Source organism: Psammomys obesus, unplaced genomic scaffold, assembly GCF_907164565.1.
Source record: "Psammomys obesus unplaced genomic scaffold, mPsaObe1.curated_primary_1811, whole genome shotgun sequence".
Classification (NCBI taxonomy): Eukaryota; Metazoa; Chordata; class Mammalia; order Rodentia; family Muridae; genus Psammomys; species Psammomys obesus.
In genome coordinates, this window is record NW_026590405.1 from 1,505,840 (window position 1) to 1,576,145 (window position 70,306).

General features: G+C 49.3%; 2 protein-coding genes across 3 annotated transcripts; both read left to right on the plus strand.

Moving 5' to 3' along the window:
• Positions 1-2,522: 2,522 nt before the first annotated feature.
• Sumo3 (small ubiquitin like modifier 3) lies at positions 2,523-12,805 on the plus strand. The gene is made up of 4 exons (XM_055607265.1): positions 2,523-2,656; positions 6,046-6,174; positions 9,673-9,744; positions 11,539-12,805. The coding sequence occupies exons 1-4, from the start codon at positions 2,636-2,638 to the stop codon at positions 11,647-11,649; spliced, it is 333 nt and encodes a 110-aa protein (XP_055463240.1). The 5' UTR covers positions 2,523-2,635; the 3' UTR covers positions 11,650-12,805.
• Positions 12,806-17,147: 4,342 nt separating this feature from the next.
• On the plus strand, positions 17,148-42,141 carry Ube2g2 (ubiquitin conjugating enzyme E2 G2). Of its 2 annotated transcripts, none has more exons than XM_055607192.1 (6): positions 17,148-17,765; positions 26,277-26,312; positions 26,406-26,451; positions 37,899-38,017; positions 39,534-39,674; positions 40,606-42,141. In XM_055607192.1, exons 1-6 carry the CDS (start codon positions 17,381-17,383, stop codon positions 40,716-40,718), a joined length of 840 nt encoding a protein of 279 aa, XP_055463167.1. In that variant the 5' UTR covers positions 17,148-17,380; the 3' UTR covers positions 40,719-42,141. The 2 variants fall into 2 exon arrangements, with proteins under 2 accessions (XP_055463167.1, XP_055463169.1); XM_055607194.1 differs by lacking the exon at positions 17,148-17,765 and adding an exon at positions 26,163-26,181.
• Positions 42,142-70,306: the final 28,165 nt, after the last annotated feature.

Below are 70,306 nucleotides of genomic sequence, written 5' to 3' on the forward strand. Positions count from 1 at the left end.
ACAAGAGATCCTTTCTTCATAGACATGACAATGCCCATGTCCGGACTGCAACAGGATCTCAGAAATCAGCATTTGAATACACAGTGTACAAGACCATCCCTCAAGGAGCAGGAGCGTGCGAACGGATCACGATGTGGCTGCTTCATGCTGTAGCCCACTTAGGTGTGACATCATCCACCCTGAGGCGTACACATTGTACTCTGAAAGCTTGGCAACAGATGCCTTAAGCCACAGACCATAACAATTCAATCCTTGTATCCTGCAAGCGATTATGCAACACTTTATAATGCATGGCATCTTGGAGCTGAGGGTACACTGTGGTCTGAACACTGCCTACCTGTAAAAGTAACTTTTATTCATCTGTTTCAATGATCATCTCAAAGACTTACTGCCTGTCTGCTAACCTAGGCCTAGTCCTGGAAGCTTACAGCCTCCATACAATCTAATTTAGGCCTTGAATGTTTATTTTTATTTTTGCCTCTGAGACTTACTTGCTTAATAAGCTCACCTTTTCTTGTTCTTTCTCAACTCATAGCTGGCTCACTCAATTCAGCTGTCTGGCTTAAACTCCTTTCCCAGCTGATTTATTCAATCTGGCCTTTCTCTCGGCCTCTGAACTGCTCTGCTTGGCCTCAAGGTAACTCCTACACTCTTTTCTAATCGTCTGGCTCCTTCTGTCTTCACCTATATCTAGCTTGTTCTCTCTTTAACCTGACTGTGTATGTATCTGTCCTGGTAAAACTGCCTCTACCTCTCAAGTGTTGGGATCACAGGCATGTGCCTTCCAAGTGCTGGGATTAAAGGTGTGAACCACCACACCCGGATTCAAGTTTTTCTTTACCTGAAACTTGTTCTATACTAGGCACCCTTGAACTCAGAGATCTGCTTGCCTCTGTCTCCTCTTAAAGGCATGTTTGTATTCCAGCTGGATCATACAGACCTAGATCTTCAGATGTGATCTCTTGACAGAACAACCATGTCCTGAACTAAAATTCCTCTACACTTACCCAGACTCACTCATAGCCATCAACGGAGGGAAGGTGTGCTCTGACCTCTGACAACTGCTTCAGTAGGGCTGGTTTCTGGAGTTCCTGTCTCTCAGATACACAGCCTGGGTGGACATTCCAGAGATATGTTCAGCTAAGGCTGACCATGGACTGTACTTGAGGAGGATCCAAACCTTAGTCTGACTGGTGTGAGGGATGAGTTCCAAATGGGTCTTTATGGAAAGACCTTGACAAACTTCCTGAGAAAGGTCATGGGTACAGGGGAAGGAGGCTAAAAAGGTTGGGCTCACAGACACCTGGCTCAGTGGCTTTGCAGCATTACCAGGAAATGGGTGGCCCTTCCATGGAACAGAAACGTACTTCTGTCAAGATCGAGACCGCCAATTCTCTGGAGGCTGCTGTGTGGTTCTGGAAGATGGCCACCAGAAGCCTCCTGGGACTACTGCGGGTGACTGTCCATCCTGACTGGTCTGTTTTGAGGGCAGGTGGACTGCATTCTAAGAACCCATGCCAAGGTCCAGCCAGTGTTCCCTGCCTGCTCTACCACGTTGCTCAAGCTCCCTGTGAGTGCTCAGGCTACACCTGCTTCCCAGGTTGACTCCTTAGGTATGTTCTTAAATTCTGAGGTGTTTCAGCATCCTCCTGTGTAAATGGGTTATTAGTGTCCACAACAGCATTCTAGAAACTAGGCAAATGGTGGGTCAAAAGGGAGGCCTCCTTTGCATGCCACTCTTCCCTACCCTACCCTAGCCACCTAGTGGCTACTCTGGGAGGGGGAAGGGTAGATACAGAGAATGAAGGGGAAGAGGCATTTACCTCCTGGAGCCATCTTGGGAATGCCTTTTCGGAGGTTGGCCCACCCTACCTAGAAGGTCGGATGGGAAAAGATGAAGCAGGAGTTATGTGCTGGCCAACAGAAGCCATCCTGTGTGTCCTCAAAGGATGCCTCTTCCAGACATGCGCCCCGCTGTGACATTCAAATGCAAGGCGCCACAGGCCTGTTCCGGGACTTCGTGGCCCATAAAGAATGCCAGGTAACCAACCTCTTCCTGGTCTTCCCGGACCACCTGAAATGATTAGCCTGATGGCCCTGAGTTTCTTCGCCCTCTCTTCCCCAAATGCAGCCTGCATGTAAGAAAAAGTAGTCAGGCATGGGTGGCAAAGTAGCTGCCTGACTACCACGACACCAGGGTCGGTAGGGCCAAAGCGTTGCTCTGGCTCTTGACCTATCACACAAGCCCCTAGTCCTCCCATGCATCCCGGTCCTCCTGCCCTGAGCCCTGAGTGGCAACCGAAATCTTGTACCCATATCCGGGGTCTCTGTGCCCAGGACCTCGAGTCGCGCGTCCCCGGGATCTGCGCGCGCCCGGGCGACTGACCCGCCCCGTGACGCATTTGCAACCCTCCGGAATCGCGGCGGGCCAGCGCGCACCCGAGGCACAGGGCGCGCGCCTCGTGCACGCGCGTCACCACGTGACTCTGCGCGGCCAACCGGCGCGCCAGGATTTAGGGATAAAGCGCGGCCCCGCGACTCTTGCGGCGGGAGAGCGGCGGGGCAGAGAGCGTGACTCGCCTGCTCCAGTGCCATCGGTTCCCGCTGCGCTTGCCGCCGCCGTCGCCGCGCAAACATGTCGGAAGAGAAGCCCAAGGTAAGCCCCGTACGCAAGCCGCAGCAGATTCCGCAGGAAGCAGGCCGAGCCGCGCGCAAACAAGGCCCGCGGGACCGCGCCCGGTCCTCCGCGCCCCTCCCCCCACGGCCCGCGCCCCTCCCCCACCGGCGTCGCACCCCGCCCCGAGCTTCATCCTGGCCCCGCCCCGCCCCTTAGGCCCACCCTCAGCCGTGCCTCCCGCCACGCCAGGACTCCGCCCCCGGTGTAGCCCCGCCCCGAATCTGGCCCCGCCCCACGGCCTGAGAACCCGGAACTTGGATGTTCTGAGGGTGCTGGAACTTGGTGAGCGGGTCTCTCTCCGTCTTCACTGCTAGACGGGGCCATCCTTCCTTTTCAGTGTGCGTAGGTTCGCGCGTGGTGCCCTGCGCGAGGCTCAGCGGGAGCTCTGAAAGCCGCTCCGGTGCAGGAGCAAGGCTGGACGCTCCAAGCTTACACTGTTCGCCCGGCCGGCTGCCCTCCCGCTCCATCGCGGTGGTCTCTGCTATTAGTGCGTGGAAAGGCCAGGGTTGCCCATTCCTAATTAAACAAGTTGGATGTTTTGGTTTTTTTTTTTTTCACCCTCACCTGCTTTGCTTGAGTCAGTTTTATCCAGTGGGGAGATAAACGTTGGGGCCTGGCATTCAGTGCCGTTCGCCGACCTAGGGATGACCACTCTCTTGGTACCATGCTAAGCAGCTGAACCCAGTCATATCTTGCCTGCGGGAACCCTTACCTTTAATTTCAGCTTAGTCTTGGGTCCTGCCTGCACCATCCCGGTTGAAGGAGCACCTATTAGTCCTGGGCCAAGAGTAAACGCTTAGTTTATATGTTTTGTAGCTGGTTTCCTTTTAATGAGGTCGGGCAGGAAGTGAATGCCTGCTATGGTGCCTTCTGCCTCTCCAGGTTAGTGGCAACAGGGTGTTATGGTTTTATTTCTGTTTTGTAGTGCTGCTGATGCAACCCGGAGCCTTTTGTATATTCAGCAGGTGCCCTTCTAGTGTGCCTCCCCAACCTCACCCCCCCCCCCTTTTTTTTAGACAAGGTCTCCATGTAGACCAGGCTGTCCTCAAACTAGCAGGGATCTTCCTGCCTCTGCCTCCTGAATGCTGGGCTTAAAGGAGTGGGCCACAAAGCCTTGTTTTGTTTTGCCTTGTTTTGAGACAGGGTTTCCCTGTGTAGCTCACGCTGGTCCCCGACCTATACCCAGGAGTGCTGGGGTTACAGGTGTGCACAGTCATGTGCTAAGTCCTCGTTTCTCTGTAACTTCTGAGTTGACTTGCTAATTGCAGAGCTTCTGGACTGAGCCAGCCACCCTGCTGTTGGAGGGAAAGATGCCTGGGAAGGCCTTAGGGCTTTCACCTCTTCTGGCATTTTCTGTTTATTTCATGTTCTGGTTCCTACCTCTGTTTTGAACATACCCATCCTTTTTTTTTTTTTTTTTTTTGTGGGGAGTTAGAAGTCAGTGCATCTTGGGGCCTGGAGTTGTTCACGCTTCTCACTTGTGTTGTTCACTTTTTCTCTCACTTTGGAGCAGGTGCCAAGCTCTCTGAGCAATGCTGTTGAGTCACTGGTGTCCTTTGAGTGAATGGGTAGGAAGTCTCACACGGGAGGGATGAGAGAATGGTGCTCCAGGGAGAATGGTCCCTTCAGGTCTTTGCAGGAGCCTCTCACCTGGGAATCATTTCTCAGGCTAGAAAGAGCTATGCTCCTACTCAACACCATTAGGACACAGTGCAGGGTAGGTTGCTTTTGCACCCATACCGGATTCCTGACACTATTCTACCATTTTTCTCCAGGAATAAAAAAGTTACAGAGGACATCCAAGGGAGTAGGATGTTTCTATGTAGCCTGCTCAGTTGAACCATGGGGTATGTGTGTATGGGGGTAGGGGGGAGCTGCTGTGAAGACAGGAGAAAATTTTGTCTGAAAGTAGAGCAAGGGATCTGTTTCCTTAAAGTGGTTCTCCGGGACCTGGAGAGATGGCTCAGAGGCCAAGAGCTCTGACTGCGCTTCTAGAGGACCTGGGTTCAATTCCCAGCACCCACCTGGCAGCTCACAACTGTCTGTAACACCAAGCAAGAGCTGACACCCTCACACAGACATACATGCAGGCAAAACACCAATGCACATAAAATAATAAATAAATAAATGGTTCCCAAGTCTGGAGAGACTGCTCAGCAGTTAGGAGGACTGACTGGTCTTTCGGAGGACCTGCTTCAATTCCCAGCACTCACATGATTGATTGGTAACAAACATACAGTCATAGAGGATCTGACGCTTTCTTCTGGCCTCCGTGGGTATTGCCTACATGAGATGCGCAACATACATGCAGGCAAAACACTCATACACATTAAAATAAAAAGTTCCTGTGGGGGGCTGGAGAGATGGCTCAGAGGTTAAAAGCACTGGCTGCTTTTCCAAAGGTCCTGAGTTCAATTCCTTGCAACCACATGGTGGCTCACAACCATTTTTGAGATCTGGTGCCCTCTTCTGGCGTGCAGGCATACATGCAGGCAGAACACTATATACATAATAAATAAATAAATGAGTCTTTTTTTAAAAAAGTTCCCATGGACTCCTGTATCCTGCTGTGGCTGAAATGGGCCGAGTATGCCCATTCCCTTTCAGACTGAACAGCCCCAAACTTGGCTCTGTGGCCCATAATACAAACTTTTGGGGGCTGGAGATATATTTCAGAGGTTAAGAGCACTGGCTGCTCTTCCAAGGGTTCTGAGTTCAATTCCCAGCAACCACATGGTAGCTCACATAAACTTTTGTTCAAAATGTGTTTCCAACAAGAAGCACTCACTTTGCCTTTGTCCAGCAGCTTGCATGTATCACGATTGCATAAAAACTACTGCTGTTCAAAAGGAGTTTTTCCTCCAGTATGGGGGTGGAACCCAGGGCCTTGTGCAGGCTGAGCACACAGTATTCTTTAGAGCCATTCGCAGCCCTAGAAGAAATAGCACAGTTTGAGACCTGAGGGCCCAAGGGGACATAGCCTTTACCCTGCCGACTCACTGGATCCCTCAGTCCCTCACTCTCGGGCTTAAGTTGTCTTTTTAAAAAACTAGCCTCATGAGTAATTTTAAAACCAAGATGGGTTTTCTTTGGCTTTCTTGATTTAATAAGCAGTTTTTGCCTTTGAACTGGTTGTGTGCGAGGACACTGGTTTTGCACTGCAGTTCCTGTCACCGTGCTTAACAAACGTAGGTTAAAAATAAAGTCACCCAAAATAAGGCAGTCACAGGAGCAACGCCGAGCTGCTGGGGGAATTTTAAGAATTAGGTTGGTTTTAACGACTTAAAACAACCATTGCCTAAGGACCTGTGCTGTAAACCCTGTTCCTTCTGAGATGGCTTTTAAGACCCATTTTCTGTGCCTTGCAGGAGGGAGTGAAGACAGAGAATGACCACATCAACCTGAAAGTGGCGGGGCAGGATGGCTCAGTGGTGCAGTTCAAGATCAAGAGGCACACTCCACTGAGCAAGCTGATGAAGGCCTACTGCGAGAGGCAGGTGTGTGCTGGCCAGAGGCAGGAGCCCCATGGGGGAATGGGGCCTTCCTCCCTGAAGTAGTCCCTCGGGGCCGGGGGTGGGGGGGTGCTGGTATTGCAGGCTTGCCCTTGCTGCCCTGGGCCTTGGTATCTGCATGTCCTTCGAGCGTGTGTCTCCCTGGGTTCCTACAAATGGACAAGTGGATCTTAGGGCCTGAGCAGACTGCAGTGGTGGCGCACTCCCATCGGCCAGCACATGGGTCTGGGGTTACCCTGCGGTGTGCCCAGATGTGGGATCAGTGCTGGTTCAAATTTCTCTCGCTGGCATCCACCCAGTTACGTTTGTGTTGCTGCCCTCGCTGGCGATTTGATTTTTTTTTTTTTTAATCTTATTTAGGAAAGTGAGGAAATGCTTGATCCTGTCCCTTCATTACCATTTCAGAGTAGCAAGCTGACTGTCCTTCCTCCCCCAACAGTGACCGTCTGCTGTCAGCAACATTGTGAACTCGTTGCTCTCACACGCATTCTGCCTTGGTCTGTCCATCTAGTTCATTCTTACTGAGAACCTTTTGGCAGGTGGGTGCGCTCCAGCCCACCTGGAAGTCCTCGGGCCCCTGGTCTGGCTTGTTCCTACACTGTCCACCTCAGTGTTTTGCCTGCCTTGCTGCGCTTAGACCTAGGTGCCAGTTCCTGTCTGAGCCCTGCCGTCTGGTGGCTTTCGAGGGCGGCTCTGCCCTTTTGTGCGGGCAGTGACATCTCAGCATGGTGGTATAAGGTTGCCCTAAGTGCTTGCAAGCATGACTGCCCTGACTTACACAGTTCCTGCCTTTGGACTTTTTTAGGACTACTCTGCAAGGCAGTGCATCGTGCCTTTTTCCTTCCCCCTCTCGAGCCCGGCAGATAGCGCCCTTGTCCTGTCTTCTAGGTTTTGACCCTAGACTCTTCTCTCCTTTGCTTTCTGCTGACACTGTGTCCCCTGTGCCCTCCCATTTGTCAGCCACATATGCTGTGGGCCACCACTTGCACTGAACTTGTGCACAGTTCGTTCCTTGCCTGTGCTGTGCTCAGTCTTGGCCTGTCATAAAGCCGACAGTTCACTTACTGAGAAACGCGTAATGCTGCCGGTGGGCAAGATTACCCCGGGCAACAACTATTTGAAATAGAACAGCACTGGTGTACTTATAATTGTGGCAATATGCAGTATCTTTGCTGTGTAAACCTCCCATCTGTCTACATGGCCAGACCTATAGTCTCCTGTCTCTGTTTACATTGCTCAAAGTGTAACCTGGGACTGGGGACTGGAAAAGATTTAAGGATGACATTGTGGAATCCATAAGCCTAAGGTGTATGTAAGTTAGCAAAATCTTCTATTTAAGGCTGCCTCCTCTTTGGGCATTAGCCAGGGCTAGCCACATGCTGTTTTATTGAAGAGCTTTTCCCTTATCTCTAAGTGTGTGGAGTGATCGCTCACAGGGAAGCGTTGTATCATTTCTGTAACATGCACAGTGCTTTCTTCTTCCCCTGGTCTGTTCTCACATTATTTTAGTCTTTCCTTAAGTGCCCTCCAGTTTCTGCTTGTTTTTAAGAGTGAAGCAGTGAACCAGGGAGGTATGTTAGAACTGGGGGCTCTGGAGGGCCCCAGGTGCTGATCTGAGAGGCACTGTGTCCTGGGGAAGAATGCCTCCAGGCTGCACCCAACATCTGGGGTGCAGCTGGAAGACAGAGGGGCCTCTGAGGCACATTAGGGATGCTGGCTTTTATTAGCCTGCCCTGGATACCCGCTTGCCATACATGTCTTGACAGAGCTCTAAGTCCACATCTCTAGAAAGTCCTGCTTATTGCTGTGGGAGAGATGCCTTCTTGGCCTCTGACAGTTGTAGGGGACTTTGAACCCTTAAAGACTTGCATGTGAACTTTAATTTTTATTTTATGTATGTGGGTGTTTTGCCACATGTATGTCTGCGCCATATGCATGTCTGTCTGGTGTTCACAAAGGCCAAGAGAGAACATCAGATCCCTGGAACCGGAGCAGTGTTACAGGTGGATGTAAGCTGCCACATGGGTGCCGGGAATTGAACCTGGTCCTCTGCAAGAACAAGTGTTCTTAACCTCTGAGTCATCTCTTCAGCCCCTACATGTGAACTTTCAAAAAGTTCATTAGCTTCCTTGGCCTACGGTTCCTAGTCTCACCATCGCTGGGACCCTGAGGTTTTGGCTCTGGCACACATGAGACTCCAGTGTCCCTAGGCTTGTGGCTTCAGACTCCAACTGACCAGCAGAGACCTAGCATGTACTGGTTCCTTCCTGGAGGCCTTGCCTTTTCATTCATATCATCTCAGGGAGGCTTCAGGATTGAGTAAACAGTCACAGTTTATCCCATCTGTCCTGTTTCAGGGATAGCAGAGCTGCCAAGTTAGGGTTTCTGCTTGCTGGTGTTCACCTGTTCCGTCTAGACAGGCTGAGACAGGCTGCCATCCTTCCAGGATGGAAAATACCCTTTTTGTGGAATGTATCCACAAAGGGATGGAAAATACCCTTTTTTTTTTTTTTTTTTTCTTCCTGCTGTGCTCTTCACAGCCTTCCAGATTATGGCCCTTATGGTCACCTGACCTGTTTCTCTGGAAACTTTCCAGAAGAGGAAATGGTACTGCAGTATAGAAAGTCTGGGAGGAGCTTGGCTTAGCTTCTCTTCTGGGAGGACGTGAGGGGTGGAATTAGGGCAGGCCTGGTGTTGGAGTTGGATGGAGACTTTTGAATGGGTTAGTTTGGGGCAGCACATGCTGTAGATTGGGGGTTCCCAGGGCTCTTTCTGCTCTGTTGGGTCACATGTATACATGCAAAATGCTAATACTGTTGCTGGTTTGTTGTTGAATATTAATATTTACTATTGATTTATCTTTTACTTAACCTGTGGTTATTCTTAAAGCAGCTGAACCTGAATCACCACATAGAGACTAGGATTTATTTAATTAACCTAGAGCACAATGCTGGGCAATAGTTACTCCCTCATAAACCTCCAAGCCTGCATAGCTTCCTCCCAGTCAGATTTCCCACGTTCTACTTGCTTTTAGTCATATCTTAGGTCCAGTTCATCTCTCCTTCTGGTTCCAATCCTCTCCTGCCAACCTTTGCTCTCCTTTCTTCCTCCCACTTGCTTCCTTCTCCTCCTCTCAGAACCAGGATGCCCCACCCTATTCTCTCCATTGCTCAGCTTTGTGGCTGGTTGTTTTACGGACAATACAGAGAACAAAGTTTACACAAACTTGAGACAGGTGATGCAGTGCACTGTCAATGAAATTAGATGAATAAGCATCACAGTGCACTGTCAATGAAATCACAATGCAATGTCAACACAATCACAATGAAATTAGAGTGGGGGGTAGAGAAATCAGAAATTTGACTGAACAAGGGTAAATTGTATATATTCCACAAGAACACTATAGCAACACTGGTTTTAAATGTCCTCAGGGTAAGCCATGTTGTCTGGGAACATCTCATGCTCTCTCTTCCTTTTCCCCAGGGCTTGTCAATGAGGCAGATTCGATTCCGGTTTGATGGGCAACCAATCAACGAAACAGACACTCCAGCCCAGGTATGAAGTGTCATTTTTAGTATCTAAACAGTGTTGGTTTGGAACACTGTTTGAGAATAATCGATAGGTGCAAACAAAGTAGCTTGTTTCCGAAATTATTTTAATTATTAGGCTTCAGATTTTGATGCTTTGAGGTCAGGTTCCTCAGATAAATAGCAGTCAGAAATATCTTTCCTGTTTGGAGATAGAATCCAACTGTAGGGCCCATACCCTGAGGGACGGGGGCCATCACTAATGATTGCCCCTGAATCCATATGTTCAGGCTGTGGTAGAGTGTATAGCTCCTGTGGTCCTGAGGGCTTAGTGCCAGCCACTTGCTCTTTTTTGAACTTTGAACTAGAGTCAGACCTTAGATAATTGTCCTATTTTTAAATTTTTTAATTCAAAATATTTTTTGTGAAGGGCTGGTGAGGTGGCTCAGATGTTAAGAGCACCGGCTGCTCTTCCAGAGATCTTGAGTTCAATTCCCAGCAACCACATGGTGATTCACAACCATCTACAATGAGATCTGCTGCCCTCTTCTGGCGTGCAGGTGTACATGCAGAAAGAACATTGTAAACATGATAAAAAAAATAAATATTAAAATTTTTTTTGTGTGTGTGGGTTGGAAAGTTGGCTTAATGGTTAAGAGCATTTGTTGTTCTTGCAAAGGACCTGGGTTTGATTCCCAGTACCCACATGGTGCTAACAGCTGTCTGTAGCTGTAGTCCCAGGGAATCTGAGACATATGTGCATATAAAAATAAAAAAAATTAAAAATTATTTTTTGCCAGATGGTAGTGGCGCATGCCTTTAATTTTAGCACTCAGGAGTCAGAGGCAAGTGGATCTCTGAGTTTGAGGCTAGCCTGGTCTACAGAACAAGTTCTAGGACAGCCAGGTTTTGAGAAACCCTGTCTCAATTTTTTTTTTTTTAATCTTTTTTTTTTTTTATCTTTTCATGTGAGGTTATAGAGATAGCTTGGGGATTGAGTCCTGGCTGAAGCCGGGTGTGGTGGCTCAACGCCTGTAATCCCAGCGCTCAGAGAGGCAGAGGCAGGCGATCTCTGTGAGTTCGTGTCCATCCTAGTCTACAAAGTGAGTCCAGGACAGCCAAAGCTACACAGAGAAACCCTGTCTCAAAAAACAAAACAAAACAAAAGATAAAAAAATAAAAAAGGGCACTGGCTGTTCTTCCAGAGGACCTGGGTTCAATTCCGGCACCCACATGGCAGTTCACAGCTGTCTCTGACTCCAGTGCCAGGGGATCTGACGCCCTCTTCTGCTTTGCAGAATCTTCCATGCATGTGGAGCACATAAGCTCTTACAACTATACACATAGACACATAAAAACAAAAGACAAATGGATAATAGATATTTTTGTGTGTGTGTGAATGTAAAATGTTTATTTAAAAATGCTGGGCTGGTGAGCTGGCTTAGTAGTCACCAACCTGATGACCCGAGTTCATGTGAGTGCCCCTGCATTAAAAAAATGTATAAAACTCTTTTAAAACGCTGACGTTTCAGCATAATCAGTAGACATTATTATAAGTGCACAGAGTGTTTTGTGGCTGATGAGTCTGGTTTTAATACCCCACTTTTCTCTCAGTTCTTAGTGGTGATTATTCTTCTATGAATCTTGTCAGACGTCGGGAGTCACTGTGACTCCACAGTGACCCCTTTTTCCCCCACATGCCACACTCCAGCCAAGGCTGTGCCTAGAGTAGGGGAGGCTGTTTGGGAGCATGGTATCATGGTGTATTCACTTCTGACATTCCTGTCCCCTCTCCCTGGGCCTGCCTTGGCAACTTCGATAGCTGGAGATGGAAGATGAGGACACCATTGATGTATTCCAGCAGCAGACGGGAGGAACAGCTTCCCCAGGGAACCGTCCCCACCCCAACCATTGTCCTGACATTTGCTATTGAATGGTGAACACACAGCCACGCCAATCACGGAAGAGTCGGCAGAAGCCAGAGGCACTGGGCGATTCTCCTTTTCCTATGCTCTTGGAGAGAACTACAGACCACACTGCAGGGATGAGAGTGTTATGTAACTTGGCCAACAAGAGTGTGTGGTTTCGGGCAAATGAGATGTGAGGTTTTGGGGTTTGTTTTTTTCATTTCTGTCTCCTCCCATGCCTAAAATGTTTTTTTCCTCCAGAACTTGGGGCTGGATGTAGTCTCTCAGCCTGTGGCCTGACTCTACCCCTAGAACTGTGGTCACCACTGGTGTGACTTGTCCTAACCGAGTAGAGAGCTGGAGGTCACATTAACCAGTGGCATGCCTGTGGATGCGGAGAGGGGGAGGGGCGGAATTCCACCTATTTGGTAGAGACATAGAATATTAAAACGTGAAATACTGTAAAATTGAGCTCTGTCAAGCAAATGGTAAAGGGAAAAGACCAATGCTTCTTAAAGATGTGAGGAGTGCTGTGTCCCAAGTACTCCTGCACATGACTCCTCCCCCCTTGGTATCTGGTACATGGGTAACGTTGGTACAGTGAAACCCACTCTCTTCCATTTTTATAGTGAAGAAGAAAGTAATTGCCATGTCTCATTTGGAAATTGAATGTGGCCTCAGATTTCTTCTAGTACTTGGTTCCAATACATAATTATGGTTTCTGTATAAGAAGGGTAAATTGGTTAAGTATCAAGTTTACAGCAATGTTATGTAAGAGACCTGCTTTACAGTGTGGTTGCAAAAGAGCCAGGGAAAGGTGACCTCATTCTCACGGATTATGCTCTGCCGCTCTACAAATGTGTATTAAAGTGACGCAGCGGTGGGTGACTTCAGTTCTGCATTGTGGGCTCTATACCAGTTTAAATGTTTGTAGTTCCTGCCTGTCATTCTTCTGTAGGGATCCATTGCTGCTTGATGGCCGTCTCTGCCTTTTATAGTCACCTGACACTGACCTACCATCTCTCGCTTGCTTAAAATCCTGAGGAAAATGTTCTTGTTTCCTGTTTTGCTGCGTGGGCCTGGGTGGGATGACTGTTGGCTCTGTTGTGTGTACTCACCAGTTTGTACATTATTTGTTGTCCTTTACTACTGTAAACAGTAAATATAGTTTGGTATTCTGTCTCTTGGCTTATGTTAAACACTGTATTTGGAGACTGGTCCTATGTCACAACTCTCTGTTGACAGTCTGTCCGTCCAGTGGGGCCACTTAGACGTGGACAAAGAGAGAAGCCAGATGCTGGAAATGTGTAGGTCCAGATAGCTCTCGCTCTGTAGCATGTGCCCCATGCTGGTCCATGTTGCCTGCCTGCTGCTCTGAATCTGCACATAGTACTACCTGGCTCTTCTCCCCTGGGGGTGTGAAGACAAGGTGGCATTTAGAGGCAGGGTGCTAGTGTGGGGTATCTCAGTCTTTTTGTTGTTTGAATAGATTCTCCTCCTTGTCAAGTTAATGACCTACTAATCCACTTTGAAATGAACCAATGCTAAGTTGGCTGTGAGGGGTTTGAGCCCGTAGGTGAGACAAAGCCAGCGTTGTCATTGCCCAAACTATTTTAGTCTATCAGTTGATCAGAAACACCAAACACTTAAAATTCATCCAGCAGCAGGAGTGTGGCGACTAAAGCATAGTACGGAGACAGCCATTTTCTAGGTCCCTAAGATGGCATGGAGGGAGGGCTGGTTAAAATGCGATAGAAGAGCTCCTAAGGATAGGGATACACCTCAGGTGCCTTATTACTTTCGAAATGCTGTCCTATCTGTCATACCTGGGAAGAAGCTACCTAAAGGAGGAAGAGTTAAATTTGGCTCACAGCTTTGAGAGTACTTGGTCATGGCAGGGAAGACTTAGGTAACTGGAGTATGAGGCTGCTGCTTGCTCACAGGGGATGGATCAGGAAGCAGAGAGAGATGAGCACTGGTACTTAGCCCCCACTTTTACTTTTTATTTAGTCTAGACCGTAGCCCTTGAAATAGTGTGGCCCATATTCTGGGTAAGTCCCGTCCTTCCTGTCCCGTGTCATGTTCCTCCCCCCTCCACGCCTCAGTTAATCCTGTCAGGAAAAGGCTCTTAAGGCATACTCAAAAGTGAACTTCACTAATGCTCTAGGTATTTCGAATTCAGTTGACAAGTTAGCTATAACAAATCCACTTCCTGTCAACTAGACACCCAAATATATCACTTCATAATCTACTTGGCTCTTAAAATCATATTTACCTCACAATACAAAACACATCTAGTCATCTGGGAGTGCTCCCTCCGCCCCATCTTAACTTCATACTGTTTAAAGGCCGAATTCGAAGTCTGCTCTGAGACACAATGGTGCCTCTTGAATGGTGAGCCCTTGTTCAACAAGTTACTTTTTAACACACAACAGCACAGAGTAAACAGGGGAGAAACTGGAACATGACAAAGATTAGGCCAATGAAACCCAAAAGGGCAGAAGCCAGATCCTGCTGTTCCATGTCTGGTGTTGGAGGGTCTTGGCATCCTTTGGGCTTCAGTGGTTTTGGGTGGTCCCGCCCCACAGTTCTGTTGCCTGTGGTGCTTGTGGTCTCTGTGTTGGGCCAATGCTTGGTGCCTGCAGCATTTCTCAGTAAAACATTCCACTTTGCTGGCATCTCTAATATCCGGGGGTTCACTACAAGATAACCTTCACTTCAACTTGACACAGCAGCTTCTCAGGACCTCCATATAAGAAATCTGATACTGCCATTCATCGCCTCGTTTCAGTGGCTTTCTGGAATCCTGGCACAAAATTCTATTATTTCTTCCCTTTTACATCTTGCAGATGTGAATGCCACCACAAACATGGATGCCAGCTCCAGATGAAGCCTGGCACCCTTGGACCACAGTTGGCAGCCACCTCTGGTTGTTCTGGTGGTTGGGAAAACATCTCCCTATGTGTTTTTTTTTTTTTTTTTTTTTTTTTTTTTTTTTTTTTTTTTTTTTTTTAGCAGAGAACGTGGGAGGGTCCTTTTTCAGGCACTCTCCTTTCACATGAGTGTGCATTTTTATACCCTGGAGTTCTCATTTCATTAGGCACCTTTCCTATTCCAGGTCTAGATGTGCAAAGTCTCAGACATTTCTTTAATGGCACTAAACTTCTTCAACAACTATAGCTAGTTTGTCCCAAATCTGCCCTGCCCTCTCCACACTCGACAAACGACATTTTTTCACATTTCTCTGCACCACTTTCTATTTGTTCTCACTGTAACTCTGGACAAATGCAGCGAACAATAACCACATCACAGCCTGGATGTTAGGCTGCCTTGAAATCTCTGCCAAACAAGTTAGCCCATTACTTTTGAAATCCAGCCTCACTCAAGTTTCTAGGATGCAGATAAAACATAGCTCCAATTGTTATGGGTTGCCCACCAGAGAAGACCACTGAGATCCAGTGTATAGCCAATTGAAAGTCTTTATTCCAGCCAGTTGGGACTATACCAGGGTATTTGGAACTCGGGTATAGTACCAAATATTTAGAGCACTGGTTCTCAACCTGTGGGACATGACTCCTTTGGGGGTCAAATGACCCTTTCACAGGGGTTGCATACTTGCAGATATGAGGGAGCAATGAAGATAATTTTATGGCTGAGGGGCTTCACCACAATATGAAGAACTGTATAGAAGGATTGCAGTATTAGGAAAGTTGAGAACCACTGGTTTAGAGTAAGGTGTTTCTAAAGACAAAAAACTGCATCCCAATTATCTCAGCAACTGCAGGGGGAAGTTTTGTGCAAGCAAGCAGTTTAAAGGCAGTTAGCTGGAGGAGGTTCTGCACAAGCTTTAATAGAAGCTAAGTTAGCTGGGGCATCTTGACCTCAGGTTCCTAGAACAGAGCTGAATAATCATCCATGGGGCTTCCCATCAAGGAGACCGGATTCAGCCAGGCGAGGTAATACACACCTGTAATCTCAGCACTCAGGGAGGCAGACGCAGGCGGATCTCCGAGTTCGAGGCCAGCCTAGTCTACAAATCGAGTCCAGGACATCCAAGGCTTCACAGAGAAACCATGTGTCTCAAAAACAAACCGACAAAAGAAGATCAGATTTTAGTTAAACGAAGAAATGGCCTCAGCAAGAATACAAAATGGAGCGGGGTGGATTGGCACATGCCTGTAATCCCAGCACTCTGGGAGGCAGAGGCAGGCAGATCTCTGTGAGTTCAAGGCCAGCCTGGTCTACAAAGGACAGCCAAGGCTATATAGAGAAACCCTGTCTTGAAGCCCCCACCCAAAAAGAATTTTAAAAATAAAAAAATGGAGGAAACTGCAGTGTTCCTGTCACAGAACGTGACATGAATGATTGCCAGCACAGTTTCTGATCCAGTCCTTGTTCCCCTCTGAAATAAAGCTTTGTGCGCAGTCTTTACTGCCTGCCTTTTATCGGCGCTTTGGTCTGGATTCCGGCCAGAATGGTCCCCTTAGCTCTGCTTACAGCATTCTAGAGCTAGTCACAGCTCACAGCTCTGGACTCCTCTACTTCTCTCCATAAAACGAGCTCGGAAGAACGGACCCACACGGTCAGGTCAGTCCCAGCCATGGCACCACTTGGTGGTGCTGCTTTTCTCTTTTGTTTTCTTGCTGCTGCTGTGGTCAACACCTGACAAGAAGCAACTTAAGGGAAATTTATTGTCTCAGGGTTTGAGAGGAGACAGTCTTTGATGGTGGGGAAACAGAATGGCAGGTGGCTCCAAGTCAGCAGCGCACAGCTGCTTGCTCACACCTTAGCTGAACCGGAAGCAGAAACCGAAACCAAGGTGAGTTCTAAATGTCAAGATACGCCCCGACCCCCCAAGGGACCCACTTGCCAGGCTTCATCTGTTAAAGGTTTCATAGTCTTCCAAAACTGTGACCATTGTTGAAACATATGGGCTGTTTAGGGCACATCTCACATTTAGTCTCAGGGAATCATGGCTGCCATGCCATTTACGTGTTAGAATAGCTTGTGCTCCTCCCACACCCAACAAACAGCAGGAGGAACAGGGTGTCCCGAAGGCCAGTTTTTGTTTTGCAGGGAAGCGGTAAGGTTGTATAATTGTTTATGCTATGCCGAGTAACAGAGCCCTCGGTATTCTTTTTTAAAATGTTAAATGACATGAGCCTAATGCCCCAAATCTCTGAGCTCAGTAGATGGGTGAAGATACAGCTACTTATCTGTACTCGCTGTTCCAGCGGGAACTTTCTCTTTGTCCCGAAGTACCTAATCCTGGGAAGCCCCTCTGTGTTTTGAGCTGTAGCCCTTCCTGTCCCCTCAGGAGAAAGCGGCTATGCAACCAAGATGCCTAGCATCTACCTGGTATATTCATATGACCAGGAAGAACAGCAGTTTGTTTTGGCTACAGAGAGGGCGGGGATACGGTCCAGGATGTGGACTTCGGGACTACATTCTTCCTTGCGAAACCGAGGTACTTTCTCTTGTTCAAAGTGTCATTCTTCAAATCACGGTGGTCTCAAAGCCGGGTGTGGTGGTGGCGCACGCCTCTTATCCCAGCACCTGGGAGGCAGAGGCAGGCGGGATATCTGTGAGTTCGAGGTCAGCTAGGTCTACACAGTGAGTTCTAGGACAGTCAGAGCTACAAGGGGGAAGGGGAGAGAGTGGATCGTGATGTCCTCAAGTTTCACCGCTACGACTTGTACAGCTACGAAGGAGGGGCGGGCCAAGCGCAAGGAACGGAGTCTCATTCGGTAACAATCCATGGGACACGTCCTAACCCTTGCAGGGTTTTTCAGGACTAACGAAGGACCACAGGGCCAGCCGCGCGCCTTCGGACGCAGCCCCACCGCGCAGGAAGCGGCCGGCCGAGGAGGTTCTGAAACCCGAGCTCCGTTCCAGAAAACGCGAGCTCTGAAACCGCGAGCACCAGCCGAACCGCATCGGGCCGCCTCTGCCTACACACGTCGGCGCGCCACGTCACCCGCGCGCGCCCCGGATGCACTTCTGGCCGGGGGCGGCGACCCGGAAGCAGCTGCGGGCGCCGGAGCAGGCGGGCGGGACCGGCGCGGATGTGGCGAAGCTGCTGAACGCAGGTTCCGCGGTATGGCGGGGACGGCGTTGAAGAGGCTGATGGCCGAGTATAAGCGTGAGTCAGGCGGCGTCCGCGGTCCCGTCCTCTCCCCTGCGGCTGCCCGCGGCGTCCGCCGGCCCGGGCCAGCATGCCGCGCTGTGCGTGCGGCGCGGTGCGGGCCTCTTGGGCCGGGCTGAGCGAGCCCGCGTGCGGGAGGGCCAGGCTCTGGTCGTTGGCTACGCGCCCCTGTAGGCTGCAGCGGGCAGGCCCTGGGCGCAGACGCGGGATCGGCCAGCGCGGCCGTGGCCCTGCGACCCGGGGCCTGGTCCCTGAACCCCCTGTGGGCTGCTCATCTGCCCTCCCGACAGTTGATGCCTCGGGACGTGCTCAGCGAGTCCCGGGTAGCCCCTGTGAGGTGGTTATGAGGTAGAGGGGAGTTTGGGGGGAAAGTTGAAAGTAAACAAAATAACGACTGGAGCAAAATAAAGTTTCTCGGACACGGGCCCGGGGACTTGTGAAGACCATTTCCTTTTCATCCGGATTTGTGTTTCTGTTTTACGTTTTCAGCCCTGCTTCAAAACTGAGAAACATCATCTTTTTTACAAAAAAAGAGGGGGTGCTGAGGAACAGCAGTTAGGCTCTGGGACAGGGTTTAAGTTCCAGCTGCTTCTACCCGGCTTTGCTTGTTGAACTTAATTTCCCAAGGGTGTTCACATTAGAAAAAAAAAAAAATTCTTTCCCATCTTCTGTCCTCACGAAAGCCTCAACCATATTGTCACTTAGTTTGCGGTTAAGGTCATGGATCATCTAAATTTGAGAGAGGAAAAGAATTTGGCTAAAAGAGTGGACCCTGAAACGGGAAGGCTGGAGAGGAGGTTAGGGTGTTCACAGAGGAGAGGGCTTCACCCGCTGTGGCTGCTTTGAAGAGGAAAAAAGGACAGAGAGCTAAGGGTGGCCCCAGGCTGACAGCCATATGGAACTGAGTTGTTCCAGCAACTTGAATGGACTTGGGTTGCAGCCTCGAAACGACCCAGCTGTCCTGGCTGGGCCAAGGCCCACTGACACATGGAAACCATGAGGTCATCAATGGATATTGTTTAAGACTGTGGCAACAGTGACAGGAAATCCATCCAGCAGTACCAAGCATGAGGAGTGAGGCTTTTTTTTTTCCGCGCCCTTGTAATTTGATAAAGGCCCACCGAGTGCTTTTCTTCTTTCATGGCGTAGCTTCTGGCCTGTCCTCTGCGTTTAACACAGTGTATTCCAGTGTCGGGTAGACTCATCAGGAGATTTGTCCACGGTCTGTCTAGAGCATCAGTGTTGATACATACCTCATTGTACTGTAGGTTTAAAGGTGAAAGGACCTGGGGTGTGGTTTATTGTTTAAACTTTAAAGTTTTATTGCTCTGTGTGTTTGAGTGTTTTTCTTGCATGTAGGTGAGTGTGCCACGTGAGTCTGGTGCCAGTGGATGTCAGACGATGACATCGGATCCCCTGGGGCTGGAGTTACAGCCGGTTGTGAGCCTCCATATGGGTGCTGGACTAGAACCCCGATCTTCTGCCAGAGGAACACTCTTGAGTCATCTCTTCAGCCCTGTTGTTTTTGAGGCTCCCTGATTTCACAGGCAGATGAATAACAGATACAGTACGGTTCGCCTGTGTCATATAACAAAAAGAGCCAAGAAAAGACCTTAGACAGCTCTCATGCTCGTCCCTCTTGTGCAAGTGCACTTTCCTGAGCATGCAGAGGAGGATATTGGATGTCCTGCTGTCACTTCCCACCCTTTTCCTTTGAGGCAGGGTCTCTCACTGACCCTGGGGCTCATCACTTCAGCCAGGATGGCTGTCCAGTCAGCCTCAGAAATGCTCCTGTTTCCAACCTTGCCTCCAGCTCTGGGGTTGCAGGCACTCATAGTAAATAAAGCCTGCCTCTTTTTCTTCTGAGTGCTGGAACTCGAACTTGGTTCCTCTGCAAAAGCAGTATGTGCTCTTTGTTCTTCTTAGATAGCCCCACAGCTTTTCTTCTGACTGTGACAGACTCAGGGAGCAGTGGCCCAGGGCTGCTGTAACGTCACCACCTGAATAGCTTACCATAACAGAACCATCTCACAGTTTGGAAGTAGAATTAAAAGTTGACTTGTGGCTGGGCTGTGGTCCGTGGCAGGATGGGTTCTGGAGAAAGTCTTTCCTGGCTCTTGGTTTCTCGAGTGCTGGCTGTTACCTTGTGTTCCTGGGCTGTGTTAGTGTAACTCCTATCTCTCCTGTATCTTCCTGTGGCCATCTTTTCCTGGGTGTGTTGGTCTTCAGATTTTTCACTTGAAAAGTCAGCAGTCATTGGTTTTGGGCCCAACTGAGTCAATATGTTCTTTAATAACTCTGGTACATCTGCTGAGACCCCTTTCCAGACAGTGTTCCCATTCGGGGTAGATTGAGATTGTTTTAAAGTGGTTTTTTTTGTGTGTGTGTATTTATGTGTATGTGTGGGTGTGCAGAAGTGATAGCCGCCGGCAGGAATTCATTCTCCCCTTCTACAGTGTGGGTCCCAGCAGTCGAGAGCTCAGGTTGGCAAACTTGGCAGCAAGTGTCTACCCACTGAGTCATCCCTTGGCTTGAATGGGAGGCAGTGCATAATAGTGGGGGCATGAAGTAGAGCAAAGCTGTTTACACAGAAACCAACACAAAAGAAAAGCGGAAAGGCAGCTTGAGGGGGTGGGGAGTGGGGTGGTTGTCCCTTTATTCCCTTTAAGGATCTGCTCTCAGTGACTCCACTCTGTTTGCTCGCCAGGCCTGGTGCTCCTTGCTGTGATGTGCTTGCCTTTTCATAAGCAAGTGTTTAGACATACACGGGCATTCCTAAACTGTGAGCCGAAACTCTCCTCTCTGTAAGGTGACTGTCCCAGACATCTGCTACAGTACTGGCCAGCTCAGTAACGTGCTGTCCATCATACCTTTCTTGCAAAATAGAGCCTGAAGAGTGAGTTAGATTCTTCATCTTCTGCCCAGCACCGCCAGGAATTACCAACACCCTGCGTTACCATTCTTTGTCTTTTCTTCATATTTGTCATTTTATCTCTATACAGTGTATGGCTTTCTTTGGTCTGTCTGTGAGCTTAATGGAAATTATTATTATTATTATTATTATTATTATTATTATTATTATTATTATTATTATTATTTTGGTTTTTCAAGACAGGGTTTCTCTTTGTAGCCCTGGCTGTCCTGGGACTCGCTTTCTAGACCACGCTGGCCTCAAACTCAAAAGATCAGCCTACCCCTTCCTCCCGAGTGCTGGGATTAAAGACATGAACCACCACCCGGCTGCAGTACGTGTTTTTTGTTTTTCTCGCTTTTGCCCTGGAACCTCTTGCTCAGCCTTGTGTCTGTCTCCTTTCCCTTGAAGCTTGTGACTACAGTTTACTCTCCTTGCTGAGTGGATTTCTTTTTATAAATGAGCCAGAATCCATCTGTCCTCTTCTGGTAGACACTGAAGTTATTTGCAGTTTGTTTTGTTTGTAGGTACCATAGCTGTGAGCACTTTTGAAAATCTCTGTGCAGGTGTGCATTCGGACAAGATTCAGGCTCACGGAGCAGTTGAATGACCAGCTATCTCTACCAGATCGGCGAAACTGGCTTTCACTGTGGCTTTCCTAGTGTGTGTCATGGTCCCCCAAGCTGAGTGTCCCGCTGCTTAGACTTTTCACCTAGACGCTAGCTTTTTGGCTTCATCTTGTTTGGAAGGTGTTAGACGGTATCCTGTGGGTGTGTCAATGACTGTGCGTGAGGGGGCTGCATCCTTTCATGTACACAGGTCGTCTCTGCCTTTTTTTGTGAAGTGTCTTGTCTCTGGCAGGCTTTACAAGGGTTGTCTTTTTTTTTTGCTTGACTGTAGGATCATGAATGATCAGGTGTGTCACATCCAGCCTGTGAATAACAGCATCCTCAGAATTGCCTGCTCTGGGCTCCATCTGTCTCTTTCCCTCCCTGACCCATCCTAGGCAGTACCCATTTGCTTTCACTCACTGCAGTCTTGATATATCCTTTATCAGGCTTCTCTGCATTCAGCACCATTGTGTGGAGATTTGTTCTTGCTGCTGGGACTGGTCAGTGTCCCCTTTACAGCGTCAAGTGGAACAGGTAGTTATGGCTGTTGTATGAAAGTCCTGGCAGGGTGGAGAAAGATTTCACTATAGTTCCCTGACTAGCCATTTAAGGTGTATGGATTGTTTATTTCTAGTAATTTCCACCAAAATTTTGATATTAGACCTCTGTAGACCCTGAATATCTATAGATAAGGGAGCAGTGACAGTGTCTCTCTTTTTTAAAGGTTTAATTTTTAATCTGTGCGTATGGTCTTTGCCTGTATGTATGTCTATGTACTGTGTGCGCGCCAGGTGTCTGCAGAAGCCAAACGCGGGAGCTGGCTCTCCTGGAACTGGAGTTGCAGGCAGTTGTTACTGCCATGTGATTGTTGGGAACTGAACAAGGGTCCTCTGGAAGAGCAGCCCGTTCTCTTAACTACTGAGTCATCATCTCTCCAGCTCCGCAGTGTCCCTTCTTAATGTAGAGTGATAGCCCATTGCTGGGCCAGGCTGCACTGTTTGAACATTTCCTGATGATCCTTGGGATGTTGCCAACTTTTAGCTGTGACAGCAAGACCTGCTATGAACATTGTGTGCCTGTCTCTGTGGAAATGCGCCTTCATTTCTCTTGCATAAATGCCTGTTTAGTTTTAAAAGGAACCACCCAGTTGTTTGGTGATGTCACCGTCTATTCTCGCCAGCCCAGTGCTCCACTGCTCTGCTGTTTCTTTAAACTTTTCCTCCATCTGTTCAGCTGGTGTTCGTCGTTTAACTTGGAATTCTCTCATGCCTTACAGTGTTGAGTCATGTCAAGCTGACTGGCTGTCTTTTTTGATAAAGTGTAAAGAGTGTTTATTTTTAATTTGTATTGTTTGTTTCCCTAAGGTCTATCTCCCCTGAGCCCCCTTCCTTTCTTTTTTGTTTTCAAGATAGGGTGTTCTGTGTAGCCTGGCTTACTTGGAACTTGCTATGGAGACCAAGTGTGGGAAGGACCTGTTTACCTGAGGCCTCAGCAAGGACACACAGCAGGCTGGGTTAGGCCCCGGCCCAGTGACCTCACATGCGCTGCAGTTGCTTCTCTACCTGGCTGTCTCCATTCAGCATGTGCTGGAGCTTCTGGTGCAGCGTATAGGACATGCTGGTGTGACCCCTGGGCCCCCGTTGTAGATCTTTTCTTGTTTTTACCATTGTGATTGGGCTCTACAAATGGAATCACCAAACTTGAGAACATATTTATATTTTGTGCAGTGGCTAAGCTACTTTTAAGAAAAATAGTTTTGTTTTTTTTTTTAAACAAATTACCATTTTCAGGGAATGGACTTTGAAATTTTCTGATATGGTTAGTAATTGTTTCTGTCCTGGAACTTGTGTTTATCAGTAAATGTGGAACTGTGTGCACGTTCTTTAATTATTTTTATTTTGTGTGCATTGATGTTTTGCTTGCATGTATTCTGTGTGAAGGTGTTGGACCCTTGAGTTATAGGCAGTTGTGAGCTTCCATGTGGGTGTTCCTCCAGGTCCTCTGGAAGAACAGTCAGTGCTCTTAGCCACTGAGCCATCTCTCCAGCCCCCACCTGTGTGGTTTTGTATGTGTGTTACCTGGGCACATAGTCTTGAAGCCCGTTGCCTGCAGTTCATCATTGACCAGCAGGTGTCGCTGCTGGATAGCGAAGCGGGTGGGATGGTGGTAGCTTCGCAGAGCTTGGTTCTCTAGTGATGCTGGTCTCCAGCTTCAGGAAACAGTGTTGCAGGGTGTTCCAGGGACTCACTCCTACAGCTTGGGTACCCTTTGCTTCACAGCATGTGCGTCTTCCTCACCCCAACATCTTAGCTGCTCATAATCTGTCTGCGTCCTCTGTCATGTGTTTTCTTATAAAGGCTTGGCAAGCTGGTTCTGTTACTCATCCTAGTCTTGCTGTACAGAGCTACAGAGGGAGAGTGTAGAGGTGTGTTGCCAGGGTGTGCTCCCAGGCCTTCTTGATACTTCATGTCAGCCTCCTCCTCCTTGAAGCTTGTAGACCTCTGACTGTACCAGCACTCTGTCCCTTCTTCTGGTCTGGCTTTCTTAGTATCTCCCTCTCTTGTTCACTTAAAAAAATTTCCTGTAATTTTATGAGTGTTTGCCCGCATGTAACCACATGACTACAGTGCCCACAGAGGCTAAAAGAGGGTCCTGAATCCTCTGAAACTGGAGTTACAGACAGTTGTTAGCTGCACTGTGGGTGCTGGGAACCAAACCTGGGTCCCTGTAAGAGCAGTGAGCTCTCTTAATCACAGAGCCATCTCTCTAGCCCCTTGTTCACTTTCCCTCACCAGTGTTTTTAATTCCATTTACTTGTTGTGTGTGTTGGCAGTGTGGATGTGCACATACCATAACATTCATGCGGATATCAGATGACAACTTGTGGCAATCAGTTCTCTCGTTCTATCGTTTGTGTCCTGGGCATCAAACTCAGGTCGTCAGGCTTAGCAGCTAGAGCTGTCACTGCTCAACCTTTCCTCAGTGATGCTGTCTGTTATGTGTCTTTCAAACTATCTCTCTTTTCCTTTTCTGGGGTGATAGCTAGAGGCCTCCAAGATGGTCTGGTGTTACGTTTATGTTTGCACGTTTTCCTGCAGTGCAGCCTCTGGGAAACAAGGTGTTCAAACCTTGGTAATGGTTTGCTTGCTGTTATGTGAACAAAGTTGAGGACATACCAAAGTCTGCATGGACTTTGAGCTTCATGCTGGAGTACATCCAGTCCCTTTTGGGTTGTGTAAAGCTCTAACAGAAAGTTTCAGCAGGGTCTGCTATGGTTCCCTGTGTGCTGAATGCTGCTTTCCATATTGGACCTTCCTCTCCTTCTCCCTTCCCCTTTTTTCTCCCTCCCCCTTTCTTTTCCTTCCACTTCCCCTTTCCACAGCTTTTTAGGCCTAATATACTGCAAAGGGCAACAGAGTGGACAGTGAGAAGTACTCCCTGCCTTGAAGTTTGTCAAAGTAGAATTAAGGTTTGTTTTGTGAAAACAAAAGACAACCTCACTCATCTAGCTGTGTTCCTGTTAGGGTGTCCGTGTCTCTCTGTGTCCATGTGTTTGCTCTTAAGTTTCCACTGTGCAAAACTTACACTCTACCCACACATGTGTGGAGAGGAGTTCACATGTGTGGAGAGGAGTTCACATGTGGATGTTGACTTGGTAACAGCTTGACTGGCTTTAGCTTTCTTTGGATGATCTGTTTCTTTGTGTCTGTTCCTTTTGCCTTAATCCTATATATTAATTTCTGCTTTTTCAGAGATCATCATTTGGCTTTGCAGTTCTCCTGTGTACTTGCTGTCTGGTCTTCTTGATTTTCCTGCCACTCAGATGACAGTGCATTCTATCCCGATTTTCTTACTGTGTTTTGACTTGTCCTACTGTGGCTGCTGCCTTTACATTTCATTCACTGTTTTCCAAGTGTGTCCACAGGCTTGATCTTTGTTCCAACATGTTGTATTGATCTGTTGCTCTTTACCACAGCAATACCCAATCGGAGTAACTTGGTTAAGCGAAGCGCCACTTGCACACTTGTGAGGCAGTGGCCAGATGGTAGCTGCAAGTTTGAGGCCAGCTTGGGACATACTGAATTCCTGGCCTTTCCAGGTTTTACATAGTGACACTCTGTGTTCGAGTTTTGTTGTTGTTGTTGTTGCTTTAAGCTCACTTGTTTGGATTTCAAGTACAAGATCAGGATCTCAGGGAGGGCAGCGGGTGGCCCACATTGTGGTGACTGGGGGCGGTGTTGTACATGAGGGTGTGATGTCACCTGAATCGGGAGGCCAGAGAGCAGTTAGCTGCTTCTGTAACCACTGTGCTGTCATACACCAGTGTGGCACACGCTACCTCATGCCCCCACCCCAGTGCCCCCCCACCCCCGCTTTCAGCGCTTGACTCGTAGGGCACACCCAGATCAGAACGTGACACAGAGGAAAATCATGATGCCGAGACTTGACATGCCGCCTGATAGCAGAGCTGGATACCTGGTCACCAGCAGCTATTGGCCTGAAGTAGCTGTGACGCCACAGTGGGCTCACCTGCCGATGTTGTTCTCAGTGTGGGCAGCTGAGCTTGTGCAGGGTGGTGGCAGAATCAGTAGCTGACCCAGAGAGCGGGAGATTTGGTTTTCCGTCTCCCTGCAACCTGAGCTTGGCCTCATTTTTTCTGCCCTGTCACATTCAGAAAGGGCTGTGCCAACTCTTAAAGTGATAGGAATGCATTTCTTTAGAAAATATCCAATTTTAGATTGGTGTTTGTCAGAGGAACTGGTGTGAGCACTGTGGGGAGGTAGTCCACCTCCCTATACTTTCACTTTTTACTGCTACAAAGAGCTGACAGCCATGTTGCTTCCCGGCCTGGGCATTCATCTGGGGACCGAGAGCCACCCTCTTTGAAGAAGTATACGCTGTTTATATGATTCACGAAAGTGCTTTGCTAAGTGACAATGTAATACACATTCTGTTTGGTAATGGCTCTGTTCTTTAACTTTATAGAATTAACCCTGAATCCTCCAGAAGGAATCGTGGCAGGTAAGGAGCTTGGGTGACTTCATTATGATTTTCTTTAATTGCCAAAGTGGCCTTCTAATTAAGATTTTTTTTTTTTTTTGTCTTTCCCTGCAGGCCCCATGAATGAAGAGAATTTTTTTGAATGGGAGGCATTGATCATGTAAGTTAATTGTGTGAATTTCTTTCCTTCCTTTTTTCTTTCTTTCTTTTTTTTTTTTGCATGCTTTTTTTGGAAACTAGACTTAAGAATCTCTACTTTGAAATGTTTACTGGGCCCAAGTGGGCCTTGTAGCTTTCAGCTGTTCTCTGGGCAGAAGCCAGGCGAACATGGGTCCAAAGGAGATGACAGTGTTTCTTTAGAACCAATAAAAGATTTAGTCACAAATACTAGCAGTTCTGGGTAGTTTTGTTTGTTTGTTTTCAAGACAGAGTTTCTTTGTATAGCTGCCCTGGCTATCCTGGAACTTGTACAACAGGCTGGCCTCAAACTTGGAAATCTAGCAGCCCCTGCCCTCCTGGTGCTGTGGTTAAAGGCATGCACCACCACCACCCAGCCAAGATGGTGATTTTTAATGCTGGTGTCCTTAGGAGGAAACAGTGCCTTACTTATCTCTTTGCTTTCACGCCATAGACAACATACACAGTGTCTGTGTCCCCTGAGCTGTGGGGCTTCTCCCTACCAGAGCAGCATCCGTGTGCTTTGATCTAGTACAGTCTGACATTGTCTGCCTGGAGAGGGGCAGGTCCCACAGGCTGAGGTTTCTGTGCCCACGACAGCCTCTCTTCAGGCCTAGGCTTTAGTCTGAGTGTCTGAACTCCTGATTAGCTAGAAGTTAGAGTTCATATGACTCCATTATTGAAGGAACTCCCTGAAACACTTTACTCACATTTACATTTCCTTCCTTCCTTCCTTCCTTCCTCCCTCCCTCCCTCCCTCCCTCCCTCCCTCCCTCCCTCCCTCCCTCCCTTCTCCCTTCCTCCCTTCCTTCGACTTATTTATTATTTATACAGTGTTTTGCCTATATGTGAGCCAGCAGGCCAGAAGGCACCAGATCTCACTATAGATGGTTATGTGCCACCATGGGGTTGCTGGGAATTGAACTCTGGACCTTTGGAAGAACAGCCAGTGCTCTTAACCTCTGAGCCATCTCTCCAGCCCACACTTACAGTTTCTTATAGAGTGCTTTATGTTTTTTTTGAGACATGGTTCCTCTGTGTAGCCTTGGCTGTTCTCGAACTCACAGAGATCCACCTGCCTCTGCCTTCCTGAGTGCTGGAATTACAGGCCTACGCCAGCACACCTGTTTTTTTTTTGTTGTTGTTGTTGTTGTTGTTTGTTTGTTTTGGTTTTGGTTTTTGTTTTAATGAGTATACATGTTTTTATGAGTCTATATGTTTTGGTTACATGTGTATTCAAGGAGCATGTGTAGCATGTGTGCCTGGTCCCTGTGATGGTTAAAAAAAGGTATCAGATTCTCTAGAGCTAGAGTTGTAGACGGTTGTGGATGCTGGGAATTGAATGTGGGTCTTCTACAAGAGCAGCAAATGCTTTTATCTGCTGAGCCATCTCTCCAGCCCCTTGAAAGGGGCTTTTGAAGCATACAGACATTCAGTCAGTGAAGAGATCTGGGCAAGGTCTAGAAGGGTCCTGAGCACAATTTTGTCCCTCTGGTACTTGGTAGCACATGGTGAGTTCTTGTTTATCCTCTTGTGAGCTGCCCTATGCTGCCTGTCCAGAGGCCCCAACCTCACCCTTAATACCACTGTCTCCTTTCCCTAATGTCCGTTCACAGCATATGTGACTCTGATAGTCTGTGTGGAAGCCCAGCTGGCCTGTCTAGTCAACTTTCTTGGCTTTCCTTTGTACATTATTTGTTCAAAGTCATGAACCCAGATTCTTCTGGGAGGAGGAGAGTCTTAACACCAATCATGGGGAAAGTTAAGTCAGGGAATTTCTTTATTGGCCCACTTGGGCAATCTGGCTAAATATTGAAGGCCTGACCCAGAGAAAGGGCTTAGAAACCAGGAACCATGCTAACCTGCTCACCAGGAAGCTAAATAAAACAACATGTGTATATTTATCAATATTTATCTGTATCATAATTTGCAGTGATTGTGATGGTTTAGCCTCAAATAGAATGGGTGGCTTTTCTAGTAGGGAAAAGGTCTCAAAGCAGTAGGTGACCACAGGGACCTGCGGGAACAACAAAGTGAGCATGTGGCTCCTCTTCCAGCTACATTTTGTGGTATTTAACTTATAGGCCTGTATTATTCTCCTTTCAGCAGGGCCTGGATCTTGGCTTTCAGATGGAAAACAGCGGTTCTGTTTCTCCCAGGGGCAACTAAAGCCCTTTAGGGTTAGGCCTGAGTGTGCTAAGCCAGGGTGTTTCAGTTTAGCTCTTTTAGCATGAGGTCTCTGGTCGCAGTGGAAACTTATGGCGATACCAAAGTATTACAGCTCTTGGTCAAGATGCTTTGCTAGCACAGCAGAGGTATGTGCCAAAGCCCATGTCTGGTCAGCTTGCAGCCAAGACACAGGCCTTTGGAGGCGCAGGCCCAGTGGGCTGGAGGGCAGGCCCATGAGATGCTACCCGGTGGAGGATGAATGATGAATCTCCGACCATCTTGAAGTAAGAAATATCATACCTTTCATCATGTGAAATGAAAAGTAATATAAACCCTTGGCAGAGGGAGGGATTTCGAGGGTGAATGTGTTTGATTTGCTGGCATTAGGCCAGGCATACGAAAATGGTCCTATCACAAGAAGGAAAATACAGTACTTAATTATGGGGGGGTTGGGATCTTCAAGTACAATTGAAGGTCACTGCTGGACTAAGATTCTTAGCAGGGTGGGGTATTTCTAGGAATTCCTAAATGATTGTTAGAGCAGTTTCCTTATCAGGAAAGGGTCTGGCCTATAATCTGCCTTGAGGGCTATGTGACCTCCTTACAAGACCTGAAATTACCCAGATCAGGGGATACTCTTAGAACCTCGCTGAGAAAAAGGAGCCTGTCATACGGAGAGCAAATGATTGGCTCTTTGGAGATGACCAATTTGAGCCTTCTCCAGCAGAGTCCCTCAGGCATGTTACTTGGAAAGAGAAACAGAGGGACCCTGAGTCTAGAGTATCCTCTGGTCCAGAGTCAGTCTCTTTAACTTTCTTCTTTCCACCTTAGATGTACAAGAAAGTGAAGTTAGCTTCATGTATAGAAGCTCCACTCTGTCATCAGTTTCTCATTAGTGGACAAAAGTTTCAGCTAGCTATAGTGTTTCAGGTTGGATTTTGTGGGTTGAGAAGTTCTCTGGAGAAGAGTGTAGGAAAAGGGGTTTGGCTATGGGATCGGGTATGAGCTCTGAGCAAGGCAGCGTTTGTTTATGTGTCTGTGCTTATAGCATATTGGTGCTGTTCCCCCCCCCCCCCCGCCCCCTGCATACCCAGAACCCATGCATGCTATCAAAACACTCGGTCACCTAATCCTAAGCCCTTTTCATTTTTATTTTTGAGACACGGTTTTGCTAAGTTCACCGGGCTGGTCTTAGACTCACTCTTGTGGCCCAGGAAGGCCTTGAACTTTAGAACCATTTTTCTTAGCTTACTGAGTTGTTGGTATTACAGACCTGGCACAGTAGTTCCTAAGGTTATACAGGTTGGCTTAGGAAAATTACTGGTAATTTTTGCGTGTGAAGGTTAGACCATGCATGAAGGCTGAGTGAAAGTGAGGAGTTTCGATTGTTTTTTAAAGTCATGTATCCACCACCTAGAGAAATTACAGGAGGCCTAATGATTGTCATTCCCTAATTTCTTGGGATGTCCTGTTCTTTCTAAGTTTTCTGGAGTCTGTGTACAATGTGGTACAGTTATGCCTTATGTCTTTGAGGGATCTGTTCCAAATTTCTGGTAGATGCTGGAAACCTTGGCTCTAATGATAATAACAAGAGCTAGTAAAATAGGAAAATTGGCCTGGTGTAGTGCTATGGGCTTTTAACCCCAGCACTTGGGAGGAAGAGGCAGTCAGATCTCTGAGTTTGAGGCAGGTCTGGTCTACAGAGTGAGTTCCAGGCCATCCAGAGTTATATGAGAGATGCTGTCTCAAAAAAAAAAAAAAAAAAAAAAAGAGAGAGAGACAAACAAAAAACCAAACAAACCAGAAAACTTAACAGTATTCTATAATAGAAGTTATTTAAATGTAGGAATCATTTCTGGAACTTGCTGATTACTAGATCAGACCTTGGTGAAGCCAAACAAGAGGGATGGTTCTGTTGCTCTTTTGTGCGATGATACAGGTCTGTGGCCAGTGCTGCCCCAAGCCAGGTTGTTGCTGTGGGCATGTCAGGTGGAGCTCTGTTTACTTTTCTTTCACTTGCTTTACAGTGCTGGGGACCCAACCCTGGGCCTCCAGCCACGCCCCCACGCCTTGTTTGCTTTTAAAAAAGCAGGTGGTCATGTGTGTGAACTGGTGTGTGACCTATTTGTTTCATCTGCCATGTCCTTTGTCAGCACAGACACACCTGCGCTTGCTCGCATGCCACCACTGCAGCCGCGTGCTGTAGGAGCAGCGTTTGTTAGGAGACCTGAAGGGGCCAGGGCTGACAAGGCTGTCGTATTTGAAGGTGTTGGCTCATACGTGTCCACAGTAGATGGGTTAGAAGCTCATTAAAGGCCAGCTGAGCTGTCAGTGTGGATTTTAAGAAGTGCAGTGTTGAAAGTCTGTTAACTATTACTAATTTTATATAAACAGTATAAAGTTAAACAAATATTTTGAAAACCTGTCTTAAAAAGTAATTAGAACTGAGTTTTGGGAGAGCACGTTTATGTTTGAATAAGGCTTTTTCGTTAGTGTGGAATTCCCCTGCTTCAAGATCTAGTGACTTTGTGGGTTTTGGGCCTGTTCCAGACCCTTCACAAACAAGAGGCCGTTTACAGATGTTCTTAAAACATCTATCAAGGAATTAACTGTCCTCCTGCGGCTTTTGTCTCACCCTGCTGTTTGGCAGAGAGTTGGCTGGGTTTTTCTTCTTCAGTGACTGGGGGGCCTCTCCTCCCTCAGACTCTTCCTGACTTCCAGGCCTCCTGTGTCTCTGGTATTTTTGGACACCGTGGAAGCCTGATACCGCTGCCTTTGCCATCACTCTGTGTTCATGGCCAGTCACTCTCGATCTGTGTGTAGTTCAAGCACTGAGGGCTTTGGATACCCAAGTTCTTGTTTGTAGACATAGGTATATCATTGGTTGTGTTGTCAGTTTTCCATCATGGTGACAAAATACCAGGGAAAAACATCATAGGAGCCAAGATTCATTTTAGCCCACGTTTCCAGAGGCTTCACGACACGGTCACTTGGTTCACTGTTTTGGACTCGAGGTAGAAAGTCATGTTTGTGATAGCCTGTGCAGGAGGAAGCTGCTTCCTCATGGTGGCCAGGAAGCAGGAAGAGAGAAGAGGACCAGTTGGGGACAAGGCACACCCCCATGACCCATTTCCTCTTAACTTTTTAAGCTCACTCTGTTGAGCTATGAGCTCATAATCAATTCACCCAGTGATGAAGCCAGAACCCTTCTTGGTATTGCCAGCTGGGGACCACATTTTCAACACAGGAGCTTTTGGGGGACACTTCGGGTTTCCTGGAGTTGGACAGCTTATGAGCTGTCCAACATTGGTTCTTGGAACTGAACTCGGTCCTCTGCAAGAACAGCAAGTCCTTAGAGTCACTGAGCCACCTTTCTAGCCGTTTTAGCAGTTTTCTTTTATTGACCATGCTTTAGCATCAGATGTACCCAAGAGTTAGAAGCTTTCTTTCATATTTTCTTTTATAAGTTTAATAACTATATTAGCTACTTTTCCATTGCTATAAAATATCCTGACCAAAGCAACTTAAGAGAGAAAGGTTTGTTGGAAAGTGGTTGTACATGCCTTTAATCCCAGCACTTGAGAGGCAGAGTTCAGCCTGGTCTACAGAGCAAGTTCCAGGACAGTGGAGAGCGAGAGAGGGTTTATTTTTGGCTCACAGTTTGAAGGTATGTATAGTCTTTTATGGTGGCAAGTCATGGCAGCAGGAGTGTGAAACAACTAGTCCCATCAGCTCCATAGTCTGGAAGCAGAGAGTAATGAATGTTCATGTTTAACACCCCCTCCCACTTTAAAACTTTATTTGTATGTACGAGTGTTTTGTTTATACGTATGCGTGTGTGTATACTACATGTAATACAGTGGAGGTCTGGGGAATTGTTTTTCTTGGGACTGGAATTAGGATGGTGAGCCATCATGTGAGTGCTGGGAATTGAACCTGGGTCCTAGAAGAGCAATAAGGGCTCTAAACCTCTGAGCCATCTCTCCAGCCCTTAACTTTCTTTTATTCCTGTGGCTGTTAGGGTTGGGTCTCCCCATCTCAGTTAACCTAATCCAGATAAACTCAAACAGACAGACCCCGAGGCTTACCTTCTAAGTAATTTTAGATTTTTGTCAGGTTGATGATGAGTGTTAACTATCCCTGGAGCTTGCAGCTCTCTAAACTCCATCCGCGCTCCTTTTCAGTTAGTTTTAGGTATAGAGTGACGTTTAGGAGTCAGTCTTCACTCTGTGCCTGTGGCTGTCCACTTTCCTCAGACCCTTTTGTTAAATTCCCAATGAGCAATCTTGGCATCTCTGTCAAAATCAATATAGTCCATGGTGCAGTGGCTTAATTTTTTACTTCATATTTCATTGATCTGTGCCCATCCTTGTGCCAACTGTGGTTGTTTTAGGGTTAGTTTTACAGTTGGCAAATGAGAGTCCTCCATCCTTGTTCTTTCTGTTAGACTTCACACTGTTCCAGGTGCCATGAAATCCCTACACATGTGCTTTTGGTAGTATTCCTGCTGGGCTTTTATTGAATCATCAGATCAGTTTGTAAGAATATTGCTGCCTCAGTAACATTGTGCTCCTCTCTGCAAGTGTGCGGTGTTTGTTTATTCCATTTTTTTCATTTCCATCACTCACACCGTGATACAATTTTAACTCTAAAGTAATCCACTTTTGTTGTTAGAGTTTGTGCACTTGCACACAGAGGAAACCCTGCAGAACCACACTGCTCCATCTTCTCTGGGAAGGGTGCAGGATGGAGGAGGTGCTTGCTTTTTTTGCTGACATGCCTTTTTTTTTAATATTTTCCAACACGAGTAAGGTTATCGTTTATGTTAGGCAAGTGATCCTCTATGTTAGAATTTGTTGTGAAGTTTTTATAGTTGACAGACTTACTTAGTGCCTTTCAGATAGAGTGTGGGTACATTAAAGGTTTTGTGTGTGTGTGTTTTAAGCAGTGTCTGTATTGTAAAAACATTAGGATGTGGCTGTTACTTCTTGGACAGAGTTGACCTGAAATTATAATACGGAACAAATCCTTTGTGTTACTACCCTGGTTCTGGTGGTGGAGGGGTCTTTTAAATACAGAAGAATCAGGGTGTCCCTGCCTGTCCAAGTTGCTAGGACAACAGTGGTACATGTCCCTTTTTCTAGTCACAGCTTCCAGCTGTGTCCTGTTGCCAACAAGGTATTACATTATGGGAGCAGACAGGTTTCTGATGATCCCTGCTGCCTAGGCAGCCACTCCCATCAGCCCTGTGTGTGGCCAGGTGTGTGATGGTGCAGCCCCTTCGTCACATGTTCTGGGCCCTGGTGAGGGAGAAGCAGCTGGGAGAAGCCTTTGTTGAACTGTGAAGTGGAACACCCAGTGCCGGGGTTGCACAGGGACTTTTAGGGAGGGTGTTTGTGTGTTTGCCCAGTTTTTGTATGTTGTTCAGACTAGCAATTTTAGTAATTCGTTTCTGGTTCTGAGCTCCCAGAAGAGGGGCCGCCTACTGTTTTAACACTTCATCAGTTACAGTGGTGTGGGACGGTCTGCTGTCCGCTGTGACACTTGATGAAGCAGCAAAGCAGAGTCTCTAACGCTTCCTGCTTCCTGCCCGATTAGTGGCAGACTGCTCCAAAAAGCCTTCAGCATCAGGAGGCTGCCCTGACCCTCTGCCTTCCAGGCAGGCTTCACCCTGCAACATGTAAAAATGAAAGTCATGTTCTCGCTGCAGTCCCGTGTTTACAGGTGTGTTGCTGATGTTGTCTGAGGCAGCGCTAGAGAACAGGCAGGAATGGAAGTCACTGGTGATCATCTTCCACATCTGTTTCTTTCACAGACAAAGGAAGAAGCAGTGACTGGGCATGGTGGCACACACCTTTGTTAGTGCCAGGGCTCAGGGAGGCAGAGGCAGGGGGGTCTCTTGAGTTGAGGCCAGCCTGGTCTACAAAGCAAATCTAGGACAGCCAAGGCTTGTCTTGGAAAAAAAAACAAAGTAAAAAAGGAAAGAAAGAAGAAAGCAGCAGTGAAGCTGTTAAGGAGGCATTCCAAGGGAAACGGGTTGTAACAATACTCAGATGGTGTGCTGGGAACTGGCAAGTTAGGTGTGTTTGCAGATGGTAGATGGGAGTTGTTGTAGGCACCAGAGTTGGTGTGTGCTTTGAGTGTTTCACTTGTCTAAAAGCTCTGTTCTCTCTCTGTCCTGGGGCAGGAAGCTTCTCTGTGGCTTTTCCCACCTTTGGCAGGCATGTCCCTGCACACAGTTTGCCACCTGCATAGCTGTTCAAGTGGCAGTCATGCTGGAAAGGAGAAAGAAACTCCAGTTTAAACCAGCAGTAAGCCTGAGTGTTCGCAAACAGCTTTGCTATTTAAGATGTGGGCGCACTTGAGGAAATGTTGGGTCATGCTTCTGATGCTATGAACAATCCAGTAGACTTTTTTTTTTTTTTAATTTTAAAGAAAGCCCCATTATGAGAAACAAAAGACCTGTTATCAAAGCATTAAGCAAATGGCATGTAGCTCATTCCAGGGACACTACCCATTCTATTCTCACTCTAGACTCAGAGGTGCCAGCCCTACAGGCTCTCTTCTCTGTCTTAGTCAGACTGTGTCTGTGTCTGTCGCTCTCCTTTTGAGGCAGGATTTCTCTGTATGTCCTCCTGGCTGGCTTGGAACTCTCTCTATAGACCAGGCTGGACTCAAACTCGCAGAGGTCTGCCTGCCTCTGCCTCCCAAGTGCTGGGATTAATAGTGTGCACCTCCATGCCTGGCTGGCAGGGTTACTTCCAATACAGTGTCTTCGTTTATTCAGGCTCCTCACTGCAGTGTTAGGGGCTGCACTGTGCACCCCCAGCCTTGTCTAGTAGTAAAATAGCAGCAGTGCCCTTGACCTCCGTAATTCCGAAAGCTGGGGAGTGCTGATGGGTGACAGTTACCCAGCCGAAGTGCTCGACAGCTCTGACTTGGGAGGGAAAGCTCAGGGTCCATCCAGGCCCCTGCAGCATGAGAGAGGAAAACTCAGCTGGGCCACACCCCATGAAGGCGGCTGTGCTGCTGCTTCCCAGGGCATCCTCTGCCCTGGCCTGGTGCCAGGACCCCAGGGGACTGTCAGGCAGCATGTCATCCCTCCAAGCAGAAGAGCTATTCACTGTTGTTTTTGAAGTAGCACAGGATCGCTTTCCAGAGTCAGGACTTGTCACTGAGAAAAACTTGGCTTAACAAGACATTGCATTGTTCTTTCGAAGCCCTGGGTGTGACTGCAAATGAAGTTAAAGCTTTTTCTTTTTTCTTTTGGTCTTGGTCTCTTAATTGTGGAGATAAAATAGTGCAGGTAGCATTTTACAGATCTGTGTATCACTGGTCTAAAATAAACTTTACCAGACTTTAAGCAGATTTGTACTGTCCTCTTTGTGTGGAGGTGTCTCATCTGAGTGTGAGGTGTGTGTGGACATGTGTGTGCACACATAAATGTGTGCGGATGCATATCTGTGCTGCATGCACGCGGAGGCTAGAGACCAGCCTCAGATGTTCAGCAGGATATCTGTCCAGCTTGGTTTTTGGGACAGAAGGACTCTCAATGGCCTTGGGCTGCTGATTTGGTGAGGCTGGTGACAGTGAGCGGAGGGGATCCGCCTGGCCCCACCTCTCCGGTGTCTTGCTCAAGAGCCTAAACTACCACACTTGCGTGTTTACGGCAGACCTGGAGCTTGCATCCTGGTTTTCATGCTTGCACAACAAGCACTTTGTAGACTGAGTTATTTACCTCAACCCATGTTTGCTTTCTCCCCAGATTTATTTTTTATCATTTTTAACTATGTGTGCGCACGCTCATGTGTGTGTGAACATAAGTGGCAATGCCCACAGAGGCCAGAGGAGTTAGAGTTGAATCCCCCTGTAGCTACAGTTACAGGTGATTGCAAGCTGCCCCGTGTGGTGCTGAGAATCAAACTCTGATTCTCTGTAAAGAATAATAATGTGTTCTTAACAGCTGAGCCACCCCTCCCCTCTCCACCCCGCCTTCTCGTTATTGTTTTGTTTTGAGACAAGATCATGTGTAAATCAGGTTGCCTTAGACATTAGTCACAACCACACCCAGATAAGTTTGTACTTTGAGAAAAATCTTTCCTAGTATGTAAGGATGGCCTTTGAATCAATGTCTTCTCATTTTCCCCTGTGTAGTGTCTTGGACTCTCTGGGGAGCCATGGGATCTAACATGGATCCTGTCTGTGGGAACCCAGGCCTTATCCCTGTGGGATGTTCTTTGTTTTAGACCTACTATCACAGGGAGGCAGACCTGTTTGTTTTACTAAACATGTATTTTAGTTTTTAAATATTTTTTTCTATACTCTTCAGGCTGGTCTCCAACTTTAAAGCCTCCTGCCTCTGCCTCGAGCGTGTGAGTGGAGTGTAGGATGGCAAGTGTGTGCCACCACGCCTTCTTCATAGCTGTACCTGCAGGGCCTGGTTCCTGCAGACAGCGTGAATAGTGCAAGGCTTGCCTTTCACTATGTGCTGTCCTTTCCGAGGTGATAGCTCCCATGCTAGCATTGGAAGCTGTCAGCCAGCACTTCTGCCTTACTGAGTTTATGTGGTGGACAATTCCACAGCCTTTTGAACTGCGGATATGCGTTACATTAGTAAGATTTGGAAGGAAGGAGTTGGTCTCCGGCAGTATCCCTATCCCATCTCCCTGCCTTCGGGTCTCAGTCAGCGTCAAGGCTCTAGATTTGAGCAGTACTTTAATGGCTTGCACCATTTCGGCTGTTTACATGCCAGGAGATGTCTGGGACAGGTTGGCGTCTTAGGGCCAGGAGGGGTTGTGGTGGCCTAGGCTGCATAAGTTGAGGATCACGTGTGTGTGCGCCCTGTCTGTCTGAAGATTACAAAGTTACATTTTAGACATATTTGCAAATTTAGAATATCTCTTGAAATATATTCCTTAGCTCCTCATCTCTGTGCACAAGACTCTCTATTGCTGTCTGCCAAAATTCACACCTTGCTCCCCATAGGAACTGGACCTCATGCCGTCAGTCACCTCCCCAGGACCCACAGTGTGCTTGGGTGTCTCTGTGATACAATTACTGTGCAAAGCTGTGCTGCCTGTGGTTTGGCCTGTGTTTGTACCTCAGGTCTAAGATGGCTGAAAAGGGACAAGGTGGATTCTGCAGCTAGAGGAAAGCAGTGCTTCATTTAGATCTTCCATGTGCCTTTGTAGGCAGTGATAGTATCCTCCCACTTTGGTGTCGAGGCTGCCATTGCAAACATATATATTTCCTAACTTGCAGGGGCCCTGAAGACACTTGCTTTGAGTTTGGTGTTTTTCCTGCCATCCTGAGTTTCCCACTTGACTACCCCTTGAGTCCTCCGAAGATGAGATTTACCTGCGAGATGTTCCATCCCAACAGTAAGTGCCTGTGCATGTGGTTGACAGGGCAGCAGATGCTTCACTATTAAGAAGGGGCAGGGAGGTCCCACAGGCACGTGGACGTGGCAGGCCAATATTGTACACACATTTCTACAGTGGCTGTTCACTGTTAAACTGTGGCAAATGAGTTGTAGTGTAAGCACTAGGATTTCCATTTTGAAGGTCAGCTTAATGGGGTGGGGTGTTTGAATTTAACACGGGCTGTTTGGCTCAGCCATCCTGTGTTAATGGGCTTACCAGAACTTTCAGGCCTTGAGTGCTTTGTGTCCGACATTGGCCTTTGTCATAGTGTCCTTTTTAATGGTGGAAATTTGGAATTGTGCTAGAAAGGTGGTATAGTGGTTAAAACTCTTGCGGAGGAACCAGACTTGGTTCTCTGCACCCACATCATTGCTCACAGCCAAGGCTCCAAAGAATCTGATACCCCTCTCTTGTCCTCTCTGGAACCAGGTTCTGTGTGGTGCACAGACATACATACAACAAAACACTCACATACATAAAAAGCTGGAGGCAGCTCCGTCTTTCCACAGCAGAGTAAAGGGAATGCTATGGTTAGACTGGCTGTTGACACTGCAGACCAGTTAGGAATCCCTAGCCGTGGCGTGGTGATGCACTCGGGGTTAGTGGGGGAGTGTCAGTGCCGTGTTGACTGGGAAGTAGCTTAGTACTCAGTAGTGCTCTGAGTTTCAACTTGGAACAGTTTGTGCATGTGTGTCTGGAAGGTGGCACAATAGTACTGTCACTGACTATACCCTCATTGGGATTTATCTTATTTTATTTCTTCCTTTTATAAGTGGGTATACCTAAGAAATTTGATGAGTGAGGTGCTTGATAGAGGTTTCATATTACAGGATGGCCTTGAACTCCTGATTTTCCTGTCTCTGTCTCCCAAGTGCTAGAGTCTATGCATGTGTGCCCATACATTTGATACCAGGTTTTTCTAAAACTTACTTCAATTTTATTTTACGTGTATGGGTGTTTTGCTTATATATATGTTTCTGTAACATGTTCATGGTGCCCACAAAGGCCAGAAGACTGAGTCAGATCCCCTGGAATTGGAATTAAGGATGGTTCTGAGTCATCATCTGGGTGCTGGAAATTGAACCTTGGTCCTCTGGAAAAGCAGTGAACACTTAGCTGCCTCTCCAGCCCAGAGAGATGTCTTTTTATTTGTAAAAATAATTTCGAACTGGGTATTGTTACTGAATTGCCCCCCTTTCCCTCCACATAAGTAGTTCAGTTGCCTTGCCACATGGACGTGGATCTTAGTCACGGGTGTGGCCCTGCCAGCTGACTTGGGGATTTCTAAAAACCTGCTCTGCAGAACCCTCTGAGGAATCTTCATCTTGTCAGTGACTATAGGACCTGATCAGCATCGGACAGCATTGGCTTGTTGCTGGCAGGCCCCTCTGTGCCAAAAGGAAGCATTCTGTTTCAGCTGTGCAAACAGTTGGCACCATATGTGGGCTCACATGGTTGCCTCTGACTTTTGCAGTCTATCCTGACGGGAGAGTCTGCATCTCCATCCTGCATGCCCCGGGTGATGATCCCATGGGCTATGAGAGCAGTGCAGAGCGGTGGAGCCCTGTGCAGAGTGTAGAGAAGATCCTACTTTCAGTGGTGAGCATGCTGGCAGGTGAGCCTTTGCATTCTATTTTCTGTTGTATGAGGTCTGTACTTTCCCAAGTATGAGCCTACTTCCATGGTTACATACCGTGTAACATATGCCAGTACCCCCAGCGTGTTGACCACAGTTTACTATTCTCTGTTCTTTGGTATTTTGATTTATCGGGACTCCACAGAGTGTACAGGGGTAATAACACAGTGGACACTCCAGTGTGAGGTCCCCATACCTTCAAGGAATTTGAAAACCCAGTAATAGTTATTGGCCCTTGTTGTCAACTTGACCTGCAGAAACACTGTTCTGGGCTACTTTGGAATAAGTCGGGACACTAGGGTGGACAGGGAGGAAGGGAAAGGCATTTGGGGCTAAGGATCAGCTGGACAGGGCCAGGAGCCTAGTGGACAGCCCTGGGGGTTGCAGTGGATGCCACACTGTGGCAGTTATGCCTTGGAAAGACCATTGTGTGGAGCTGGTGGATGCTGGGATTGGAATAGGAATAAAGCATTTGACTGCACAGCCTGGCATTCAGACACTAGGACATTCCCAGCCAAGAGAGTGGGTGAGTTTGGAGGGGCTGGAGGGTACAGGTCCTCAGACCCCCTCAGTTGGTGTGTGAGAACTTGTGTCGCTGACCTGAGCACAGGGTGCAATGTCTGAGGAGGTACAGAGAAAGCAGGATTCAGACAAGAGAAGTTTGAGGTGTGTGGGAGATAAAGGGGTTCCTGTCCACTAAGGGAGCTGCCCCAGGTTGCTGGTGAGGAGGAGCTAATGATTTGAGGGTCATTGCTCTCCTTGTGCCAGTCTCCCCCTCCCTTCCTCAGGCGGAAGGCCCTGGTTTGTTGGAAGTCCACTTTCCAACCCAGATTGATCTTTGAAAGGTCCAAGGCGCTCTGAGATAAAATGGAGCTACTTACCCTTTCATTCACGGTTTCCTTCTTTTCAGAGCCCAATGATGAGAGTGGGGCGAATGTAGATGCTTCCAAGATGTGGCGGGATGACCGTGAGCAGTTCTACAAGATCGCCAAGCAGATCGTACAGAAGTCTCTGGGGCTCTGAGACCACACCTGTGTGCACACTGAGCAGTCCAGCGCTGTCCTCCAGAACACCTGGCAACAGTGCTGCCATGCCGACACCAACACAGGCAACTGCAGAGCCACGGCACCTATGTTCCTTTCTTTCCACCCCAGACAGGCAGCTCCTCAGAAATCATGACTGGAATATTGACAGCTGCTGCGCTGCAAAAGACTCCTCCTGCCGCGCCTCAGGGAGGGGTCCAGGCTGTCCTCACTACCTCTCCCAGCCATGGGGTCCTCAGCTCTGCTCCTTCCTACAGGTGTTGAGGGCCTGCCTCTGTCATCTGCCAGGGACTGCTGGTACCAATGCTGCTCCTTCTGAGGACATGGGACCTTGGAAAAAGCAATGTGGGCCTGCTGTCCCTGCCTCTCAGACCCAGGTGTCACAGGAAGCATTCTGAGCTTCTTTTGACACTTTGCACTTACAAGCCTAGGTTGCCTTTGGCATGGTGACAGAGGCTTGCTGTGTGCATTACAGGTGTCACCGTAGCCCCCTCCATGGGATGCTTTGTAAATGGGTTCATGAGAAGAGACATGGGTCACCAAGACTGCTGCTTTTCCTGGTGGCATCCATGTCTGGGTTGCGGTGCACACGAGAGTGGCCGGGGACTTCCCGAGCTTTCGTGTGGGTCTGACCTGGGGGTTCTGTTTATACATTGTGGTTGCGCCAGGGTTAGCTCTAGGATCACATTGTTCGTCACGGTCAGGGTTAGAAGGGAATGCGCCACTAGGTGCTCAGCAGAGGTGCCAGGGGAGGAGGGTCTCTAACAGCAGGGCCGTGCTGAGCAACTGCCCGAGCAGGCCCACAAGCAATAACAGATCTTCAGTGTAAGTGGATGCTTGGCCTTTTCTAAACAGGTTAAACACGAGTTTCTATTTTTAAAATGCAGCTCATCTGTGGGCGGTGCAGCAGATCTCACCGCACAGTCTCTGCTTCTCCCCCCCCCCCCCCCCCCCCGCCCACATGTCAGTGGCCAGCGCTGTGCATGTTTCATGGTGTTAATAGTTCCCAGCTCTGGGGCTCCAGCAGCCACCTGTGGGGACCTTGTGCTTTCCTTCTCCAAGGGGTGTGTGTGTAGCGGGGGGTCTGTTTCTTTTGGTAACGCAGCAGAATTCGGTGTTGGGAGTTGTAGGAGAAGGGGCTTGTACCGAAATAGTATTTGTATGCCACTGAGAAGAAGCCCTCTCTGTAAAGAGGTGCTCTGTGTGGGGGCACCACACGCAGTGTCCACAGGGCATGTTGCCACCCCAGGCCTCCCTGGCAAGTGGGAGGAAGAGAGGCAGTCTCTTCAAAAAACAAAGTATTTTTATTCATTTGTATTTATTAAATGAAAAAAGATCTCTGCTGTCCCTCTTCTGTGGTGGACTTTAATTGCTGTTAAATAAAATTGTATATCCCATCGTCACAGTGTCCTCCTCTGTTCTCATATAATCTTTGGGAACCTGAGCCTGGGTCACCTTCCAGAGCTGGTTGGAGGGTGCCAAGTGGCTCATGTTTCCTTCTGTCTATGTCCTGCCCCTGATCTCTCCAGGACTGGATGTTCCTTCCCTCTGGTATGTGGCAGGACTCAGGAACCTGTGTATTTGGATGTGAGGCATGTGTTTGCTAATCTCTTAACTGGAAAGTTTGTGAGTTGGTGGTCCAAGGTGGTCACTAGCAGGCATCAGAAGGTTCTTTGCTTTGGGTTCACATATTCTTGCCGTATCTTAACACAGGTGTTCACCATGTAGTCCTTGACTGGCCTGGACCTCACCATGTAGACCAGACTGGACTTGAACTGGACTTAACCTGCCTCTGCCTCAAGTACTGACTGGGGTTAAAGGTGTGGGTCACCACACCTGACACTACAGCTTACTCTTGAAGCACTGCTGCAAAGGTACAGTCGGTTGCTGTTGAACCTGCCTCAAGATCGGGTTATTTAATGAGCCCTGGTTTTCCAGCAGACCCTGGGAGGGGTCAGCCTTGGAGTCCCTGCTGCTCTGGTTCCTGGGGCAGCGCTGCTGTGGGTAGAGGCTGGCACTCTTTCTACCTGGGGCACATAGCTCCCAATCACTGACTGAGCCTGGGTTTGGCTCCAGGTGGTGCTGCCATTTCTTCCCTAGGTGGTTGGGGTATCCCTAGTCCCTTCACCTTCCCCACACACCTGCACAACTCCCTGTGGTTTCAGTTATTTCTACTCATGTCTTGTTCCAGATTGATGTCTGTGGAGATGTGTCTGTTGGTGACTTGGTTAGAACCTGTGGAATGACAGCTTGTGGATGGTAGTAGCTGTTGAAAGTTACTTTGCTTTCTGGGACATGGTCTTTCTCTGTATCCCCGGCTAGGCTGGAATTCTCAGCAGTCCTCCTGCTTCAGCCTCTTGATTGCTGGGATCCAGGGCAGGTGTGTTCACTACACCTCAGGAGGAGCTTGGACATACACGATGGCTTTCTTCTGCCATCCTCTGACTAAATCAGCCATTCCCGGGGAAGTGAGGACCACAAAGCTAAAGAACCAGCTCCTGTGGGCTGGAGAGATGACTCAGTGGTGAAGAGCGGACCCGGGTTCAACTCCCAGTTACCCACATGGCACGTCCCAACTGTCTGTAACTCAGTTCAAGGTGCTCTGACACCCTCACACCAATGCACATAAAATTAAATTGAAAGAAAGAAAGAAAAAGGTGACCTCCAGTGGATGGGTGTGGCAGGTGGATTACTGAGTCAGGCCTGCTGTCCTGTCCTGGAACAGAGTGGGGTAAAAGGCCCTGGGGTCAGCACCACTGTGGCTCTGCTGTGGACACCCGCCCCTTCCTCAGCTCACAAGAGTCCACACCTAGAGCTGGGAGCTTATGCAGTGTGGATAGCCACAGGGCAACAGATAGTATGGTGGGGAGTGTCCAGAGTGGTGAGGACACAGTCCTCATCTCTGTCCAGGCTCCAGTCTGTAGCTCCCGCTCCACGGCTCCGTGACAGTGGGAGATAGAGCCTCACCCCCTGAGGGCAGGGTGTCGGAAAGGGAGCATCTTTGTAGAGGGTAGGAGGGATGATGGCTGCAGCCAGTCGGGTGTGGTGACGGGCCTGCTGTGTGTCTGCTGACATGCCTGACAAGCTGGCACACCAGCAAACATTGGTACAAACATGGTATTGAGTGGCTGTCGCTGCCCCGCTTGCATCGGGTTTGGGCAAGGCAGGTTGGAGAAGGGCCATGCCTGAAGCTGGGATCCCCACTGAGGTGCTGCCTAATGGTCACAGATTTGGATGCTTCCAGACAGTCCCACAAATCCTTCCTCGGGTGGGAGCGTGCGGAACCTGCTTATGGTCGTGAGGAGGGCCTCAGGGAAGACAAGCACCTATGTGATCTGCCTGTGCTGGCCCCTGCTTCTATCTGTCTAATCTAGGTAGTCTGTCTATCTATCTATCTATCTATCTATCTATCTATCTATCTATCTATCTATCTATCATCTATCTATCTTAGATATATCATCTATCATCTGTCTGTCTACATATCTATTATTTATTATTTATATAGTATTCACACCAGAAGAGGGCACCAGATCTTATTACAGATGGTTATGAGCCACCATGTGGTTGCTGGGACTTGAACTCATGATCTTTGGAGGAACAGCCAGTGTTCTTAACCCCTGAGCTAGCTCTCCAGCCCAAGCCTTCTACTCTGACTCTGAACACTTTGGATGGCAGTGGGCCTACGCAGGTCTCCAGGACAGTAAGGGGATGGATGTCCTGGCAGTCCATCCCCAGGCCACCTGAGGCGAGGTGGCAGCAGTCAGCAGTGAGGCTCCTGTGTACCCCCCTCAGGCTTCAGGAGTGGGGCTGATGGAGCGTCTGTCCTAGAATAATCCGGACAGTCCAGCGGGGGCACAGCCGGGGCATGCATGGGGGTAGGACGGAATTCTCTGTGATCCCAGGACTCCTCTCTCGCTCAGGCTGATGGCGAAGCTGTGTAGCGGCAGCTCCTTTCACGTTGTGCTTGTCTGCACACTCCCTTAGCTTTCTGGCAGAGGACCTGACACCGGAGCTGGCTCAGGGGGAGGCGGAGACGTGCGGGACCATCCTTCGCTGGTGCACCTTTGAAATCCTGACTCACTAGCGAGCTGGAACCACATGAAAAGGCTGCAGCTCTGACAGAGCCGACTCTTCTCATGGGTTCTCCCTCCTGGACTGGGTCCCAGCTGGTAGAGCTGCTGGCAGCCACAGGGCCGTTCCGCCACGATCCCAGATGCCCCACTGGCCGCCCCTCCCCCCCAGCCAAGGCTCTCCTCACCAAGCGTCAGCGTGGGTCCTCTGAGCATGGAGTACCCAAGTGTGGCAGGGGAGTGCATGCGTGAGCAAGCATTGTGGATATGTGCTGTTGGGGATATAGTTAGCATGTGACGTGTAGTTAGCATGTAGCGTGTCCCGAGGTTCAGTATGTATCTCAACTGTCCTCACCCCAAGGCTGCCCTGCCCCATGTTGGGTGGTGTCTGTTGCCATGGTGTGTGTGTGTGTGCTAGCCCAGGGTCGCCTGTTAAGTTGCTCCTGTGAAAGCCAGAGCTGGGATTTACATGAGACTCAGGTACCTTGGGGACAGTGAGGCCTCCAAGGCATCCGGTGACGTGGCTGCCTCCCGCTCACTTTCCCGGGCCACCTGGGTTTCCACGCTTGCAAAGGCTCACATCTCGCCCAGCAACATACTTCACACAATTGCATGTCCACAGGGCAGCCCAAACACACATGCACAAGCTCCATGTAGCTGCATGTAGTCAACACTCCCCCTGACCATATATGGCTGCACATGTATTCTACAGGTTCACACTCAGTAACCCGGAATGTGATTGCACACACCTCACGCACAACACCACATGTCTGCACACTTGAATGACCCCTCCTTCCCATGCATGTGTACAAACACACAAGCACACACTGGCACACTTGTACACATGCGCAGGCCTGGCTGCACAGCTGTGAACATCTGGCCCCGGGCTGCAGAATGGCATTCACTGCTCTGCATCTTACCCAGAGAATTGGGATGAATGCTCGCCATTCCCTGCAGAGGGGCCCTGGGTTGCATTTCCTCTTCTCTGAAACTCTTGTTCTTTTTACTGTTGATGCTGAGGAAGATCTGGATACCTCGGGGGGGGGGGGGGGGGGTGGGTTTTGGGGCTGTTGTTCCTACAGGGGGCATGGAGAAGATCAACAAAGAATTGTCAGCCATGGATATGGCCCCCATTTTTTTTTTTTCTTCTGGTGTTTTGAAACAGGGTTTCTCTGTAGAGCCTTGTCTGTCCTGGACTTGATTTGTAGACCAGGCTGCCCTCAAACTCCCAGAAATCTGCTTGCCTCTGGCCTCCTAGAGTGCTGGCAGGCATCACCGAGTCCGTCTCCAAATTACATTTTAAGCACAAAACTAAACTAATGGTGCTCTTCTGATGTGAAGCCTCTACTACCTTGTCCTGCCCCTCTGAGGCCTGAGTGTCCTGCCTTCTTCATGGAAGGGCCAAGAGACCTCCCTCCCTATGCTGAGACCCAACCCCTCCACTTCTGGCCACGGTGATTTCTGGTTTCCTACAGGGACCCCTGGTGGTTCCTGAGAACCTGTTGTCAGGTTACATGGTCTTCTTTCCACGACTATGGAACTTGCCAAAGTGGTGTCCATGTGTCCATGGACACATCATGTGTCCATGATGTGCTGACACACCTGCTGTGCAGCTGGGATGGCTCATTTTGTCATTGGCTAACAGGGCTGGTGTCACAGGACACTTCCAGATCAGCAGGCTGAATAGATGATGACCCCATAATTCCTGTCCTGTTGTGATGCTGTTGGTCTAACAGGTCAGATGCCATTGTTCATGTCTGTCTCCTACATGGAGTTTCCCTCCCTCCCTCATTTCTTATCCTGTTTAGAAATGTAATGAGCCCCGCAATCCAATATCTCTTCCTGTCCTCTTTTTGTTGTGTTTTGTTTTGTTTTTCAAGGCAGTTTCTCTGTGCAGCCCTGGCTGTCCTGGTAGCTGTTCAAGTGCTGGGATTAAAGCATGCTCCATTACCACCTGGCTCTATCCTCTATTTTTCACACACTGCACTCTGTCTTGCAAGTTTTTTTTTTTTAATGATTTATTTTTATTTCATGTGCATTGGTGTTCTTCCTGCTTGTCTGTGTCAGATCTCTTGGAACTGGGGTTATAGAGGAGAAGGACTTGCCTCAGGTCTAAGGCAAACCCTGTGTGAAGTGCCATGTTGGTGCTGGGAATTGAACCTGGGTCCTCTGGAAGAGGAGCTGGTGCTCTTAACTGCTGAGCCATCTCTCCACCCCCTCCTATAGCTGGTTTAGTTACTGTTGTATTGCTGTGAAGAGACACAGTGACCAAGGCAACTTATTTGAAAGAAAAAAAAAAAAAAAGCACTAACTGGAGGTGGCTTGCTTACAGTTTCAGAGTATGATTAGTCCATGACCATCACGGCAAGAAGCATGGTGGCAGGGAAGCCATCAGGCATGACACTGGAGCAATAGCTTACATCCTGATCTGCAGGCAGCAGGCAAAAGAGTGGGGCCTGGGGCCTGGTGTGGGCTTTTGAAACCTCAAAGCCCACCCCCAGGGCCACACTTTTAACAAGGCCACACCTCCTAATCCTTCCTACAGAGTTCCACTAACTGGGAGGTCAGCATTCAATAGTTAAGCCTATAGGGGCCATTCTCGGTCAAACCACCACAGCAGGTGGCCAGCTCTTGAGTAAATGCTGAGGAAACCCTTCTTTATTCCTTCTTCTACTACTGTCCTGGTCATCTTGGATCCAGGTTTCCATCTGCGACCTGGAGGGACCCTCAGCGTGTGTGACAGGTGCAGAAAGGCTCTCAGTACCCTCTCATCTACAAATAAATGCCTTCACTTTCATAATAGATGCTGGTGTCTTATCCTGGCTCCTGATGTCTGCCTCTTTGCACAGAGCTGTCTAGCTTTGTTCACTTCTAGGATTTTTCTCTGTTCTGTTCTCTGCAGTTTGACTATGGCACGTGTGGTGTCCCTGTATTTATCTCGGGGCTGCTGAGGTTTGGGTGTGAAGCAATCTCTGTTCTCCTCCTGACTCTCTGTCAAGGGCACCAGCTGCATGTGAGTTATGAAGATAACTGTCCCCAGGTGTCACGATTTTTTCTCCCTCTCCTTCAGACAGATGACTTCCTAGTGATCAGTTTTGCCAAGTGAGCATGTGTGATGGGCCATGCACTGCTGGTGGCATTGGTTTGTGGTTGGGCTTCTCATAGCTGTAACTATCTGATGATGTGATCATCTGTTTCCGTTTTGTTTTGTTTCAGTGCTGGGAGTTGAATCTGGGGCCTTGTGCACACTGAGTAAACATTGTCACTGAGCTACACCCCCAGCTTATATCTGTTGCTATTTCCCATGTTTATCTTTAATCCTTGTACTTCCCTTCCTTCCTTTATCCTGTTATAATTCCTGCATCAGGGCCATCTTGGGATTGGCGCTTTCTTTTCTTATCTCCGGGGACCAGGTTTTCCTCTCTTGGCTCAGACTGAGCAGGGTTTTCGTTTTTGTTTTTTTTTTTAAATTGTACATTAACCTTGTGCCTGGAACATCTGGTTTTCACCCAGTGTGCTATCAAGAGCTGAGTCGGTCATCCTGAATCAGAGCCTCTGGTTTGGGGCTCTCGGGTTGGAGCTAAGAAATGTCCTTGGTGCTTCCCAAGCCCCTGATTGTTCCTGTCAGGACCTGACTGGGGTTTGGCCAGATGGATCCAGCCAGCCTCCTCCTAAGGGCCTACCATTACCTCCTTCATCGGCATCTCAGCTGGTGCCTGTAGGCGTCTCCATGCTGGCTTAGCAGGAACCCCACGTCCATTTGTGTGTGTGTCCAGGGTAGCTTCCTAACATGACTTCTCGCATACTCAAATGGGGCGAGTGCAGACAGCCCTAAACTGGGACATGGGGTCCTATCTCTGAGCAGCTGAGGGCCTTGCTCTCCTCACCTGCCTCAAGGCCAGCTGTGGGACTCTTCCTGAGCAATGGGCTATAGTCCTTGCAACATCCTCTTGTCATGCTAACACTTCCAGCTGTGACTGTCTTCACCACTCCTTAGCTGCCTGTGTCCCACCAAACCTGTGTATATGCAGATGTTGAGGTCCAGAACTGGTAGAACCCAGGAGTAGCTGACATTTGTGTTTTGCACAGATCCCCTTATGAAACCAACATGTGTTGTGTTTTCTATTATGAAAACAGAGCTGAAGTCAGACCTTGGCCTTTGCAGATATGGAACAGACCTTGCTTAGGGCTTTGAGCTGGTGTTCCGCATTCAGCTGGTCAGGTGGGAAACATTCTTCCTGCCTGGACCCTTGTGATGGCAAGAGGGAGCTGTAGGAAGGGGATGCAAAAGCAGATCCTATCCAGTTTGACTTTGCATCCTCACCTTTGCGGCCAGCTGTGGCTCCCAGGCCAGGTGTGCCCTGTGCTAGGCTTCTGCTGTGAGTGCCACACTGGGGCTTGGAGCCTTATATAGAGAGACTCAGTCCTTAAAGGATCAGATGAATAGGGGCCTCCATGCCTGATCTGAGGCTGAGGATGGCTACTGCATATGCACTGTCCCTGAGGACAAGTCCATTCAGGAGCCACAGTCCCTTAGAGCATGATGGGGGTTTTCAGTGAATACTGACTTCTGTGGTGCACAAGAGGGGACAGGGTTCCCAGGGCAGGAGAGCTGATATGGCGTCAGGAGCATTAGGAGGGAGGGTGTGCCTGCTTTAGCCAGGTGCCCTGCCAATTGGAGGACCTGCCACCAATACGGTAGCCAAAGGAATGGGGTGTCCTGGAGGGGTACCAGGCTAGATACTGCAGAGAAGTCCAAAATCTTAGCCGAGGAGCAGGTGGGCTTCTGGGATATGGAGAAGAGGCTTCTGGAAGTAGAACAGAGTTCCAAGGGTAGGGCAGGGGAGGGCCCTGCCACCAAGATTTCCAATTGTACCTTCTGGGAAGATCATTGTACTGTTATAGAGGAAAGAATAGGGCATGTGGGGAGATTGAAAAGGAGCGACCACAGGGCCCAGCCCAGGGGACTAACCTAGGACAACAGGCCATACAGAAAGGTGGCCATCAGCTCGAAGACCATGGACCTGTGACAGCCGAGTCCCTAGAGCAAGCTCACACCCTCCAGTCCCCGAGCCGCCCTTCCCCAAGCCTCTCCCAGTGCGGTTGGCAGCTGGTCAATCAGATAGTGTTTCGCTTACCCAGCAGCTCCATGTTCGTGGGCTAACTTCAAGTATTTTCATGCACCCTCGAGACAATGATTAAAAAGTAATTAACCTAAATTTAGCCTGATTGTCATAAATAAATTGCCTGCGTGAGTCACCTGTGATCTGCCAGCCTACACATGTTTGGTTACCAGGTGAGCGTCTCCCAGGGGAGACACGGGGTCCCTGTGTTGCGCATCAGGTGACAGTACCACCCTCATGGGCTTGTGTGATCCAATTCAGTGCACATGATATGGGGGGGGGGTTGTTACCCTGTCAGCCAGCTGCAGCCAGCTGTCCTTGGGGGTCTGAAGCCAAGGTCAGCAAGCTCGAAGCTGCAAACCCGGCAAAGGGCAGGGTCCTGCTGATTTGTCTGTGACAACACAGAGCCAACCCTGATGGCTGAATAGACAGTGTGTGGCTGCTACCATCAGACCAGAGCAATCACTGAGGGGCTGTCTGAGGACACGGCGTTTCTGTCAGATGCCTGCCCACGGTGCCCGGAGGACCTGGCAGAAGTGGGTTGCTGTTGCTTGGTGGGACAGAGATTTTTCAGGTTGTGTCCAATCCCTCACCAGCCCTGCTCCCATCCAAGGCCCTGGACCCCATTACACACTGTTCTCTTCTGTGATTTTGTTTTCTCTTGGGCGCCTGTCCCAGCTGCCTCTTAGGTGTGAATCCTTTTGGACTCTGTCTTGATGTCCCTCTCTCAGGCTTAACCTTCCTCATGGCTTTCTCCAGGGCATCTGCCCCACACCCCATCTGCTCTCGCACCCTGTTCAAGACCCATGGGCTCAGCTATTGCTATGGATAGACCTCTAATTCCTCATGCTGGTAGTCCAGAGTACACCATAAGCTCTGGGGTACCCAGATCCTGAGCACGTGTCCCCCTGTTCCACTGAGTCCCACTGTCCTCCATCCCAGTTTGTTCCCACCTGGACCATAACAGTGACCACTAAGGGAAAAAAAAAAGTAACTCATTCAAACAGTGCAGACATCAGTTTGTGATTGGACTGGATGGTTGTGTGTGTCAATTTGACACAAGCTAGACTCATCAGAGAGGAAGGAGCCTCAGTTGAGGAAATGCCTCCATGAGATCCAGCTGTAAGGCATTTTCTCAGTTAGTGATCAATGGGGGAGGGTCCAGCCCATAGTGGGTGGGGCCGTCCCTGGACTGATGGTCCTGGGTTCTATAAGAAAGCAGGTTGAGCAAGACATGGGGAGCAAGCCAGTAAGTAAGCAGTACCCTTCTATGGCCTCTGTATCAGCTCCTGCCTCCAGGTTTCTTCCTGTCCTGTGTGAGTTCCTGTTCCTTTGGTGATGAACAGCAATGTGGAAGTATGAGCCAAATAAACCCTTTCCTCCCCAACTTGCTTTTTGGTCATGGTGTTTAATTGCAGCGATAGAAACCCTAACTAAGACAGTGATCATTTTGGAAAAATCAGAAAGGATCCAGATTAGGGGCTGGGAAGATAGCTCCACGTGCTTTCTGCAGAAACATGAGGACCTGAGTTCAAATCCTCAGCACCCCTGTAAAAAGCTGGCTCTGGCTGTGCATGCCTGTGACACCGGCACTACGTGCGAAAGAGGATTGCTGGGGCTTGCTGGCCACCAATGAGCCTTGCTCCAGGTTCAGCGAGAGCCTCTGCCTCCAGGGAATAAAGTGCAGAGGCGATAGCGCAGGACACCTGCCTGCCTCCTCTAGCTTCCGAGTAAGAGCACATGGACCTACAGACATGTGGCACCATACACACATAACATGGAAACAACACATACATGAATAATGGGAGGAAGAAAAGATCCAGATTCGAGGGTTCTCATCCTTGGTCTTCCAAACCTTCTCACGTTCCTGAGCTGTAGTAGGCATGCCCCTTCCTCCACCACTTCTTCAGTACATTTAGAAACTTCAACATAATTTAAAATTTGATGGGGGGAGGTCCTCCAAGTTTCTCAGCACCCTCCTCAGGGGCCTTCATGCCCCAGGACATTTGCACTGGCCATCTCTTCTTCACATACTTGATGGCTCATTCCCTTATTTCTTTCAGGCTTCTTCAAGATCCCTTTGGCACACTGACCATCCAAACCCCCCAGTCTTGGACAGGCTAGGCAAACTTCTCCCACCTGAGCCGCACATCTGCTCCTGAGCCAGACCCTCCTCAAGCACACGGCCATCCTTTTCCTCCTGTCTTTCTGCCGTGGAGGCAAACTAATGCAGAGTGGCCTACCTTGGATGGCTGTGGGGTACACAGGGCTTTCTGGTGCAGGACTCAAGGGTCTCTTTGTGCTAACCCATGAGAGACACCCAAGGGCATGAACAGTGGGCGCTGGGTTGGCAGATCTTTTGCTGTGGCCAAGGAGCTGCACTTGTGGCTGTCCTGGGCTCCTGGGACCCCCAAGGGCAACACTCACTGTCTCCCCTTCACCGAGGTTCTGTGCTTCCCCTGTGCTGCTCAGCTATGTGTTTCTGTGGATCAGCTCAGCTTGTCTTTGCTGGTCTTCGACCTGCATATCAATACTTTCAAACAGTTTGAGGGAAGGCCCAGGAACTAAGTCTCTGTCCCTCTCCCTCCAGGACTTCCTCACTGTGTCCTCTGGGGTCCTTTCTTTTTCTCCTCTATTTTGCAAACCTTTGTCACCTCTGAGCCTTTCTGGACATATCTGTTCGGTTCTCATCTTTTCTCCATGGCACTGCTTCTCTTTATTGGCTTTGATTTAGGTCTGTTAAAATCCATTCAGCTGTGGTGGTTATATAGAAGGCTGAATAGTGGCCCCTAAGGATGTCCAAATCCTGACCTGGACTCTATGGTCAGGCTACACCATGTGGCACAAAGCATCCTGGTGATGTGATCAGGACACTGGGCTGGGGAGGCTTACCTTTGTTAGGAGGGTCAATGGCCAGGAGTCCAAGGAACACAAGCAGCATGAGAAAGCTGGTCAAGGATTGGTTCTTCAAGATCCAGAGCGAAACAGCAAGGCCTATCTATGTTGGGACACTGTAGAGCAGTGGTTTTCAACCTGTGGGTTGTGACCCCTTTGGGGGTCAAAGGTCAGCTATCCTGTGTATCAGATATTTTACATTGTGATTTATAACAGCAGAAAAATGACAGTTACGAAGTAGTAATGAAAATAATCTTATGGTGGTGGGGGGGGGGGGTCGCCACAACACGAGGAATTGTATTAAAAGGGCCACAGCATTAGGAAGGTTGAGACCCATTGCTGTGGAGGACTACACGGTCTCATGTCTCTGAGTTTGTGACTCTGTCAGCCGCACGGAGCAAATGGCATTGCCGTGGCTTTACTTGGAGTGTGAAAGTTTCACATTTCACGGTTTCTAAAATCCTGTCCCGGGTTTTTGCACTGCCATCTAGACACTCCGCAGCCAAGTCTTAGAGGTTCTGCTTCCTGTGCCAGCTCAGTTTCTGTTTGGGTGGTTTTGTGTCCTTGGGTTCATGGTGGCCTTCGAGTGCTGAATATTTTGTCTGAAAAATTACTCATAAGAGTAAGAACGCTCAGAAGAGGTTATTTCTCCCAGACAGGATTTTAAAAATTGCTTCTAAGCTGTATGTGATAGCTCATGCCCATAATCCCAGCCCTTGGGAGACTGAGGCAGGAGGATTGCTGTCAGACTGTGGCCAGCTTGGACTACAGAGTGAGACCTTGCCTCAAAACACCATGATGATGATGATGATGGTGATGATGATGGTGATGATGGTAACATTGATGATAAATAACAACAATAATAAACAAAATAATAAAAGCAAGTACCACCAGCTTCTGCAAGGTATCTGCAGCCACTAACATTCGGAGATATTCCTGATCCTGTTAACTCCCAGGCTGCCTGGCTCTTGGACTGCAGGCTGCTTGGGGCTTGCTGGCTCTTCCCACCCTGACGGGGTCTGACATCAAGCAGCGGTCCTGTCCAGGATGTGCACCTCTGTGGGGTAGAGCCTAGCTCCTGCCAGCCAGGTCTGGGGAATCTCAGCTCAGCTACTGTGCTGGCAGGTGACCCCACTCCACACACACACACACACACACACACACACACACACACACACACACACTCACACACACACACACACATGCACGCACATCCACCAAGCATAGGTGGCTTTAAATGCTGCGTGGGTCCTTACCTTCTGTCCTCTGTTGTACTTACAGCTCGCTTTGATGATGGTAATAAACTGAAAAGCATGCTTTCGGATCTGTTGGCGGCGGATAACTGGCCTGCACTCTGACCGAGAGGTTTGTTCATGCCCTCTCTGTTGGATTCAGTGCCCTGTTGGCATGCAGAGGCTGCGTCTCTCTACCAGGGTTGCAGGCATTCGGTTTACATGTGCGTGCATTCCCCGAGAGACCACTGTGGAAGCGACAATGGTAAAGTGTAGGTAAGTAAGTAGTGACCCTTGCTTGGCACAGTCACCTCGAGGCTAGCGTTCCTCATCCTCATGACCTGGCCGGGTGGCTGGGGGCTGGCTAAACACTTGGGATTCGGGGTCACGTGGGCCTGGCTGTGACCCTGAATCTGCCACATGGGCAGTCACTTAGTGACATAGTCTGCTCTACCAGCCCACAGCTGTCCCGGGTCCTACGGGGGGCTCCGAGGTCGGGCGGCTGGGGCTTCTTCGACGATGACGGGTACCGAGAGTACTCGGGCCTGGCCTCAAACGCAGCACCCAGGGAAGCCGGGCACAGGGTGCAATGCCTCGCAGCATCTCTGCTTTCATCTTTTATGGGCAGAGATGCAGGTTGAGGCCGGTCGCCAGCTGCCTCATTAGCAACCACACCGGTGGCGTCACCTCGCTGTTGCTCACCCGAGAACCCAGGAGTCACACTCGGAACGTGTCCAGCTTCCTCCCCTTCAGCCACCTGGAGATGCAATCACTGACTGATCTGGCAAGATCCTATCTTTCCAGTTGGGGGGCTCCCTGAATTAATTACCTGTGGGGAGGTGATTCATGGGGCCACTGCCCTGCGGCTTAAACAGCCCACATGTTTCTGCACACATACCACACACACACGCAGACATGCACAGCCCCACACTCATGTAGACATGGACATGTGTAAGTACACATGCAACACACATGCATGCGTGCATACATATACATGCAAACAGTCACATATAGATATGCATGTGAGCATACACACCTCACACGTGTATGTATGCACTATACACTCATACACATACAGACATGTACCCATACCCCACATACATGCAGGCATGCGCACACATACACACATACTCTTACACATAGACTCATACATAAAGACAAGTACATGCATGTACTACGCACATCTATACTCCTGCACACGCATACCCCCCCCACATACAGGCTTGTGCACATACATGCACGCTCATACATGTATATACCTCATGCATGCCCATTAACAGGGCACACACCCACACATACAGACGCGCACATACCAAGCGCACTCAAGCACTTACAGATACGTGCATGCACACACCCACACGTAGGCACACACTCATCCACACATACATGTGTGTCCACATGTTCCAGCCCCTGCATGGTGGCGGCACATGGAAAGGCAGGGCTATTGTGGCCAACAAGCCTTGGGAATGCCCATGTCCTTGTTGCATGCAAATCGCACCCGCATGTAACAATTAAATGGGGGAAGGTTGGAGACTCCTCACTTTCTCATTCATTTATCTCAGTACTCATCAGGTTCAAGGACCCCAAGAGTAGCACTCTTGGGTTTGGGAGGGGCATAAACAAGGAAAGGAAGGTGAAGGGAGCATCCGAGGAAAGAGCCTGAGGGGTCAACAGGAAAAAGGGTAGGAGGGCTCTCTGGGGAACAGTGTTGGCGCCAGAGGGCTGGGCAGGGCATGGGGACGAGGAGGCCCTCCCGCAGGGGATCTCGCAGGGAAAGCTGCAGACCAGAGCTAGGAGAGTGTCCTACGGGGTCACATGGAGAGTTCCGACGTCACTCTCTGGGCAGCACGCACTTTCATTTGGACTTGCTGCTGGGTGGGTGGAGCTCAGAGACGGGTTGGGGGGAGGGGGACTGGGCTGGCAGCTGGGGCGCTGGGAATGTGGTGAAGGTTGGGACTGCAGTGCGCCAGGGAAGGGTTTCAGTGCAATGGGCAGGATGAGTCAATGGGTGAGAGCAGAGAACTCGCAGCAGCTGCTGGCTGGGGCCTGTGGGGGCGGGTTTGGGCCGGAGGAGGCAGTCCTGTCACCTGTGAGATCCTTGCTTGTTTGGGTCCTATGTCCCCTAATCTTGGTAATGTCTCCCGATTTCCTCATGGTGTACATGAGGTGTTGGGTGCGACAGGGAAGGTCTGACCGGTGGCTTAGCCGCTAGTGTTCTACTTTCTGGGATTCGGCCCTGGCCTAGAGCCCAGGTGTTTGGCGGGGTGGTGAAATCTTCCCCCTGTGATGTCCTCTAGTGGACCTGGTGAGGCGGGTGTCTTGCAGCTCTGTGGCTGGACCACCACAGGCAGGGTCTGCTCTCTGCAGCCGAAGGCCTGAGCACTCGTGTCTCTGCACATCACACCAAGAGCGTGGAACATGTGTCAGGAGCCCGAGGACGACCCCAGGGTCGTCCAGGGCAGATTCCAGAGAGAACGTTAGAGTTTGCGCTGCGGAAGGCCTGGCACACTCGGGGGAAATTCCTGGGCTTGGTGCGCACTGTAATTGGCACCTAAAGTTTCCGGTGAATTCCAGGTAGGTTTCCTGCCAGGCTTTGCCCCCATGCGGTGCCTTCTGTGCCAGGGCCAGCGTGAGCCAGAAGGAACAGCACGGGTTGGTCTGACTCCAGCAATTTGGTCGACTGTGTTGGTCTCGACACTCATGTCGCTCTGTGCCCCTCGCAACAGCTGTTCCACGTGTGCTTGGCTCGGCTGTCTGCGCACACACCTGGGGTTTAAGTCCGCTGTTTACAAGACCCGCCCAGCCACAGTGGATGAAGGGATTAATTTGCTTTAGTGGAATCCTCTGGTATGGGGGCAAGAAGTCAGAGAGCTGCACATACCGCTTTATGAACGATAGTGGGTGCGTGTGTATGTGTGTGCGTGTGTGTATGTGTGTGTGTGTAGACGTAGGTGTATCGCAGAGTGTGAGCCCAAGTCAACACCAAGCTGTCTCAGTTGCATTCCCAAGTTGGAAACAACTAGACACGGAACAGGCTGGTGGTAAAACTACCTGTGTTGGCACTCGCAGCCAGCCTGGCTCCTCATGGGCTGTGTGGTGGTCGAGAAGATTTCCCATCGCTAGGTCCCCTCAGAACCAGTGACACGGGGCTTGTCCCCTAGACCTCAGCAGGGATCCTGGGATTGTGGGCACTCAGCAAGACTTCGGTGAGGCTTTTGGGGAGGCTGAGGAGGTCCCACCCACCCCTGGTATCTACGGCTTCTTGGCATCAAAGGGGACATTCATTCATTCATTTAACCTGAAGTGTCTGCTCCGCCTCCCTATGGGTCAAACTGAGACCAAGACATGTGACTTGGGAAAGGTTTGCTGAAATTCCTCTGACCGCAGGCAGACAAGGACTGTCTGCCTTCCTCTTAGCATGGCCTTTGAGGTCTCAGGTGCCAGCCCGAGGGTAGTTTTGTTCCGAGGTGATCCATGCAGTCTGAGAAAGCTTCGGGCATGTTCCCTCAGGTCGTGGCGACTGCTCACACTGGCTGGTGGGCCGGGGTGCAGATATCAGGGTAAGGCTGGCACAGTGTTGGCCACAGGACCAGTGTGGGATAACTGTGGGGTCAGGGCCAGTGTCTGCTGTTTTAGGGAGACTCGGCGAGACAATGGCAGGCAAGAGAATCAGGTACATCTAGCCACACTTTCCGCGCTACCTCACCCCAATTTTGGCTGTTATCTGAGTCAGCTGGGTGAGGGTGGCTAGGGAGGAGGTCTGGGCTTCCATCCAGCTCCAGGAGCTCAGGGCTGCCTGAATGGCTGCAGGGCTCAGCAGCTGGGCACCTCCCAGAGATCTCAGCGCATCCAACTCCACACAAACGGATGACCTGCCAGCAAGCCTTTTTTCTAGCCCCCAGCACACAGATTAGAGGCGCTCATGGCTTCAGCGTCACCACGAGGCTGGTCGACAGGACCGTGGGAGGCTCCTGGGTCAAAATGGAGATCGCGGAGAAGTCACCATGTGAGTTTCACTGAGAGGCTGTGTGCGCTCTGAGTCTTTCAGGCTGGGCCCTGCCCCGAGAGACTCCATTTTACTGGCAGCTTTTGACCATTTCGGGGTGCAGGAGGAGTGCGCGTGTGAACGGCAGCACCCGGAGGCACAAGGAGCTCACAAGTAATCCACTCCTAAAAGTGAAGAGTGTCGCCCTATAAAACCATCAAAGGAAACCAGGACTCCAGGAGCACGTGGGCACACGAAGACCAGACCAGGAAAACCAGGTCCAAGAACTTATTAAACACATCAGACTAAAGAGTGTCCTCAGCCCAGAGGAGGACACCTAACGTGATGGCCACAGCCTCGGCAACTTGTCATCTGCCTGCTGATGTGTGCGTCAAGGGACGGACAGGCAGAGAACTCCTAACTGCCCTACACACTTCTCTCTGCTAACATGGCCTGCTTGAATTTCTGTCTTGTCCTTCCATCTGTTTGTCTGTCTAGTCCTGCTCTCTATCCATTTGTCCGTCCATTTAGACCTAGTCTTGCCTGTCACCTCTGCAGTTTTTATTGCTTTGTACCCCCCCCCCCCCCCCAGCCCCGTTCTCCTTGCTGTTCCCCCCCCCCACCCCAGCTCAGTTCTCCTTGCTGTACCCTCCCCCCCACCCCAGCTCAGTTCTCCTTGCTGCAGAAGGGCTGGGTATGTGACCCTTGAAGAGATTCTTTTCCATCCTATCAGCTTTCCGCTTTACCCCCGTTAGTCCCTTTTGAAACTTCTTGGATTCTGCCGTGGTCTCTTTCTTCTGTATAGTTATATCTGCCTATAATGACAGATGATACACACACACACACACACACACACACACACACACACACACCCTATTTATTTATCTATCTATCTATCTATCTATCTATCTATCTATTTATTTATTTAATAGGTAGAGGGATACAGAGATAAAGATAGAGATATCGTCCTGGCTAGCTTTAACTTTCAGCTTGACAAAGTCTTGAATCACTAGAGAAGGGAATCTCAATGGAGTGGCCTGTCCACACGGGATTAGCTTGTAGGCATATCTGTGGGGCTATTGTCCTGGGTGTTAATTGTTAGAGGAGGGCACAGTCCACCGTGGGTGGCACAGTTCCCTGGGCAGGTGATTCTGGGTTATATGAAAAAAGCATTTGAGTGTGAGTCTAAGGCTGAACCCACACGCTGTGTTCCTCCATGTTTTTTTGTCTTGAAGTTCCTGTCTTGGCTTCCCTCAGTGCTGGACTCCGACCTGGGAATGTAAGCCAAATAAACCCTTTCCTTCCCTAATGTTATTTTTGGTCAGAGCTCTTTTTGTTTGTTTGTTTGTTTGTTTGTTTGTTGTTGTTGTTTTGTTTTTGGTTTTTTTTTGAGACAGGATTTTTCTGTGTAACAGCCCTGACCATCCTCCAACTCTCTTTGTAGACCAGGCTGGCCTCAAACAGAGATCTGCCTGCCTCTACCTTCCAAGTGCTGGGATTAAAAGCCCAGCTCTGTCAGGTTTTAAAAATTATTTATTATTATTATTATTCTTGTGTGTGTGTGTGTGTGTGTGTGTGTGTGTGTGTGTGCACATGCCATGGGCATGTGTGTAAAGGTCATAAGACAACTGGGTGGGACCTGTTCTCTCCATCTACATTTTCATGGGTTCTGGGGGTTCAAACTCAGGTTGTTGGACTATGCAGCAGGCACCTCTACCCACCGAGCCACTCCTCCAGCCTGTCAGTCTGCATATTTTATTACTGTGTGATGCTTAACCTTCAAGCTGAGGGTTAATATTAGTAATTAAGATTGGAATCAAAGAACCTGTGTTTGCCTACTTGCTGTGACTACCAGGTGCCAATGAAACCTCCTTACCCGGTAGATTTATCATCGTTAATACATTCTGACATCTCGGAAAGACACGTGTTGCTCGTCTGTGGTTCTGACACAGCAGGCCTACGACAAGCTTGCTCCACAGCGATGGTCCCAAACTCTGACTTCAGGCTAATGCTCACATTTCCCGTGGTAGGCGCTCTTCTTCTGCTCTCCCTGGCGCCTAGCACCTTGGGTTGGTCACCCTCTGGTGCTGTGGCAGCATACCTGAAGAAACGCAGGTAGGTGCCAAGCAGTCCTACCTTCCTTTAAATGGACATTTAGAGTCTCCCCTTGGGACACTTGGAGACAGGGCACAGTGTTTTTGAGGCGTTCCCTGTATCTCCAACTGGACTTCGCAGTACTTTCCCTGCACTGTGGTCAGGGTGCTGGGTGGGCCAACCTCAGGAACCCAGGTATAGTGTCAGGGGAACCTTGGGTTGGACCTTACCTTGTCCAGGATACCTTCCGGGTTTAGCGGCTCTCTGACTACTGACCATCACTTCCTTGTGCCTGAGGGTCAAGGCTGCATTCAAGACTAAAGTTAATTTTCTTTTTGTGGCAGTTTCTGACTTCCTCAGCAGCCTTGGGAGCCAGGGACTTTCTCATCATTTTTAGTGTTTCCTCCTCAGCAGGCTGACCTCTCAGAGCCCCAGCCCTGGCATGGCTGCCCCTGCTGGCTTGTTGCAGCAAGGATGCCAGGCCTCTCCTGTCCCAGGGCAGGGTGGGGCCTGGGTATCTGCATTTCTAATGAGCTCTCAGGTGCTGGCCCTGGGGCTGTCCCAAAGCCTTCCGAGGCTCTGCTCCAGCAGAGTTCCCAGCCTTGGCAGCAGGCAGAAGCACCTGCTGGCGCTTAGGAAAGGCACTGCCTGGGGCTGGAGTCTGACTCGGGTGTGGCTGGCACACCGGAGACCAGCCAGCCCCCATCATACCAGATGTCTGTCTTTCTGCCGTCTGGGACAGCTTTGGGGCTGGAACCCTTAGGGCCCTACAGTGTCTGAGTTTTGCTCTGGAAAGTCTTTTTTATAAAACAAATAATTAATTAAAAAGTGTATATGAGTGTTTTGTCTTCATGTACTTATGTGTACCACATGCTTGCCTGATGTCCAGGGAGGTCAGAAGATGGCATTGGATCCCCCTGGGACTGGGGTTATAGACAGTTGTGTGCCATCATGTGGGTGCTAGGAATTGAACCAGGGTCCTCTGCAAAAACAGCAAGTGCTCTTAACCACTGAGCTACCTCTCCATCACTGGAAAGTTTTGTCACTTGTCATAATCTCTGCAACTAAGGCAGAGACATGAATTAGAATTAGAGTTTAAAGGCTGGAGACACAGCTCAGGGGTTAACAGCACAGCTGCTCTTCTAGAAGACTGGGGCTTAATTCCCAGCAGCCACACGGCAGCTCACAGGTGGCTATAATTCCAGGCTAAGGGGATATGATGCCCTCTTCCGATTTTCTCAGTACTACAGGCATGTAGTACACACACACACACACACACACACACACACACACACACACACACATCACATATACATACATTTTTTTTCTAAAGTCTTAATTGAAAAAAATTAGTCAATATATATGGGATCTCTGTGTTAAATAAGTTCCCCATGCTTGCTTGTTTGTGTGTGTGTGTGTGTGTGTGTGTGTGTGTGTGTGCGTTCTTGCTTGCACATACAGATGGCTGTCAGCCCCGGCTCCCAGACCCTGGCCAGGTCCCCCTGTCACTGCTGCTGGTTGTCCCAGCCTTGCTACCTCAATCCATGATGTCTGACAGCCAGTGGCCTGAAGTCCCACATTGGTTTCCCCCAGGCTGATGGTGGCGGTGATGATGGGATGGGAGTGCCTGATTGGTGTGTTTCACCTCTTTTCTGGGAGCTCAGAGCAGGCCTGATTTCACAGGTGCAGGGCCTGGGGGAAGCGCACCAGGAGTCTCACCCACATTCATTTTTTTTTTCTACAGGATTTTTACGAGAGGCTTTGAACTTGAGAGTTGATGCTGGACGTTGGGGTTTGGAAACGTGTTTTGCAGCTGAGTTTTAGGGTCTGCGTACGGAGTATAATGTTATGGCCTGAATGTTTGTGTGAACATGGTTGCAGACTGATCCCTAACGTGGGTGAGACTTTTGGAGGCAACTAGCTGGTGAGGGTGGAGCCCCAGGACTGGTGCTAGAGACCCCAGAGAGTTTGACCTCTGCCCTCAGTCCCATGGGGCTGTCCAGAGAACACAACTCCCTGGAACCCAAGAGATGTCTCCCCAGAGACTGAGGCTGCTGCAGCTAGCCTTAGACTTTGAGACTGTGAGCAATGGGCCTGGTGTTCAAGGCCCTGGTGGGTGGTGCTTTGTCATAGCCATTCCTCACAAGTTGAAGTCACCGGGATGCCAATGTGTAAGCCAATGGTTGCTGAGTGTTCAGGAAATTGGCCAGACAGGTTTGATATGCCCTGTGATCGAATCATCCAGGTGCCCGTGGGGCTGCATGGATATCAAAGGGCTCAGTCTCTGTGGACACAATTTGATTCCTTAGTTGTCTCTTCCCCCTTGTCCCATGGCTACCGTGTTGTTTGGCCACACCCCTTGCCCTGTCCAGAAAGCTCAGATCTCTTCCTTGCTGCCCTCCCCGTGTGGCTCAGGCCTGCATGCAGCCAGGATTGGCCAGGGTGCTGTCTTGGAAGGGTGCCTCGAGACGTCTTGTGGGCTCTCCTGATGCGGGTGTAGGCTTGGGTGGTGCTGTTGGGGGAAGCAGGTGAGCAGGGTGGAGCTGTCCTCGGAGACCCAGACTAGGTCTGGTGGAGATGGCACCTGCCTGTGCCTGCTGTCTTAGTACTTTGTGCATATCCAATGGGGCAGGGCGGGGAACAGCTGTGGGACTCTCTGACCTCAGCGAGGGAGTGGAACAAGAGACAGTAGGGGCCGGGACTTTTAGTATTTATTTTAAAATGATGCCAGGCACACAAATGATCTTATATGAAAGTTTACTGGGGGGGGGCAGGGGGAGGGAAGCAGAAGAGAGTTAGGGCCTGAGTGAGCCATTAGGGCAGAGAGAGAGAGAGATATTGAGAGACGGAGAGACAGAGTCAGAGAGACAGAGACGAGAGAGGGGGCACCTGGACAGAGAAATGGGAGGAAAATGGCAACAGCGAGGGCAAGAGAGGAGAGCAAGAGAGAGAAGAAAGGGCCTTTTATCAAGGCCCCTGTGGGCGGTGACCACTGATGACATCACAGGTGCCTAAGCAACCTGGAAGTGCATCAAGATTTAGGAACTAGCCAGTTCTGGCAAGCCCAGTTTCTTAAGCTGTGGGCCAAGACCAGGGGTTTCCTAAGACTGTTGGAAAAGACGGATCTTTACATTAGACTCATACCAGTAGCAAAATTGCAGTCATGAAGAAGCAACCAAAGTAATTTTATGCTGGGGAGTCACCAGAACACGAGAAACTGTATTAAAGGGTGCAGCATTAGGAAGGTTGAGAACCACTGTGGTTCTCCAGGTCGCCCAGACCTATTGTGCTACCTCGGGGACCCTCCCCTTACCAGCTCCCTTTAGGAAAGGGGTGGGGTGGGGCAGGGCTGGGCAGCTTGTCCCATGCAGGATCCAGAGAGGCTGCTTGCTGTTTGCATGCTTACGCTGTCAGCTCTGTTAGTGGCTAGCAAGAGAACATGGGGTGCAAGACTCTACCCGTGTGTTATGCATAGAATCACATCCATGTTTTATACACTGTGTGTGTGTGTGTGTGTGTGTGTGTGTGTGTGTGTGTAGGTACGCATTTTTGCTGCAGCGTCCCAGGACACTAAAAGGTGACCTCTGAAGGAGCTGAGGTTAATTTTCATTTCCTTCTTTTTGTCGTCGGTGGGAGATGAGGTTTCAACAATGGGTCTATTATTGTGTAATAAGAAAAGTAAGATTACATGTAAAAGGCAGTGTTTGTCTAAGTGACGTAATGTGTTTGCTGAGCGCGACAGCTGGGGACCGTCACAGACCACTGGGAAAGCTTCATGGCTGACAGCGCGCCTCCAATCTGTCAGTGGGGATGAGGTGCAAGCACTCAGCGGCCTGCCATTGTCGCTTTAACAAGATGCATGAGTCACGCAGGCGCAACACGGATGGACGTGGACCATGGCTGCAGTTTCACAGCTCTGCGTAAGAAAAGAGCACTCCCTGAAATGACAGTGTGACCAGCATCATGTGTTTGCGCATCGACCCCTGGGGGCCCCATCCTTATTGACCTGCCTCCCCACTACAGCTTGGCTGGCGAAGCCAATGGTTTTCAAGTTGCTGTTTGGTTCTGTTTTTTTTTTTTTGGGGGGGGGGAGAGAAGAGGGGACAGAGTTTCTCTGCTTAGCCTTGGCTGTCCTGGACTCACTTTGTAGACCAGGGTGGCCTTGAACTCACAGCGATCCGGCTGTCTCTGCCTCCTAGAGTGCTGGGACTACAAGGGTGTGTCATCATGCCCAGCTACGGTCGGTCGTGGTTTTAAATGGGCTGCACTATATCCTACAAAATTCATATGTTGAAGTTTTGAACCCATAGACCTTCTGGGTGTAACCATCCTCACAGGGATGACAGGGTTAACACAAGCTCATTGCCATGGCCCTGATCCACCATGACTGGTTTCTTAGTTTTTTTGTGGTTGCTTTGCGGGTTTGTTTTTTCGCTGTGACAAAAAAATCCTACACATGAAACTTAGAGGAGGAAAGGTTTACCTGGGCTACAGTTTAGAAAGTACAGTCCACGGTGGCGGGAGCATGAATGACACAGCTGGCCACACCTCCGAAGTCAGGAAGCAGCATGTGATAAACTCTGGGATTCTCTCTGTCTCTGTGTGTGTGCGTGTGTCTTTTGGTTTCTTTAAAACAGGGTTTCTTTCTGTATCCCTGGCACTCATGCCAAGCTGGCCTCACACTCACAGAAATCCACCTGCCTCTGCCTCCCGAGTGCTGGGATTACAGTCTTGTGCCACCACTGCCTGCTTTCTCCTTTTAATGCTCACTGAATAGGGCTTCCGGACACTCAGGATAGGCCTCAAACCCTCATAGACATTCCCAGAGATTCGTCTGCCAAGGTGACCCATCAAGGTTACAAAACATGTTAACCATCGCAGTAAAGAAGTATTTAAAAAATAGTAGAAAAAACGTTAAAAAAAAAAAAAAAAAGCAGCCTGTACTCCCAAATAAGCCTTTTCTTCTATCTAGAAGAAAACAATGAGCAACTAAAGGCTTGATCCCCAGGCACCCCTGAAGTGTGCTCATCTCTCTGGTCGTTCTGGGGATCCCTTGAGAGTTTCCACAGACAATTACCCCCTCCTGGCACTCTGGCTGCCAGGGATGCATTCCCCTTGTCCTGAGAATGCTGCTTTGAAAACCTCGCCAGGCAATACCCAGTTCCTGCTCTTGGCTAGGTCCTTCTGGAAGCTCCGAACAAATAGCCCAGTTCTCCATCCTTCCCTCTGGCAGCCAAGACAATCCCTCTCTTCCATCTTCTTCCTGTGCAGCTGTCTGGTTGCTGAGCCTAATCTCAAAGACACCCCCCCCCCCCCCCCCCCCCCCCCGCCGGGCCCCCCCCCGCCCCCCCCCGCCCCCCCCCCCCCCCGCGCGGCTGCCCCCCCCCCCAAGCCCCCCCCCCCCCCCCCGCCCCAAGTCAAGATGGGTACCGACTGGACCTGGCAGGAGCATTCCCCACTCTGGGCAAGTCCTTCTCTCTGCTGACCCTAGATTGAGGGTAGGGGCGCATGGGGTTGCAGGATGGGCCTGGCAGGAGCGCTCCCGGGCCCCAGGCCCTCTCTTCTCCGGGGTGACTCAGGCAACCGTGGCCCTTTGTTGGGGTGCAGGCCGGGGCCGCCGCCCGCGGTGCCGCTAATTACAGCCCGCCCGAGCCTTTGAAGTGCTGCGCCCGCGCCCTAATTGCGCTTCCCGCCAGCTGCGCCGCCCTCCGCGGCCGCCTGCTGGGGAAAGCACCGCGAGCCGCCAGGAGCTTTTATGGGGCTCACAGTAATGCGGGTTAATCTGCAAAGAATTTTAAGAACATGCTTCGTGCAGCGGGCTTTGCTGGAGGGGACCTGGGAGCCTCGCAAGCCGGAAATGAACGTGGGACCCCGGGCAGGACGCAGCCTGGTGGCCTCTGGCACTGGCTCCGAGCTGCCATCTGTCCTTGCCACCGCAGATGTGTGGGCCCGGGTGTCTCTGCCTTCCCATCACCCAAGTCTTGCCACGTGGCGATTAAAGTGTCTGTCAGGTAGTTACTAGGCTCCTACTTTCAGGGACGCAGGCAGATTTGAGTATAAGAGCTATGCTTTTAGCATTGGGAACTGGAGCTGTTCTCTCCATTCTGCCTTTGGATGCTGTCCCAGAAAACAAGGTCCAGCCTTTGAGTCACGGTGACTCCAGCAGGCAGCCAACTTCTAGAGAGCAGAGGGACAGACCCTCACCTGGCCCTATCTTCTCAGGGAGTCCCCAGAACTGGTCCTTTCTTTTTTATGAGGCAGTTGGGAGTTTAAGAAAGAGTTTTACATAGATTTAAGTGTGGATGTTGAAAGAGGGGGAGTGAGACTGGATACCTCAGTCTGTAGAACATTGTATTAGCTACGTCGCGGTGCCACAGGCCTTTAATCCCAGCACTCGGGAGGCAGAAGCATGTGGATCTCTGTGAGTTCGAGGCCAGCCTGGTCTGCAAAGTGAGATTGAGGTGGAGAGACATCCGGGTGTGGGCTTTCCAGGAGTTACTCAGCATAGCAGTTCTAGGCATCAAACGCTCGTCATAGGGGAGTCCTCTTGCCCTATGGTACCACCATGAAGCTCCAGCTTAGAAGGAAATCAGAGGATTTGCTTGGCCTCCACCCTCTCTGCATCCTGTGAAGGTGTGCCTTGGACCAGAGTTAAGGGACCCGCTCTCCCAAGCTGTGACTGTCAGGGCTCTCTAGACAAGCAGAGCTGACAGATGTGTGCGTCAGTGGGCAGATAGAGACAGACAGACAGACACACACTCACACACAGACTCACACAAGCACCTACGTGGACAGGTGCGTCTCTAGACGGGAAGGGTGTTTATTTTAAGAAATGACTCATGTGACTGACTGACAGTAGGGTGGAGAGGGGATGGAGGCTTAGAGGGGTGAATGGGGGGAGTGGGGGAGAGAGTTGGTGGTACAGCTAGAGTCTGGAGGCTGGCTTCTGGAAGAAGTACCTATTCTTGGGGAGCTCAGTTTTTTTCTTGTGACCTTTAGTGGATTGGATGGGGCCTACCCAAATAGCTGACAAGTCCCTTTACTGCAGTGTCTGGGCAGCTTGGACCAAGAACCTGAGGGCTACGGCAACACCACCTAATGCAAAACTCACCATCAGAACTCATACACTTCCTGGATCCACCAGCTTACTCCTAAGGCCCTGGTGATGAGTTTAGGGTAGGAAACTGGGGTCCACTCTTGTGTTCAGAGAGCACTGCAGCCCTGTTTCATTCGCTGTGGAACCTTTTGTGGTACTATTCTGAGGTAGGAATCTGCACTCTGGTATATAAGGCAGAGACAAATGACAGGGACATTAGATGCCTGGAAGAGAGAGGCCTAGGCAGAGCTGACTGGCTGGGAGAGCTTCACTGAGAAAGAGGAATGGGGAAAGCAATGGATTCCAAGGAAAGCAGGATTTGGAGTATGTAACAATCCAAAGTACCTATGCACCTAACAGTGTGGCATCGAAAAACATACAGCCAGAGTTCTGAGGAGAAAGCAAACAGAAGTCAGAGGTCGACCACACAATAGGAAAATAGATTGTTGGGAAGGAAGTGTTGGTAAAAGTGTGCGCTCTGTAGAGGAAGAAATAGAGCAAGACTGAGCCTGCACGCTTGAAGTATGCATAGTTGTACTAATCAAAACCCAAAAAAGGGAAGAGCTATACAACAGCAACGTGTCAGATCCAGGGAGAAAGCACTGTCTAAAACCTCATTTGCATAAGACATTTTAATATACATTTGAGGAAAAAATGTGGATATTAAAAAAAAAACCACAATAAATTAGATGCTGTCATGGCAAACTGTAAGTATTAGGGCCAGAAAACGAGAATGGGAAATATTAAATGTGATAAAAAATATAATTTCATGTGCAAAGCACATATGCACACATGCAACTACCTATAGACATACATACACCATATATATGACACACACACACACACACACACACACACACACACACACACACCTTACATATACCCACAGAGAATTATGCTGCAACAATGATGACATTATCTCTGAATGAGTTCACTTATTGGCAAACTAGCTGGCCACATGTTCCCAGTCTTCTGTCTCCATGTCCCCAGGCAGGGCTGGGACCACAGGCATGCGCTGATACATGCTGACTCTAAGGACTTGAATGCAGAGACTCAAGAAGCTTGCACAGCAAGAAGGTTATCTGCTGGGCCATCTTCCCAGGATTCCCATAATTCCTTGCTTACTATTTAGGGTTGGTTTGGAAGCTTTAAATGGGATTTTAGGATTTTTATATATATATATATATATATATATATTTTTTTTTTTTTTAAGAGTCTGGCCATATTGTTTATGTCGCCCTTGAACTCCTGGGCTCAAGTGATCTGTCTGCCTCAGCTTCCCCAATTAGCTATACTACAAGTGTATGTTATTACACCCAGCTATGGGGACAAGTGATTTTAAAGTCTGTGTGAAGACTTATCTTTAAGTGAGAGCTGCTAACACTTGTTTTATTTTTGAGACAGGGTCTCACTGTATCTCAGGCTAGCAACTTACTCTGTAGTACAGGCTGGGCCTTGAACTTAGAATTCTCCTGCTTTTGCTTTCTGCATGCTGGGATTACAGATGTGTACCGTCACACCTGGTTGCTGAAACTGGGTCTTCTGGAATTTGGAAGTAAGGAAAGCTGCCAGTGATCTGATTACCTCTGTCTGTGATTACCTTTGATTACCCAGGGCTGTGATTACAAGCCTGTGTTACTATGCCCAAGCCTTTTCCATCCAGGCTCTGAGCTTGTTAGGCAGGTGCTTTGTGGACTGAGCCATGTCCTCAGCTCCTGAAAAGGAAAGCTAGTAGATATATATTTTATCAAACAGTACCAACTCGGTGCTGGCAAAGGAAGTAGGAGCATCATAAAAAGGGGGTGGGGGAGCACACAGGAGGGTAACACGGCACGGCACGGTTTGGATAGAGATTGGAGAGCAGCAACAAACGGGTCACACATCGGGCTCTCTGCTGCAGGTGGAATAGTGAACAGACAGACACACACGGCAACTGTGAAGACGCCTGACGGTTGCATCTCGAGACCTGTAGGTCTTAAGGAAAAAGTTACTGACTGGCGGAGAGGCCAGGTTTGCTTTCCCTGAAGAGGCCAGAGCTCTCTAACACAGTGGGGACGGAGTGCAGGTCATGGACTGATTTCTGGGAGAGGAAGAAAGACAGCTAGAGGGTCTGTGATCTAACCAATTCCCCTTCCCTCTTTTCCCTCCTCTCTTTCTACCCATTCCTCCTTCCCTCTAGATTTCTTTTCCTCCTTTTCTTTCTCCCTCTGTGCTTTTCTTCCTTCCTGACCAAAAAGGTCTCAAATAGACCCAGGCTGGTTTCAAACGTGTTGGATAGCTAGCCCAGGAAGATCTTGAACTCCTGATCCTCCACCTCCTTGATTTCCTGGATTACAGGGGTGCTCCACTACATCTGGATTACAGGAGTGCTCCACTACATCTGGATTATGAGAGTGTTCCCCTACATCTGGATGATGGGAGTGGCCCATGTTTAGTCTTTCCTGCATGGAATGTGGGAGAAATGATTTATGTTGCAAAATCAACGTGGAAAAAAATTGAGGAGGAAACATGAACTTTTTTTTTCTTGCCAGTATCTCCAGCTGTGCACAGGAAGAGGCTCTCTTCTGTCTCTGAGGGCTTAGGAGAAGGCATGCCTGAGACCTGCTGCTTTATTCATCTGACATACCACCCTTGTGTGCTGGTCACGCAGTTTCCAGATGCGGAGCTTTAGAGACTCCTGTGGTGCGTTGGAGTCTTGTGGTCAGGCCCCTAAACTCAGATAGCTGTTGTGGGGTTTTGCATGATAATTCTAATAACCAGGCAACACAGGTGAGGGACTGCACCAAATGTGATAAGAAAAAGTTTTCCCAAGGTAGCATAATTGTAATTTCTTAAATCAGGTGGTTAAAAAAAATGACACCGGGTCCTGGAGAGATGGCTCAGTGGTTAGGAGTACTGACTGATCTTCCAGAGGACCAGGGTTCAATTCCTAGCACCCACATAGCATTTCTCAACTGTCTGTAACTCCACGATCTGACCCCCTCACACAGACTACATGCAGACGAAACACCAATACAGATATAAAACAAACAAATAATTTAAAAACAGACACTGCTTCATTTAACGAGTAGTA

Excerpts from the sequence above, each read along its gene's own strand:
- Sumo3 (XM_055607265.1), top strand. The coding sequence starts at position 2,636 with ATGTCGGAAGAGAAGCCCAAG. Across the intron at positions 2,657-6,045 it reads TGTCGGAAGAGAAGCCCAAG|GAGGGAGTGAAGACAGAGAA; the intron begins GTAAGCCCCGTA and ends TGTGCCTTGCAG. Across the intron at positions 6,175-9,672 it reads AGGCCTACTGCGAGAGGCAG|GGCTTGTCAATGAGGCAGAT; the intron begins GTGTGTGCTGGC and ends CCTTTTCCCCAG.
- Ube2g2 (XM_055607192.1), top strand. The coding sequence starts at position 17,381 with ATGGGACACGTCCTAACCCTTGCAGGGTTTTTCAGGACTAACGAAGGA. Across the intron at positions 26,452-37,898 it reads GAATGGGAGGCATTGATCAT|GGGCCCTGAAGACACTTGCT; the intron begins GTAAGTTAATTG and ends CCTAACTTGCAG. Across the intron at positions 38,018-39,533 it reads CGAGATGTTCCATCCCAACA|TCTATCCTGACGGGAGAGTC; the intron begins GTAAGTGCCTGT and ends TGACTTTTGCAG.